At 30.6% G+C, this 71,488-nt stretch overlaps 5 protein-coding genes across 10 annotated transcripts; all 5 read right to left on the minus strand.

Moving 5' to 3' along the window:
- Positions 1 to 5,711: 5,711 nt before the first annotated feature.
- Positions 5,712 to 7,355, minus strand: LOC129310347 (transcription factor HHO3-like). The gene is made up of 5 exons (XM_054952169.1): positions 7,064 to 7,355; positions 6,728 to 6,963; positions 6,389 to 6,650; positions 6,221 to 6,297; positions 5,712 to 6,143 (listed from the first exon to the last, which is right to left on the minus strand). Exons 1-5 carry the CDS (start codon positions 7,179 to 7,181, stop codon positions 5,817 to 5,819), a joined length of 1,020 nt encoding a protein of 339 aa, XP_054808144.1. The 5' UTR covers positions 7,182 to 7,355; the 3' UTR covers positions 5,712 to 5,816.
- An 11,865-nt stretch (positions 7,356 to 19,220) lies between these two features.
- LOC129311134 (allene oxide cyclase, chloroplastic-like) lies at positions 19,221 to 21,590 on the minus strand. The gene is made up of 2 exons (XM_054953166.1): positions 20,593 to 21,590; positions 19,221 to 19,946 (listed from the first exon to the last, which is right to left on the minus strand). Exons 1-2 carry the CDS (start codon positions 20,999 to 21,001, stop codon positions 19,420 to 19,422), a joined length of 936 nt encoding a protein of 311 aa, XP_054809141.1. The 5' UTR covers positions 21,002 to 21,590; the 3' UTR covers positions 19,221 to 19,419.
- A 137-nt stretch (positions 21,591 to 21,727) lies between these two features.
- Positions 21,728 to 28,439, minus strand: LOC129311133 (methionine aminopeptidase 1B, chloroplastic-like). 3 transcript variants are annotated; one of them, XM_054953165.1, is made up of 12 exons: positions 28,278 to 28,439; positions 27,998 to 28,079; positions 27,002 to 27,236; positions 26,210 to 26,371; positions 26,081 to 26,122; positions 25,083 to 25,154; positions 24,813 to 24,892; positions 23,284 to 23,381; positions 22,815 to 22,862; positions 22,569 to 22,718; positions 22,343 to 22,442; positions 21,728 to 22,146 (listed from the first exon to the last, which is right to left on the minus strand). In XM_054953165.1, exons 1-10 carry the CDS (start codon positions 28,405 to 28,407, stop codon positions 22,573 to 22,575), a joined length of 1,095 nt encoding a protein of 364 aa, XP_054809140.1. In that variant the 5' UTR covers positions 28,408 to 28,439; the 3' UTR covers positions 21,728 to 22,146; positions 22,343 to 22,442; positions 22,569 to 22,572. The 3 variants fall into 3 exon arrangements, with proteins under 3 accessions (XP_054809140.1, XP_054809139.1, XP_054809138.1); XM_054953164.1 differs by having other exon boundaries at positions 22,343 to 22,468; XM_054953163.1 differs by having other exon boundaries at positions 22,343 to 22,446; positions 28,278 to 28,438.
- Positions 28,440 to 34,101: 5,662 nt separating this feature from the next.
- On the minus strand, positions 34,102 to 35,644 carry LOC129310474 (AP2/ERF and B3 domain-containing transcription factor RAV1-like). The gene has a single exon (XM_054952323.1). The coding sequence runs from the start codon at positions 35,509 to 35,511 to the stop codon at positions 34,324 to 34,326; it is 1,188 nt and encodes a 395-aa protein (XP_054808298.1). The 5' UTR covers positions 35,512 to 35,644; the 3' UTR covers positions 34,102 to 34,323.
- A 17,960-nt stretch (positions 35,645 to 53,604) lies between these two features.
- Positions 53,605 to 60,867, minus strand: LOC129311392 (receptor-like protein 4). Of its 4 annotated transcripts, none has more exons than XR_008593285.1 (10): positions 60,457 to 60,863; positions 59,306 to 60,352; positions 58,839 to 58,989; positions 57,964 to 58,035; positions 57,321 to 57,389; positions 56,897 to 56,965; positions 56,260 to 56,337; positions 55,615 to 55,820; positions 53,953 to 54,453; positions 53,605 to 53,822 (listed from the first exon to the last, which is right to left on the minus strand). XR_008593285.1 is itself a non-coding variant. In XM_054953682.1 (10 exons), the coding sequence occupies exons 1-9, from the start codon at positions 60,821 to 60,823 to the stop codon at positions 55,618 to 55,620; spliced, it is 1,914 nt and encodes a 637-aa protein (XP_054809657.1). In that variant the 5' UTR covers positions 60,824 to 60,867; the 3' UTR covers positions 53,798 to 54,453; positions 55,615 to 55,617. The 4 variants fall into 4 exon arrangements, 3 of the variants coding, with proteins under 3 accessions (XP_054809657.1, XP_054809656.1, XP_054809655.1); XM_054953682.1 differs by having other exon boundaries at positions 53,798 to 54,453; positions 55,615 to 55,661; positions 55,804 to 55,820; positions 60,457 to 60,867; XM_054953681.1 differs by having other exon boundaries at positions 53,798 to 54,453; positions 55,615 to 55,661; positions 55,735 to 55,820; positions 60,457 to 60,867.
- Positions 60,868 to 71,488: the final 10,621 nt, after the last annotated feature.

The raw sequence follows: 71,488 nt of genomic DNA on the forward strand, positions 1-71,488 counted from the left end.
TTATCTTTCACTATAAAACCTTATCCATAAACTCATAAATGTTGAAGAGATGGAGAGATTAATGAGTGTGGCACTTATCTTGAGTGTTTATTACCTCCAAAATACTCCCAATGTCATCCAAAAAATAAATCATAGTAGAGCCTAATGTGTCTGTTCATTTTCTCCTTGTTTCCTTTCCCTTTATGTCTCATTTTTGCAACTGATAACTATAAAAAAAAAACATAGGCCGTGGCAGATGCACAATGCACCGCAGTGCATGGCAGAGGTCTTTATTTCACATCTGAAGCATCTATGTACTATGGTGGATGCTCTTCGTGCCACGGCACGTGGCACATTAACCTTAACTTTTTATTTTCTTCTTCTTTTGATGCCCGACTGGCCCAACCTGATACTGAACCTATTATTAGCGCTGAAATATAATTGAATATGATTATTAGACCTCCCTGGCCACACACCATTATAATTTACTCAATTATCCTAACTAAGTTTATTGAATCAAGGGATTAAAAACTGAGATGTTGCATATGGCATCGTAGATCATTAACACAAAACACATAATCATTTGCTCAAAATGGATTAAATACAGTCTACAAAAATTTTTAAACTTTTAGCTTATCACAAAGAATCAAATACCTAAACTAATAAAATGAAAAGTCATAAACAATGATAGAATAACCTAGGTTTTCTGGTAATAATTCAGACAAAGTTTCATAATTAATGAAAAAAAAATCATAGATTATGAACAGATGAACAACTATTCGATGAAGATATTATCAAGAAATTTGAAGATGGTGAATAATAAATAATAGATCCTGGCCTACTGTTCAACTTCTAGAAACTATACTCTAATGATCAATCTTGCGAGTAATGGACAACATTGTTGAGAAATATTTAATAGTGATCCTCGTGAGGTAAGAAAAGAAAGGAATGATTATGAATGGGGAGAAATAAGATGATCGTCTATGCAAAGAATCAATTCAATTAGCTGAAGGTTAAAAAATTTAGCTGAACATTAAACTTATTCAGTTACACAAGATATATTTCTAGCCCAGTTCATGCGAAAGTTATTATTGCATGTTTTATATATTTGTTCTCTAGATAAAAAGGAAAAACCACCTCCAGCTAATTTTATAAATGGGCCATATTCTAAAATATTTAAAAACCTCATCCATAATTTTTGATAATTTATTTTTTATGGCCGTTGGGTCAATATTCTCTTATATTTTTAGTCATCAATTTTTAAATAAATATATTTTTCAAATAAAGATTACATATAACTTAATTTTTTAAAAAAATTACAAAATATGAAAAAATAATATGTCTATGATCTAATTTTATGAAAAGTTTGACTTTTAATAAAAAGCAATCAATTCTTTAATTTTTATTTTATTAAATAAAACACATGTAAAAATTTAGAAAAGAGTGTGTGTGCTTAATTATGAACCACTTAAATTTTGAAGAAATTCAAGCATGCTGTAAATTCTTTATGATTTATTTAGTGAAATTAATAATTTAAAATAAGTACATTAAGATAAATATAATAAACATAATATTTCTTAAGAAGCAAAGTTTTCATTAGTTATACTCCATATTGTATTATTTTAACTATAATCTTTTTGTCCCAAAGCTCTGTTTTTTTATTTTTACCAGTCCCAAAGCTCTGTTTAAAGATTAAACATTTATTAAGCCTAGAGGCTTTTTGCATTATGCTGGATTATCTTTGGTGATGTGGATGGAATACCATGAGGCTCCATGACCAAACAACAGTGATATTGATTGGAAGACGTCTTCTCCAATTATAGAGAAGATACCATCAAGATTCTTCTCTTTAATTACTTTATATTCGGTGCAAATTATATTACATTTATTCCTGTCACCTTTATAAATGCTTGGCCTGTTTCATTCAGAAAATAAATTAGGGAAAGGAAATTAAATGAAGTGAAATGATAAAATAATCAGCATGCCATTAAAATAAAAAGAAACAAATTACCCGTGAACTTATATTTATTTAAAAAATTAATGACTATAATGTTTTTAACATAGGAATAATAAATTAGTAAATTTTAAATTAGAATTAAGGACAAAACATCTTAAAATAATTATTTTAATTACTCCCTCCGTTCAAAAATATAAAGCATTTTTTGAAGAGTTAGATATTCAAAAATGTAAGGCATTTTTAGTATTTTAAAGTGTAATCATTATCTTTTTTTAAAAGTGCCCCCTATTGATAATGACTTTATAATTATTATAGGGTATTTAATAAAGGTAAATATAAAAACATAGAGTTAGTTTGAAAGTAGGTAACTACTTTATTGGAGGTGAGATTCGGTTAAAAATACCTTACATTTTTAAACAGAGAGAGTATTATTTTTTAACATTAGAATATTTACCATTCTAAAAATTAATGGGATTAAAGTAATATCTTAATTTCTATATTGTTGAGTTTATTTAGTTTCATCCCTAAAAAATTAATAAATATCCAGCTCTTGAGTTACTTGAAAAGGTAATTAATATATACCATAAATTAATATTTACTTAAGAATGAATTGATCAACATTCTAACATTTTATGACAAAGCTAAACTGAAGAAATAAAGGTTAAAATTGATTAAGAATATATATGTATATGTAAATTTATCAAATAATTGTGGGGGAAGCAGCCAAAGAACTTAATTCACGAGACTGCATATTCGGGAGGACATTCTTAGGAATGGAATTAGAAGACATTCTTAGAAATTGATAAATCACCATCTCACAATAAAATCTCTTGTCCCAACTCCTTAACATGTGTGTATGTGTGTGTCTTTTTCTCATTTTGACTCTATCCCCAATTTGTGCCCATCACATTTTTACATCACTCTTCAACTATATATGTTGACCCAATCACAACGAAACAAACTAATGACTACACGGTTCACCTTCTAGAATCTGTGTGATTAAATATTCCTTCCGGTCTTAAATATAGGAGCTGAATAGCTAATTTACAAACATTAGTTAAATTTATTTGTAAAAAAAAGTGTGTTGGTTTCTCTAAAACTATAAAATTGATGGAAATTTTTTTATACTTTAATATGTACAATTAATTATAGGGATAGTTTTGGAGAAAAATTATAAATTTGAAAGACAAGATAGATGGAGGTCTTATATTTAATTAGGAGCAAAGCAAATCATTCAACTAGCCTTATATTCAGAATCGAAGTATGAATACAATTTTTTTTATTGTACACTTATACATTTATATTAGAGACTATCTTGTTTGAATTTTTTTTTATTGTACACCTATATATTTATATTAGAGACTATCTTGTTTGAAATATTATTGAGTATTAAATACAAACACATCTTTTAATGAAAATTTAAATATTAATTTGTCACGTTATAAAAAGCTAGCACTTTCTACTAAACTTAGCCCGTTGGTGGAAGGAGTATATTTTATTTGTAATATAATGATGGTTTGATTAAATGGAATTTTTGTTATTGTTGTTACTGCTACTGCTACAGTTGTTTTCTTGAAGTAAGATCTTAAATCTTATAGTTAAAAAAAATTATATCCAGGAATCTAGGGCCTGTTTGGCAATTTATTCTACAAATAGTTTTCAATTTTCTAGAATAAAAAAATAAAAAAAAATCTGTTCGGTAACATATTTTAAAAAAGTATTTTAAAAAATAAAAAAATATTATTTTGGAGAATAAAAATATTTTATTCTAAAGAACAAAAAAGAATGAAAAAAACACATATTTTTATTATTTTTTTTTACAAAACATATTTTACATAATATCAGTTCTCAAAATAATAAAATAAAAATAGTTTCAAACAAGTCCCTAATTTCTATCTAGCTTAACAATATTCGAACTTAATATAGATATATAGTACCAAATCCCTTGTAAGTGTGCCCCCAAAAAAAAGTTATACTCCCTCCGTCCCAAATTATACGGCACTTTTGAAGAAGTTTCTCCATCCTAAAATATAAGACACTTCAAGTAGATTAAGGTTTCATTAAATGTACCAATTTTAATATTACCCTTTCTCTTTATATAATTAATTTTCATCTCTTCTCTTTTCAATATATTAAATAATGAATATTTTTAAAAGTTTATATTTATATTTTGTAAAGATAAGGTTGTTAAGTGTATATAATAAGATTTATTAGTATGTGAGATTTTGTCTAAAAGTGTCTTATAATTTAGGACAGAAGGAGTAAGGGTGGAAATAGGGTAAGTTGAGCTAGGCTTTAGTCAAATAAGCTTGAGCCTATGTAATAAGTTTTGAGGCCTAAAGCCTGTATAAGGCTTTTCTTACGGCTCAAGCCTGAGCCTACCTAAAATCTAACCTGGTCTGAAAGCCTATTTAAAAACTTACTTAAAAAGTAAGTCTTTTAAATAAACTTACATTTTATTTTTAAATATCTCAAATATACTTTAGGACTATTAATATAAATATATAACATGATTTATCAATTATAATATATAATAATTAAAAGGACTTACCAACTACAATACAATAAAATAATAAAGTAATAATATTAAAATCAATATATAAGTCTAATATAATTAAAAACATAACTAAAATAAAAAAATAGATTAATTAAAAATCAAATGATGAAACTGATGTATGTGTGATATATTACATTATATATATATATATATATATATATGTCAATAGGCCTATCTGTTAGGTTTATAGGTTAGGCCTTGAAAAATTAGACTTGATCTATTTAACTAAATAAGCCTAATTAAAAACTTAAATTTAGTCTGAGCTTCTCTAGTAAATAAGCTAGTCTAGGTCGAGGCATAGGTATCTGATTGGAGCCTGCCTATTCTCACCCTTAGGAGGGAGTAATATTTTTCAGAAGTTGCTTTGCTTAATTAACATACTGGAATGACTAGGAATGTCAACATTTGAGTGTCATGCTATGTTCGAGGGCAATACCTTTCATGTTCACCTTTTCTATTTTTGAAAGGATGGTGGTGAAGTTAATGAAGAGTAATGAGTGTTGTATTAGTATCACGTCCAATGCTTTTTTTTTTTTTTCGCTAGTCAAATATCTCAAATTCTATGTCATCAAACAGATCTTCATTTATTTCAGATGATCCATTTTCTTGAATTGCCTGGTAGAAACTTTTAGTTTCTTTCTTCTTTCTATTTTTTTAAAGCTTTACTAAAACAACAACTACTACTTTTTTAAAAATTATATTTCCTAATTACTATATGATCTAGAGCACAATATAGGGCATTAATAATTATTTTACAATTCTCAAAAAAAAATTAAGGTGAAACTTTAGTCTCTTGAAACAAATTTACATCTATCCAATTCTATCATCATTAAACATGTTATATAATTAAATATCTTATATAAATTCTTTAATAATAATAATAATAATTGAAATTTCAATGCAGCATTTAAAAAAAATAAAGTAGGTGTATAGTTAAAAATAACAACTATAAAAACTATCTAATGCCATCTATATTTTAGAGCAAAGTTTCTAAAAGATGTCATATATTGTAACCTTGATGGAGTAATAGTTTAAAAAAGTCCAAAAATAAAATCTAAATACACTAATCAACTACAAGAACAAGTGTTGTTTGAAATAATTTTCCTACGAGGGGAAAAAATTCATTTCATACTGTCCTACAAAGCTACAATAGTGAATCATGTATCTCTATAATAACTTTGACCCCGATCCACAAGGAATAAGAGAAAAAAAGAAAAATTCAGATGAGAATATATGTGACAGACCACACTTTGTACTACAATTTCGTTACAAAACTATTTATTCTTCTTTTTTATTTTATTTTTTGTAATGGCATCCTCAAATTTAACAGCGAGGCGAATCTGTGATTGTATGAAAAGTCGACGAAGATGAATCTGGTGAATTTGGATGATCCGCCACTTCGCTGTGATTACCTCTTTCTTCTGAATTTGAACGTTCACAACAATGATCCAAATCCAGTACTTGCCTCTGAACATTCGTCGGAACCACCGCCGGTGCATGTGACTCCACCGGCGCATAAATCACAAGCGGCGGCGCATGTTCCGGCGGTTGAACTATAATGTTCCTCACCAACACAAATTGAGCCGTTTGAGAGTCGCCATTGTTGTTCTGTATCAAGTGGCTTGGTCTCCTCGTATGCAATCGAAATTTCTGTCCATAAACCCAGGAAAGTCAGGCTTTTAGATTTGAATCAACGCAAAAATTATTTCTCTTACTTCTTCCTCTACCTGTAAATGACTCTTCACTTCATCGTTTGTGAGGCCATCGACCTTCATGAGTCCCCTAATCTGCTTCGGCGTTGCAACTGCAAAAACAAAATATGATCATATTCACGAGTTAGTTAATCAGGAATTCAGCTGCAAACTTTTGGCGAGCTAAGACTAAGAGAGACTCACAATCTGCTCCACCGAGTTGTTGAAGTGCGTCCACGAAGCGCTTATGCAGCTCCTGAGACCAGTATCGTCGTTGCTTCCTTCGACTCTGTCCTTCTTTCTTGTTGCTTCCGGCGACTGGACGTGGTGGCGGCGGCGGAGGAGAAGGAGGAGAAGAGGATGCTTTGCCTGTTAATGCATTTGGAACACTCGCTTCTCTGTGAAATGGCTGGAAAGCACCTCCATCTCTGTTTACTTCCAACACCGACGTCTTCCTCGGAACATCCTGAGATTTGGGTTAACTTAATTTGATTATAAAAACAGATTATGCGGGAAGATTCAGGCGGGAGATGATTGATATACCTCTTGAACTGGGGATTGAGGAATATTCCAGAGTTGTACGGATCTAAGCCAATCCAATTTCGTCTCATCGGAGTTGTTAATCGTGGGATGATGATGATGAGAGTGTTGCTCATCTTCATCGTCTTCCCTTCTCTTGATGGGTATGAACTCCTCCAGAACAGGCCCTTGCGATGATGTCTGTCCCGAACACTCCGATTGGCCCTTCAAATTATGCTCTGAGTTCAACGCTTCAATGGCTAAAAACACGCAGACACACACACAAAGTAAAGAGACCCAGAAAGGCATTTGAGGAAAGCAATGAAATCACAGAGAAAAGAAAGAATCATAAGAGGATACCTCGGGTAACGAGGTCCAAGGAGAGAGGAAGCTCTTTGGAGAAGACAAGGATTTTAAGACGTTCAGATTCTAATGCTTTAACGTAATCGGAGGACCCTATCATGAAGTGGGGCTGCATTTTTCAGAATAGAAGTGAAGAAGAAGAAGGAGTGGAGGATGTGGATGAGAGAGAGAGAGAGAAGGAATACACACACACACATATAGAGAGAGAGAGAGGGAAAGGAGGGGGCATCCAGGCATAGAAGGATCCGACCCAGGCAAAAACAAGGGGGTGAGGGGGGCTATCTCAAAGGAGAATCAAAATCAAAACTAGGAATAAACTTTGGAATTTAATTTAGAGATGTCATCCACAGAGATTAAAAATATATTAAATTAATAAAGAGTTATCAGACAGACAGTGAAAGAGAGAGAGAGAGGTGGGTCGGACTCGGATGGCAAGCATAATATGCGAGGCCGTGGCGTCGCGTACAAATGGAATGTTGAGTTTGAGCAACTATACCGAAATTTGGGTCATTTTTAATGGCCAAAATTTATCATTTTTTAATTCAATTCTTTTTTTTTTTGTAAAATGTTATTTGTTGGTAGGGTGATAATTACAATATTATCTTTATTTTAAATTTAATATTCAGATAATAATTGATTAAAAATATAAAAGTAAAGTTATATTAAATCTCCACGGTTCAAGATTGGCACTGGAACCAATTCTCCAAAAGAGGGGGGATTTTCAGGTGGATAGAACTGGGGAGAAAGTGAGTGGCAATAGCTTCTCATCTTTTGTGCATAAAATTTATTTTTGGATTAAAGTACATTTTTAGCTATCACATTCAGATGAGCACTGCATGCTTATCAGGTCAAAGGCTAATTTCGGCCGTTCAATGTATTTTAAAATGATATTTTCTGTTCATTTTAAATTATTTTTTAGATATTTTAATATTCTATTTATTAAAATAAAAATTTATTAAATATATATTGTTCAAAGCACATCTAAATATTGAATTTATAAAATTATAAAAAAATAATATTAAATTAGATCAGCCAAATTATATCTATACTATCCAAAATACATCAAAATAGTCAATTTGTAAAATTTTAAAAAAATAATATTAAAATAGTCAAGCCAACTATGAATAGATTTATTAAAAAAATTTAAATTTAAATTTCATAAAAATAAAAATAAAAATAAAAAGCTTTAAGTCAAAATAGTCCAGATCTCATTAAGGGCGATGAGTAATCTGGTGCTCTGTGCTCATTCCTCGATGAACACCTAAGACAGCCTAGATTTAATATTAAATATTTTATAATTTTTATTTTAATAAATACAATATTACAAATATCTAAAAATTAATTTAAAATGAATAGCAGAGATAATTTTGAAATAAATTAAAGGACCCAGATCAACTTTAGGCTGATAAGCACACAGTGCTCATCATACTTTGAAGCCATTCTTTGAGAAATACCTAATGTTTTAAACTATTTGTTATTATAATTTCATCTCTACGGTAATTAAAATGTAACATATTTACTCTTGATGTTAAATATCTAAACATTGATCATTAAAAGTATTGACTAAAACTTAAATTTGACTAAAATTGTCACTTGTCATATCAAGTAAATCCAAATTAAAGTGCATTTTGCTACGTTTTAATTCCTCTATGGATAAAATTGTTATGATATAAATAGTTTAGGATATTGAGTGCTTTTTGAAGAATAGTTCGAAGATAAAAATGTACCTTAACTTATATTCACTTGGCATGATAGGTGGCATTTTTTGCCACTTAAATCTTAGTTAGTATTTTCAAAGATTAATATTGAGCTATTTAGTGTCGGAAACAACTATGCTACATTTTGATTACTTTAAGAGTAAAATTATTATAACAAATAGTTTAAAATATTGGGTACTCCTATGAGAATAGTTCAAAGGTAAAAAAATAAATTAACCTTTTTTTTCAATTATTTGATCATAAACCATGTTTAATGTATACACTTTTTTTCCTGAATTTAATGTACACGCTAACACCACACAAGAAAAAAGTATTACTACCTCCGTTGGTTAATATAAGTCCCAATTTTAAAATACACACGAATTTTAAAAATAATAAAATCTATGTAATCTATAAGAAAGATTGTTTTCATCTTTTCGTTCTTACCCTCAATTAAATGTCATGGGAAAATTACATTTTTAAATGTTAATGGTGGGGTAAGAACTAAGAAATTATTGTTGCCCGATAAGTTATCCATTCTATGAGAAATATGCAAGAGAAGAAAGGATTTATGGCGATAAAAATAAATTGTAAGAAGGCTTATGATTGTCTAAACTAGAATTTTTTTGTTGATTGTCTACTTTCGATTACCTTCTATGTGATTGACATTATATACCACTGTGTGACTTCTATTTTTATACAATTTCTTTGAAATGGTGACAAGTTTGAATCCTTTAAGCCTGCTAGAGGAGTTCACCAAGGAGATCTTATATCTCCATATTTGTTTGTCATATGCATTGAAAGGCTTGCACATCTTCTTCAACAGAAAATAAAGGATGATGAATAGAGACCCATTCACCTGGGGGAAACCTGACTACCAATTTCTCATTTATTTTTTTGCTAATGACATTATGCTTTTTGCTAAAGCTTCACTTGAACAGGTGACAGTTATCAAAGATTGCTTGATGACTTTTCGTAATAGCTCAGCAATGAAAGTCATTGCCACCAAAACTAGAATATTTTTCTTCAAAAATGTTCATAATGTTCGTCAGGAGGAGTTGAGTTCAGCTTTAGGTTATTCTAGAACTACAGACTTAGGTCGATGCCTAGGAGTGCAATTAGACTCAAAGACTATCGATAAAAACATGTTTACTGACATTATGGATAAATTTAAATGTAGATTATCCTCTTGAAAGTAACATTCCTCTCTCTTGCTGGCCAAACATCACTAGTCTTTGTTATTAGTACTATCATCCCGAGGTATACTACGCAAACTGCTTTGCTACCAGCTCAAACATACGAAGCTCTTGACAGGGCCAATCGAAGCTTTTTCTAGCGTTCCATTGAGGGGAAGGAAAAAACGCATCTTGTATCTTAGAATACTATTAGGATGAGTAAGAAACAAGAAGGTTTAGGCATTAAGCATGCTAAGGTTCAAAACCAAGCACTCTTCATGGAGCTTAGTTGGAAACTAATGACTAAAAAAGATGACCTATGGGTTAGAGTTGTATAGGGAAAATACAAGTATGGAAATGACATTCTCCCTAAAATCAAGAAGTCAAGATCAAGCCCTAACACCTAGTCTAGAATTAAAGCTACATGAAATAAGGTTCAGGGTGGGGCTAAAATTGTTAATAATGGTCAATGGGTCAAATGGAAATAAGAAAAACATGACAATTTCTCAACTAAATCTGCTTATTCTCATCTTTATAAAGAACAGGAAGGAGGTGATAGAAAGTGGGCTCTTATTTGGAAGATGAATATACCCTAGAGATGTAAATCCTTCATATGGCTTCTTCTCTGCAACAGACTTCTAACGAACGACGTGAGAAGATGTTGGAAGATGACTAATGATGATATGTGCCCTTGGTGCCTTAACTTTACGAAAAGCACACTACATGTTATGCAAGATTGTCCTTAAACATTCCAATACAGGTGCAAAATTGTCTCCCCTATCTATCAAGGAGCTTTCTTCAGGGCATCATGGAAAGAGTAGGTTTGTTGGAACCTTCAGGTTGCTAGATGAAAGATGACACCTGACTAGGAGAATATTTTCCTTCTGAGTTATTGGCAAATATGGCAGCGTCGTAACGTTTGACCCTTTGAACAGGTGAATAGGAGCAATGACAGTATGCATGCTTGGATGACTTCTATTACCACAACTATGATGCAACAAAGAGGTAGGATAGCTCAAGTGAATGCTGCAGGTGATATTTTGGAATTGAGACATGAAACTTGGTATCCCCCCCCCCCCCATCGATTGGGTTTTGGTTAATGTCGATGGAGCCTACTCATCATCTCTCTCGATGGGTGGCTGTGGGGGAGTTCTAAGAAAAGATGCCCTTGAAATTGAATTGTGGGCCATCCTCCTCTGGTTGAAGGAAACTTGGGATTTAGGATATCGGAAAGCTATCACGGAGAGTGATTCTATTGAAGCTGTTCATCTAATTCAAGAATCTTATAATCCTCTGCATCAACATTCTACCCTTATTGAGGAAACTCATTAGACTTGGTAAAGAGATTGGGAGACTTCTATAAGACATTAATTGAGAGGGCCATGCAGTAGTGGATGAACTTGCTAAACTCACCTAGATGCACTAGCCTAGTTTCGTTAGATTTACTTCTTCACCTCATGTCATTGGACCTTTTCTTTTAGCTAATTGTAATAACCTACACCAAACGTAGTTTGGGTGTGTCCCCTGTTATCAAAGAAAAAAAACTAAGAAATTAAGAAATTAAAATTGTTTATAAAGATTTTTTTTTTGTTTTGAAAACATGCATTGACTACACCTAAAAATATGTATTATGACTTATATGTAGAAATTTAAAAAAAAAATAAAATTACGATTTATATTAAGGAATGGACAAAGTATTATTTAATAGTATTTTTTACCTTCAAAATATTTAATAGTTTTTATAAGCCATAATCAATGTAATAAATTATTTTCGTGTTCTTTTTTTATAAACAATTATTACTCATATTCTATTTAATTCATGAATTCACACGAATTATTATTTATTTATTTATTTCATGATAATGTAGAACTACTTTCAATCACCGATGAATAGTCCATGATTGTGTGCAGTGATATAGTTTGATATTTCTTAACTATTGTTTTGAATGATATTAACAAAGAAAAAATAATGCTAAAAATCCTTTTTAATTGAGACCTGCATGGCTCAGTTTTTTTTTTTTTAATATCAATCAAAATATATTAAGATAAAATGATTAATATGCAAAAAAAAGCCTGAGATATCGAAAGTTCCCATAAAAGAAATACAACTGACAAATCAAAAACGACAAACATTAGGCCATAAACAAATATCAAAATTTGACCAACAATATCATGTAGGAGTTGCCAATAAAACTAGAATGAGCTCATTTCATAAAGATTCTCTGCAGTCACTACAATCTGAGTAGTAAGAATATGTGTCGGTAAGGACATTGATACCTCTGTAAGAACTAAAAAGAGAGCAACACTGATATATATCATCCAAGGATACAATGTTGCTTGGAAGAGCAACATCTTCCACCCAATAAGCAGCAACACTGTTATGTGTTGTGATGTTGTTTATGTTTTTTTTTTTGGCCAAATGTTGTTTATAGTTAGATGGCTCATATTTGCATCTCTAGCTCTAATGCTTAACATCTGATCGATCACATTCATTGAAAAAAGAAACTACTCTTAAATCACAATATAATTTTTTCTTGAAAAAGTATAATAAATAAAAGTCAAAAACACAAAATAAAGGCCTTTTGCTCAGATTTGCCTAATGGAGTTTCATTGAGGAAGTCTTCGTTAACCCCTTTTTTATACATTTGTCAACCCTTTTCCCAACCCACCAAAGGAAAATAATCAATAAGCACTGGGCCAAAACATAACGGCTGACAGAAAGACCAAAACCAGCCGGCCCACATTTCACGGACAGTTAGTTTGGGCTGTCTCAGACCCTAAGCCCATGAGCCAGTTAACTGGAGCCCATATACAAGTCTGCGTATAGCCGACATGCCAAGTGCAATGAATCCTGAACACCTGGCCCAAAATAATCATGACCCAAACAAAATGGAAAGGAGTAAATGTGGCCCGAAATACGTCCATTGTCAAGAGGAAAGTATATTCATCCAATCCTCTTTATAAATCACTGTTATCAATTTTATTAATACCAATATAAAAAAAATAAGTATGTAAAATTTTAAATATATCACTATATAACAAATTTAAAAGTAATATTATATTAATTTTTTTCTCTCATAAAGGGTAATTTTGGACATATATTTCAAATATTACTTAAGTAGTTACATTGTAACTTATAAATGGGATCAAATAAACTCTCTAGAATGTGCCTTATAAATGGAATCGGTGGGAGTATTAATTATGAAACCAATAAAACTATCAACATATATTAGTTCAATTGGAAAAGATATAGGTCGTGGGTTAAAACTTCAAACCTCATTATCAATATGAAAATTTTGTTGATCAATAATTTATAAGTATTTTTTGCATTTGGAAATATTCATTGGTTCCGATGAGTCTCTGAGACTCACCTCATCTAAACTTTTTATATATTAAAAAAATTATGAAACTAATAGAATTATTAATTTATAATTTTTTATATGATATTACAATTAACATAAGGGAAATTTTTATTTTAAGTTGTTGGTGAATTTAAGGGAAAAAAGAATTGTAATTTTGCATTGATATAATGGGAAAAAATCTTTTCTAGCTCAAGAAGGCTAGATATAGATTAAAAGGACAGAACCAAAATGAATTTATTACTTCTTTAATTTCTAGGGGTAATTTTTTCTTTTCATATTATTTTTTATACACTATATGAGGTTCAGTATTATAGAGTCAAATTCAGGCATTGTCAACTCTAATTAAAGATAATTCCTTTAAAATATTTTCTATATTCACATGAATTTAAATTGGAGACTTCGTCAGAAGCCATGCACCTTCCTTTTCTTACTTTGTAAACTAATTCGTAACTTAGTTTATAGGTTTCAATCTGCTGAATGTTATGATCATCAATGGCAAACCTACTTGCATTTAGTGGTGGACGCAGGTGGTCAACTTGGGGAAAGTTGCAAGGAGAAGGTGAAATTTTTTAAAAAAAGAAATTGCTCCCATTACCTCAATAAATTTGAACCCACTAGATCTAAATTAAAATATATTTAAATTTAAAAATGGGTCTTTTATATTTCATTTAAGTCCAATGAATTTTAAATTTGAATCCATTATATTTAAATTTATATTATTTTATAAAAATATCATTTTAATTTTCCATATCTAATATTATTTTACAAAAAAATTATTTTACATATATTAAATTATTTTTTTATTATTCTTGCATTCAATATAATTTATACCCTCGCTAGCTTAAAGTCCTATATTAGCCACAACTTACATTTGACGGTGGGCAATTGCCCCCTTAAATTTTGAGATACTTTGTGTAAATATAGATTTAATTTTAATCTACCTCCATTGATATGTTAGTTTTGAATGCACCAAATAAAAGAGGAACAGGGGAAGAAGAAGAAAGAGAGATGACAATCACCTATGTCTAAGTGAGGGGTTGTGGTTTAGATTTCATTAGAGGAAAAAAAAATGAAGTATGGTTGAAGTATAATTTGGTACAAAGTAGGTAGATTTTTGCAAAGAGTGAATATGGTGATGGGATCATTAAAATTTGAAACAAAAGGTAGTAAAAGAGGATGGAAATTTTAGAATAATTTAAGTATTGTGATTGATTTTTTTTTATTGAAACTTTTGTTTCAAAATGTTTAATTCTTATATTTTTAGTAGTTTTATCTTTTTAAATTTTTCAAGATTTTTACTAAAATCATTTATATAATTTTAAATATTTTTTTATCTTTATATATTCAATTTGGTGTTTAATTTTTTTTAACAAATCAAGTTGGTATACACAATAGATATTTCATTATTATTAAAACGAGTGGTTGGGCTGAAGTTTAAATTTCAATTTGTGCACAAGTAGAAAATAAAATATGTGGGGAAAATTAAGATTTTCTATTAGTGGAAATTATTTCATTTATGTCTCATCAAAAAAGCAAAAAAAATTCTACTCCCACTACCCAAGTCCTAAGTCAACCACTTATTATGATAAACAGGTTTCCAAGTATATTTAATAAAAAATTAAATAATAATTTAAATTTTAAATTTACTAATTTAGGAAAAATTTAAATTTTAAATATTTAAATTTGAGCAATTTAACTCCTACCAACCACCATTGATTTAAACGTCGTTTTTTCTAATGTTGGAGCCCAGACAAGTGGCATGAATTTTTTATTTTTTTATTTTTCTCCCTACGCGTCTTTGGCTCTCTGCATTCCTGGGTGGCATGTTTCCTCCCTCATCTCTCTCTCTCTCTCTCTCTCTCTCTCTCTCTCACTCACTCACCGGTGCGATCCCAAAAGGTGGTACTATTTGCTCCGATAATCGGGTGTTTGAGCATAGCGTTGAGTGATTCTGTTGTGAACCCACTTTTCATTCTTCATTGGGACTATTTGTAGCGAGATTTCTGAAGCACCTGAAGTGTGAAATTACTCTGCGAACGGGATCTTTTGCTTAGTTTGATCTCACCGATGGCTTCTTCACTGCTGAGTCTCTCCCGTCCTCTAGCTTCCCCGGTCCCATTCCACAATTCCCAAGTTTTTTTTAATTTATTTAAAAAAAAAACAGAATTTGAGCAAAAATGACAACACATTCCGGGTTTAAAATGCTCAAGCTTGAGTTTAACATTCTTTTCAACCTTAGTACTCTGTTTCTAGATTCTCAGAAATTGCAGGATGATGATAAAGAGCGAGGGATCTGGGGGTTCTTTGCCTGTAAAGGTTTTGTTGGTTTTGGAGCTGGATTTGTGCTAGGATCAGGTTAATCTGAAATGCAGTTAAGTGGTCGATATAATGAATATTAGTTTAAAAAGAAGAGCCATTAAAAGGCTAGTTAGCCTATTAAATAGAAAAGCTCCTTAACTTATAAAATTTTACTCAATTTGTGAGACTTTAATGTAAAACTTATGAAAATGTCATCTCGTTAAGATTCAATTATCTTTAATAACATCACTCTACAACACTTCACTCGACTTCTTATTTGTCATGACTTTCTATGAGTAGCATTTTTTATGACACTGACTTTTAATAAAAATATTAATGTAACGATCACAAATTTAAAGATAAAATCTATTCTAAAAAACTAATTTATTGAGTGGGAGAATTCTTTATCTTATAAATTTCATTCAACTTGTGAAGCTCCCACTGTAGGATTGATGACAGTTGAAGCCAAGATTAGAATTAGAACTTGATCGCCCAACTTCGATGGGTCATCCATGTATGTGGAGCCAATACAGGGATGATTGTGTGAGACCGGTAGCTTCCAAGCTCTCCCTCAAGACGTGGATGAAGGGTGTGAGCTGTCAGTATTAACCTGCATGGCAGGCATGCCACCACGGCAATACCAAGTCAAAACACACTCTCTCTCCCCTTTACTATGACAATGAACGTTTCTCCAAATTAACATTGGGGTTGAAATTGCTATAAGTGTAATTATTTAAGATTTAAAATATATTAAAAATGAATTTAGGATTAAAATTATCACTTAATCCTTTAATAAATTAATAAATTAATTTTATTTATGCACAATCATAAAGGTCATTTCAATCCCCTAAGTCATTGCTATAAATTATCCCCTGTTCGGCACACCGATTTTCTGTTCCCATGTGATGATTATATGAGTTACCTGACGAATCAAACAAAATATAAAACAATATGTTTATGTGTGTGTGTGTGTGTGTATCTATATTTTGTCTCATTCAGAATCAACCCAAAGAAAACAGAGGTTAAATTGTCTGGAGAATAATATCTTCAATTCTGCGACAACAACAACTGGTTGTTCTAATGGTGGCCAATGCTGCTTAGTTGGATATGCTATCACGTGCCAACAATCTTAAATTATTTCAATTGTTTTTAAAAAAATTGGATTATACAATAAGAAAACAGCGCGGATTCACATAGTATTGCCTAGGCGCAATAAGGGGGGAAAATCCATGATAATATATGAGAGTATCAGCCATGCTTTAATATTTTTTTTTAAAAAAAAAAGGAATCAATCTGATTGGAAACATGTTGAAAACAAGGTTCTTCTTCTTTTTTCCTCCTCCTTTGAAATATATAGGGTACATTAATCCTTGGAAAGGATACAAAAGTAATCAGATTACAGTCATAAAACCTAATCTTTTCATATATAATCTATTACCTTGTGACAAAAATATAGTAGTTAATCAAAAGCACAAAAGCTGCTTTTAAACTAGCATTCTGGGTTAGAAGTTGGACACAAAAATTTGCTTATCTATACATAAAATTCAACGACACTATTATAAAACAGTCTTCGGCCTACTCAATAATGTCTCTAAGAAGATGTTGAAACCTTGAATTATAGCAATGATCTTAGGCTCCATTTGGGTAATTTACATTCCACTTTTATAAAGTACTTTCTTACTTTTAAAAAGTAAAATATCATTTGGGTATCATATTTTACTTCAAATCAACTTTTTAAAAGTATTTTGTGAATGTTGTTGAATGTAGATTTGGTAAAAGTTATGGGGAGAAACTTTTATAATGTACTTTTGAAATGTGATCCCTTTAATTTTTAATATGATCATGTTATTTTAAAATTTTTTAAGACTCTTCTACTTTTAATCATTCTTTATATTTTTGTTACATAAAAATTCTTTATATTTTTTACTCTTGAGATTATTTTTGTATAATTATTTTCATTTTACTATTAAAATTTTAAGTACGACTTCTAATAGAAAGATGAATAGAATTCGTGATTCAATTCGAAACCAAATTATATGTTATAAATTAAACAACTAATCATGTTAATTTTTAATATTAATGTATGTTAAATTATTTATTATATAATTTCTTTCAACATATCAAACTTTATATTTTATTATTATTATTTTAACATATCAAATTTTATGTTGTTCAAAATTTTTATCACATTTTTTAAATATTTATAATATATTACATTTGTATAACAAAAATTATAAATCATCATAAATCAATATTATTTTTATTAATTATATATTTAAAAGCACATTTTACTGTATAATTCAAACAACTTTCAATTTACTAAATTGACTTTTAAAAAAATATATCAAACACAAATTTTATTATAATAACTAACTTTTGTCAAATGAATTTTTAGCAAATGAACTTTGGATAAACTGAAAATCAAACATATAATTAATAATAGCAAGAGGAAAATGGCCAACATTGTAGAAGAAACTAGCAATCCATTTAGCATTTCCATTTGGGATCACACCTCCACGTTTGAAGATGCCATCCTTGTTACTCTCACATGACTTTGATCAAAGTAGTGTTTTGAGAACTTGTTAAAAACCTGGGTTTGCAGCTTTCAAGACAAAACTACTCCCACGTTGTTTTGATCAAAGCCATGTTTTGACTAAGTTAGCAGATTTCCAAACATGCACAAAATGACATCCCCCATTCATTTTGCATTCAGTGTTTAAATAGTTTTAAGAAAACATAAATGTAATTTTGGGACTCCTATTAAAACTTGTAAACAATATTCAATGAACCATTTCTAGCATACAAAACAGAATATTGACTTCTTATAACAAGCCACCATCACTTCGGTAAGGGACCAATCCAGGAGGATTACTTACTTGGGAGGCAAGAATTGGAAAATAAGAAACGGGGTGGGGGATAAAAATTCTTGATCTTTCTACAAGTAAAAAATATACAAGTTATAACAAATTATGAAAGGGAGACCCCCCCCCCAGGGCGATTCATCACTGCTTCGGTACGTTGTATAGAATTTGAGAAATAAGCCGCATATTCATGGCATGAATAGCATAATTCATTAGAAATTTTACATTAATTTTATATGTGTGTGTATTTATGTATGCATGTATACCAATATATATATAACAATAACAAGTATTATCTCACTAGATAAGATATGTATGATGTCATCATGCTCTACCATCAATTAAGTTTTTAAAAATATTGTTGATCAAGAAGTCTCATTGAATCACTTCCATTTATATTTTCTTTGATCTTTATATCTATCCCTCTTTACATAATTCAAGATTATTTGTCCACTCTTCTCGTTACGGTGTTTGTCATGGCCTTCTTTGTACATATTCAAATTATCGCAAATGATTTTTTATCATTTTTGCTCAATAGATGTCACACTTTTTTTTTATATATTCATTTTGAATTTTATCTTTTCATATATACCTACACATCCATTTCAACACTCTCATTTCTCTCCTATTCTAACTTTTCTATATGTATAAGTCAAAGAATTACAATTAACTATATTGTTTGTATTCTTTTATGCTTCTCCTTTTCTGTTCTAGTTCCACGTATTGCATCGAGAAATGAAGTGGGAGAAAAATTATCATACTAGAATGAATGACCATCATTTCATTAGACTCAAAGCTCAAAGGAAATAATAAAGACAATAATAATAACAATAATCTATGATCCCTTAAGTGAAAATTCTCAAGTTCAAGTCCGTGTGAATGCAAGAAAATTTCTTTGGAAAAGCTACCCACAATTATACCTGACAATATTTGAATTTGACCCAGTCAACTAGAATAAAATCAGGTGGTAAAGTTAGGGATAGCAGCATGGGGCAGGGTGGCCTTAGCAGATGGAGAAGGCTCAACAGTTGGGGAAGGAATCACAGCCTTGCCAGTAAGCTCATCAGGCAAGTCAGCAATGCCCTTCAAAGAGAAAGTGTAGAAAAGCTTGAAAGGGAACACAATCTGGTGAAGCTTCACATGTCCCTGAACTCCTTCAAATATTCCAGACCCTCCTGTCACAGCCAGAACTGTGTCTTGGTATGTCAGATAAGGTCCTTGAATTGAGATATGGCCATAGTCCCCAAAGTAGAAGCTGTAAATGGCCTCATATCTGTCTCCTTTCTTGTCAGGAACATGTTGTATGAGCACACACAGACCTGATGTAATGCCTATCCTCTTCTGCAAGTCTCCAGAGTAGAGCTTGTTGCTGAATGGCACTAAGTCTCCCAAGGAGTTCTCTGTCTTCCCACTTAGCCTCAGGTATGCTGGGCTGCCTCTGTCACGTTCATTGATCTCATACACACAGAGTTCTTGAATCTTGCCGCCTGAACCATTCATCATTCAATTCATCACTCAATCAGGAATGCTGTGCTACCCAGTAATGTTTAAAAAACATGTTTTAGGTCCAATTTTAGCCTATTGGGGTCAAGGTCCTATACTTTTTTTCATTAAGGAATTAGTCCTTATAATTATGGTCAACTTTAATTAAGGTCTCTAGTGATGACATGTCCCATGTATAGTTATGTGGCAGTGATGTTTTGTGAACTGTGAGGACTTTGATCAAAGTTGACCACAACTCAAGGCATTAATTCCTTAATGAAAAAACTACATAGGAACGTTGGCATAAGTTGATCAAAACTCCAAGGAAGAAGAAAGTTCAAAAAAAAAAAACAGTTTTTGGTCCAATTTTAGCCAATTTGGATCAAGGTCCTATTCTTTTTCCATTAAGGAATCAGTTCTTATAATTATGGTCAACTTTTGGTTAAGATCTTCGTGATGACGTGTCATTTAAGTAGTTGTGTGACAATGGTGTTTTGTTACCCGTAATGAAAAATTATAGGGATACTGGCATGAGTTCATCATAACTCCAGGGAACAAAAACTATGTTTTCCGAAACTTTTTTCATGCAGATTTGATCCTCTAGGTAGTGGATGATCCTAGCCAAGGGAAAAGGGTGAGAGAAGAACTTACTCGGCTTTGAAGAATCTTGCTGCTGCTCCTTGGGCTTGTTGAAGAAAAATGCTGAGATTTTGGAGTTGTATGAACTTCTCAAGGATGGAGATACTTGATGGCTGGTTGAGAATTTCAAGCTTTGGTTGGGGCAAGACTGAAATAGATTACAACCCACTTGGTTTTTGGAACGAGAAGAGGAAGAAGAAGTGGGGTGGGAGATTCTGAGAGAAGAGACCATTTTCAGAGAACCAGTGGAAGCCATGGATGGTGATGATGGAGGAACTATGGTGGATTCAAAGCAAGATTTCATATTTATAAATGGGAAATCATTAGAAAAATTCGTATTTATCCCACGTGGATGTCCAGTCAGGTATGAAATTAATAGTACATGGACATGGTATGAAAAGGTAGGCGTCGGACAAGACATGGAACCTTCATGTTTACCTTTTCCTTTTCATTTACTTTTTCCCTTCTTCTGATTTGAATTTTTCATCTCAACAAGTCATTTTCACCCTGAAAAAAATAATTGACAATATACGTTTTTCGTTTTTGGGTATACACTATACAGGGACGTGGCAGCATTTACTTGAAAATTATAAACCTATCATTAAAAAATTTGTATGGCGGAAGAATCTTGGTTATAGTGGCTGCTAGTCTGTATCAATAATATATTATAGGTTAGACATCACATGAATTTGTTGGTTGAAAAAAAAAAAAAAAAAAAAGGGAGACATCACATGAATTTGCTACCAGGAAGGTATCAAGTTGCCAAGTCGAAATTTTTTACTTTATAATAAGAGAATCTACAAGTCGAGACATTTTACTCATCACTTCCAACAACTTGACAAGATATAATATTATCTTATTTTCAGGTGATCCCTACTTTACTAAATTTGAATTGTCACAGTGATAGATAAAACAATGGGCTACTTCAAGGTTAATCGTCCAGTCAAATATAGACAGTCCAAATGTTTTTAATTAAAACTAAAAAATAATTCATAACAAATTCAGATAAAATAATCAAGCAATTGACCTTTGCAGTTGTATTTCAGGTAAGAAAATTAGCAGTTCTAGGAAAGTGATGATGAATAACTTCAGACAGAAATGAACCAGTGACAATTTCAACAATAGATTCAATTAGGAAAAGGGAAGATTTAAGAAAAACTAAATATATTCACTCCATGCATCCATGTACATTTTTCTTTTGAGATGGCCCAGGGATTAACATTCGTGAACAATATATTACAATATTAATATATATAGGTTAGACACCACATGAAAACTCACTTTTGTCAACGAACTGAGATTAAAAGTTATTGGAAAAGGCGCATCCGGCTCAGCTTCATCTAGTATTCCGTGGCCTATCTCCAGAAACCTTTTAAAATTCTCATCCTAAGAAGTCTTCCCAGGACCTTCAAATGCCAAATCAGACACATAGTTCATGCCCGCATTGTATTGCTAACTCCTATTACAATTCCACAATTATTTTTTTTTTAGGCTGGTACAACCGACCGCTTTATGGTAATAGCTTTGACTTGGTGTATAGCAGAAACTTCATACTTGTCTTTGCACCTAGGATGGGTACAAAAAGTCAAATAACTCTAGTGCCAAAAAAAGTCAATAACTCATAAATGAGGATTTTTTGAGTGGCAGAATCCACTGATAAATCTATTGTAATGAGTTTTTATTAATTCTCTGCACTAACTTTACGTGTGAAAAGAGTGTACATAACAATTTTTTTTTTTAATATGCTATTGGAAACACGTACCATCGAATCTCTCTATATCCATATCACATCTCCACTGTGAGAGCCTTCAATATTGAGATTCTAAAGAGATAGTGGCATTCAAGTTCTCGGGGCTCTTCGCCTGTCTGCATAATTTCATGTAAATTTCTCCAGTGGCAGAGCGAAGAACACAAATTTTACAACTTGTAAGTATACATAATTTCAAGACTTTAGAAGTGACACGATCTTTGGTGGGGGAAAAAGTTACCTCATCAACACGTTGTCAAAATTTCAGCTCCAAAGCCAGTTATCAAAATGGTATGCTCAAACTGTGCAGCGGGACTACCATCTTTTGTTACGGCTGTCCAGTTGTCCGGCCATGTAATGCACTCGGTGCTTCCCATTGTAAGAATGGGCTCTGTATTAGAAGTTGAATTTTAAGGGTGAAAATGTGAGATCCAAGGATTTTAAACCCAGCTTGACCAATAGAGAGAAGCAGCCTGTATAAACTTACCAATTGTAAATGTTTGACCTTCAACCATGATACCAGGATTGTCATTACCTGTCAAGCATCAAACAGAATTTTATTTTTATAATATAAAACCGCTTCTCCCACCTCCTGACCTACCTCCAATAAACAAAATGTTGGAAAGAAAAGGGGGAGAGGGGGGCCAAGGCCAAGGAAAGCAATATACAAGGGTTGTCTTGGTTCTCATGAGATTCGAGCACTCACTTGAAAAGAGGACAAGAATCAGTAAACACAAGCAGTTTTACTGATCTTTCAGCCGTAACAATCAACAAAAAACTTTTAAAGGTAACGGCCTGGTACTCAGTGTAAAAATAGAAATATTTTCCTACTTGAAGTTCACTAATATACATCTAGGTACCCCAATATATACTCTATTATTAAAGCGAAGTCAACATTGGCTTATGGTACAGTAAAGGCAATATAAGGAAAATGTCACATTTAAAAGGCAACTTACGGTGATGTAGGATTATTGGCTCTGAATGGAACACTGCTCCTACACCATGCCCGACAAAACGTTCCACTACACCAAAGCCATACTTTTCAGCATGTTCACTGTAATAACGTCTCACAAGTAAAGGAAGAAAAAAAAAGTCAAAATCTATAGAAATTATTATGTTTTGCAGATCACATGACCAACTCATTCAAATTAAAATCATACTATTACATATAAATATATGAATGTCAAAGACTACAACTCTAAATAAATGTACAAACTCTAATGTCATACACATTTATTTTCCAAATCTTCATTTAGAGAACACATCAATGATTTGACTCCAATAAAATGCTTTTTATTTTTATTAAAACTCCTTTAAAAATTTAAGTGTAAAACTAAAATGTTCAGTAAATCCACAATTACATTTAGCAATTTTATGCATAGTTTTAATATTATCTGATTCTTTTGGCCTCAGTAGTGACTTAGAACATATATTTATACAAAACTATATTTAAATGTCCATGTAGGTATCTATATTCTTTTAAGAACATCTTGTATAGCTAATAAAATCTTTATTCCTTCCATTGAAATTGCTTTCATAACATTGATCAAACTGCCAATTGTACACGATCAATATAAATGGCTACAAAAGAGAACCAATCACCCAAAATAAGCACTGTCTTCTACTTCCATGCATTTAATTCTGCGACCTTATGCCATAAATTCATCATTTCTAGTTATTTGTCACATGATCGTGAATAACAAAACACTTTCAAGTTGTGCTTGGTGTTTGATATTCTGAGGGGGTTTTTTTGTTACATTTTAAGCTTAAATTTTAGCAAGTGACCCTGCCTAGGATGATAAGACTTCTTGTTGTCATTGTTGTTGTGTTGAATTTTTGTAGTTCATGTGCCAATTTTGTAATGAGATCTAAGTTCATAGGAATGAAATGTAGTTTCCCCTTTTTGTCTCGAGCTGTTTTCTTTTTTAAATAGTCCATCAGTGATTAGCAAGTACATTTAGCGAAGCTTCAAAGGAAAAGGGAAATTTCCAAGTGCATACTAGATCAAATGCTAACAGCAATACCTCCCCAAACTTTCAGGTTTGTTTTCTGAGAAAATACCATCGTGTGACGAATACATAGAGGTAAGATAGTGGAGAGGGTGCTGACATAGTCAAACAGAGATAAATTCAGTAACAACCCACGATAGAAGACTGTAGGATGCATATACCCCACCAAGCCTGAGTCTATACCATGACCAGCACAATGATAGAAGATAGTAGAGAGGGTGCCGAACAAGTCAAACAGATTGCAGGATGCATGTACGCCACTAAGGTTGAGTCTAGGATCAGTTATCATGTCATTTATATTGTGTATTATATTTCTTCTGTATTTTAGTTATAAATAGGATTAGGAATCCTCTTCTCCCTATTTTATAGAAGCTAGTAGTGTTTTCAGATTCCAGCATCATTATCTTCGATAGAATTTCTCTCTATATCTCTTCTAAAACCCCAATTCTATCAATTCCACTTAAGATCTACGGTACCTGATTCTCTTTCCAATTTTGTTAAAACTTGCACCATCCTTGCAAACAGCTATTCCCATCTCCAGGCACTCTTCAGTTACCTGCAAATATTAGATCGAATGATACAACCAATTCATAAACTAAACACTTCCATAAGTGACATAATTAACTGTGGAATCAATATGTAAGATAACAAATAATACATTAAGAAAGAAATATTCTTTCAATATACAACAGGTTAAACTAGCAAAATTTCTTTTTCTCCATGGAGATCAGCAGCAAATCACTCACCTTAACAAGGCTTTTCATTGCATCACTGACTTCCCCACAAAAAAATGTCTTTGATGTGTCTCCATGATATCCCTATGAAAGCATATAAAAGGGCATGAGATTACTTGGTCATCAACAATAGCAGCCAAATATATCGGAATTAGATGGCTGTCTCGGTGATACACCTTGGCAGTTCAGTAAGCAGCGTGCTGCAATTTTTAACATTATGTAATCTTTAATATGGAGAAAAGAAGAGACTAAGTATAGCTTGCATGATTATAAACAATACAATAACCAATACAAATAAAACATGGCTAACATGTTTGAACTTTGAACTACTAGAAACTATGAAACAAATGCTTAATTGAAGACCAAAATTAATCACGCATACTATTTTGTTTGGAAGGTAACAAGCCGTATGATTTGGTTCTTCAAGATCAAATCTATTCATAGCATACATGCATAAACCAGCTAGATATATAGAGGATATAAAAGAAATTATATGGATATTTCTCAGACATGTGCAGATCATTATACATACTTACTTTAGTTTCCTTTCAATTTTTCTTTATTAAGGAAAATTCATAGGAAAGGAGAAGCATAAACATCAACTCAAATTCTATTTGCCTAAACTCACAAAGTAGTTAATTAATTATTGAATTTATCCACTGCATTGGGAATTGATTCCTTAATTAACCACAAAGTAGTTAATCAACTTCTGGAACAAGATAAAATGAATTCACAAGACATTGCAGCTGCACTGCGTCAAAGCCAAGTGAAAAAATGCAGTTGGAGAGGATGTCCATTTCTTCAACTGAACAAAATGTGATAAAACAATCCCCCAATTTATAGGGATTAAGTAAGATGACAAACAAACAAGGAAATATTTTAGATATGCAGGAATAAAGTAGATATCAAAACCCAGTTGCATGCTGCGCTTGGTTGAATGAACTTCATCTAGGGATAAAAGCAGGCCAGGTAAACCTGAATATGTTATCATTAAGAATAGAGGAGCATACATTCAGGTAGACTGTCACGTCTATGTTAATAATGTCACCATTCTGCAAAAAAGATTATTGTTATCACTCATCAGTTGAGCTATTTGCATATTAAGGATGAAAACATATGATAATTTAGTCCTTCAAAACCTGTAGCTTCCGAGAATCAGGTATTCCGTGGCACATGCACTCATTAATTGATGTGCACACACTTTTTGGAAATCCACCATAGCCAAGAGGTGAGGGATAAGCACTGGCTTCTATTATCATCTGATGGACTGCTTTATCAATTTCATCAGTTGTCACAGAAGGCTGACAATATCAACCAAATAAATGTCAGACACAAAATTGAGAGCACAGTGAACCATGAAGCAGTTGATAAGGAAGGATGGGGAAACATCATGAAAATGAAAAATGAAAAGATGCCATTTGTCCCTAAAAAAAGGACATTCGATCAAGGTTATGGAAGTAAACTTCCTAATGTTCTTGGTTGCAAGTTCTCACCCTCGAACTACAGCTAAGTGCTCAAGTCTTAAATGATCGAATAACTGATATAATTTACAGTCCAATAAAGGCCATCAGACAGCTGGAAAGTGTAAAAGCTTTCAAACTTTCCATTAAACCCCAAAGCCAAGTGAAGGCATGTAATATCAAGTTCTTTTATAAGGGCTCAAAATTCTTTTAAAAACATGCAGTGAAGATATCATAGTAATCATGAATATCATGATCATGATGATGGAAGATTATGCAAATATGTGAAATATAATCATTAAAATACACACAGACACACAATATCACATCACAGATTCATGAATCTGTCCATAAGCCCTATTTATAGAGAGATAATTACAGCAATTGAGAAATGAACTCTATCATGAAAGAGAAATTGAATGTCAGATAAATACATGATTTATAACATATGTTTGAAGAAGAAAGTCCTACCCTCACTAGAGTCCCTGCATAGTTTAGGACACGAGCAGCAAGCTCACATGCAGCCCTCATGCAAGCAATGCCTTCAGAATCATGGATTTGATACTCACTGGATATTTCAGGCAGTACATCTGAACCTACATAAGGAGGCCTTGGTATGTGATTAGGGACAGGCAGACGTGGTGACACTTTTCCACGCCTTAATGGAGGCCTTCTTCTAGGCTTTGTAACACCAAGCTCACGTTCTCTAGACATGACATGAAGCTAGAAAAAATATTACTGGAATCTTTTGCTATGTTTTCTTTCCATCATTAAGCATTAAGACTATCAACTTCTATTCAGATAAAAGAAGAAAAAGAATTGCAAAAGTTTCATTTTTTAAATAGGGAATAAAAAAAGGGCGCTTTGGCTTGATTGTAAATGGACATATAACAGGAGCATGCAGTAAGCTTTTTATTTTCGCTCTATATGCTTCAAGATTTTCTATGACAAAAATATATAAGATGCAAACGGATGAGGGGAAAATAGATGGTTGACAGTGAGGCCTCCCACATGTTCTGTTTTCTATTTAAGGACACGCCCTGGAATGTTATTAACATATAAGACAAAAAAACACGCAGTCATAAAATCAAGTGCAATGACTGCTGAAATCTTTTACTGAGGGCTTGCTTACCACCATATGTATATAATTCAAATAAATCAATTTAGTCCTTCGGCATGCAAAGATATTTATGAATTAAGAAAAAAAACAGTTATAGTTGAACGAAAAACTTCACCTCCCACCAGCCACCCACTCAATTCTTTCCATCGAGCATAAATCATAAAAGAATCGCATCTCGCTAAACAGCTTAGAAGACCAAAATAAGCCGACTGTCCGACATAGAAGGCAAACAACTTACTAAACATCCAGAATTTTCCCGTGAACTTCAACATCAGATATTTGGCTACTAAATTGAAAATGCAAGTTCAATCCACCACAGACAGGGTACAACTTTACCGCAGTTGTACCTTTTGATTCTCATCGCCTCCTCCAATCCTGACAGCCTCTTAGAGAAAATCATTAGTTGTTTTTTAGAAGGAGGTTGGTTTGCTGGAACAAAGAAAATAATCAAAAAGATATCCCTCTATCGAATCACCGGAAGGCAGGAAACATGAAAAGAAAGAATTACGAAATCTCGCCAAATAAATGTACTGTAAAACAGAAAATTCAATCAAAGCCCTCTCATTTGAATGAACTACGTGAAAAATCTGAAAAGGAATGAGACTTGGAGTTGAAGTGGTGACGAACCAGAGGACGAAGAGCGTGAGAAGGTTAGAGAAGTTCCCATACAACTCGATGAAGATGATAATACTTCACCATGAAGGAAAGCTGAATGTTTCAGAAATGCACTATGGGCAAGCGAAGCACCGAACGCCATTCTAGAGCGATTAGACAAGATAACAGAATCAATGAAGTCCGGATTCGAGGATTTATATCTGTTTTTTGACAATTGTTTTCTTTTACAACACTACAAATACAGAAAACTTGTAAATGATTTGTTCTGGCCCAAAAATGATTGGGCCCATAGATGCAGTTTCAAGAAAGCCCACAAAAGTTGGGCTTCAAGTGAGAACCATCACATGAAAAGCTTAATTTTTATTATTTTTGGTTGATCAAATATTAGATACTCCCTCCATTTAAAAATATAAGGCATTTTTTGAAGAGTTGAATGTTCAAGTAAGACATTTTTATTCTTTTAAGATGTAATTATTGCCTTTTTTTTAAAGTGCCTCTATTGATAGTAACTTTATATTTATTATAGAGTATTTAATAGAAATAAATATGAAAAAATAAGGTTAGTTTAAAAGTAGGTAATTATTTTATTAAGAGTGAGATTTAGTTAAAAATGCCTTATATTTTTTAACCGAGAGAGTATATTACTTTCAAGAGCAAAAATCAGCTTCTAATATGGAAAAAGGTTCTTGCTAGTGATGCATAGAATATAGAGTAAACTAAAATGGAAAAGGGTATACTACAGTTTGAACTTTTTTTGTACTAAATTGTTTAGAATTTGAAATTAATTTCGATTAGATGTAAAAAAGAAAAAGACGGTTAATAACAATTTCTTGTATCCTCGATATTGCATTTCTTTCTCGAAGTAGTGATTAATCATAACGATTCAACTCAACTTCTAAATTATTCCCTCCGGTTTATTTTTTTTCTTTTATTGGTACTTGAAAAAGAATTTTTTTTGTCCTTTTTATAAGGTATCATATAGGATATTTTTACATTTTTCCTATATTGCCCAATGTTAGTTTACGTTTCTGTAAATTTAACTCTTCGGCTTCACAAAGGATCAATTTTGTAAGGATAAAATTGAAAGTCTTATTAATTTTCAGACAAAATTAATGAATTTTTATAAATATCTCCTTATTTAAATTTCGGTAAAAATGTTGAGAGAAACTTATAAAAACAATTAGATGGAGTACTTCTATATAACGTTAACCCTTCCATCCTCTTATAATTCATTGCTTAATAACAAAATTGTTGTACTAACGCATTGAGCCATAGGTACTTGATTGTGTAAAATATATTAATTAAATATTAATATATCAATAACAATTACAGTCAATTACAATAGCTCAAGTCATCTCAAATTTCATGTGTTATATATATATATATATATATATATATATATATATATATATGTATATCTTTTCGATTTGAAAAGGATATAAAGGTGAAGGCAAAACAAGCCATAATGGCTTTAGCGTAGATGATTGACCTAAAGCAAATCAAAGCAGTTGCCTGGAGGGTTGTGTCATGTTTGTGTGCCTACCTTCCAACACGCCAAACATGCTTAATTAACTAATTATTATGATATTAATCAGAATCTCGATGAAACGAACAATTAAACTTGTTAAATTTATATAGAGATCGATTATAGAATGATTAATGAAAAAGTGAATGCTATTATTAATCTGAAATAAAAACGAGACGCAAAAAATGATCACTTTGTTAATAATTATTAACAAGAGACCCTTATAATTTTTTTTATTATACGTGAATATTTTCTTATGGGAGATAATAATGTTTGAAATATAGTCAAGCATTAAATATAAACATTTCGTTTAACAAAAAAAAAATAAACTGTGATTCATCATGTTATGGAAGATTGATCTATTTTACTAGATTCAATCCATATTAGTGCCATGTTAGTGAGCGGTGTTGAAATAAAATTCAACATATGAGGCTACACATATAAATATTAAAAATGAGTGGCCATTGTTATAATTTGGCCTAAATAAAGTGTTCTACTTGAAAATGTTTAATTTGAAGGCTTAAGGAGTGTAATTATTATGGAATTAATGTGTAGTTCAAATTACAAATGTTACAAATTTAAATCTATGAATAGAGGTCATGGACTCGGTTTCCAAGTTAGGAATAATGAGAAACTAGTTCTTTAACTTCTTTTTGAAGAATGATAAGAAGGTTTATAATATTTGCAATCCAGAAGATTGCCGTGATAATCTATCAATTTATGGAATCTTGTGACATTTTTTACTATACAATTGATTTTCTTTTATTCCTTTGAAGTAAAATGAGATTATAATTAAGTTTAGGGATTTAGTTACAATCAATTCTATGATTTAAATATGAAGTGGATTTATCATGAACAACCAACAAGCAGAAATTATAATTGATATAAAGAGAAATAATTAGGAAGACGTGCATGCATACAAGTCCTACACGTCATTTTGCATGCGTCGACGCAAGAAGTTACTGAAATTGAAGTATTCAAACCCTAAAATAAAAATCCTCCACGGGGCTAAACTTACTCTGTCATATGCGTTTGATCTTAGTCCAGATCTTAATTAGAGCTTATTACAGGAATTTTTTACAGTTATAAAATTTTCTTAATTAAGAGGCAAAAAATGGAAAAAAATATATATATATATATATATATATATAACTTCATAAAAAGTTTATGATTAAAAAAAAAAAAGACGTGAGAGATTTCAGAATTAACAGACTAAGACTTTCCAGCTTCCATATGGGACCCCTTCTTACAGCCTTACTTTATTAGTAGCATATCATTAATCCCCCACCTATAAAATATTAAACTTATTGGGTAATTAATTAAGTAGATTATTTTTCACAGCTCTAAGAAAAAAATGTGGGGGCAACAAAGAACGATGCTATTCAATCTCTAACCAACTTCGACCAAATTTAATATGGTGCTTTGACTAAAGAAATGTCAACTTAAACTTTTGATTTTTCTTTTTAAAATTTCGTATAGATTAGTATAGTCAGCAGTAATAAATTAATTAGCAGCTTCTGAGTTTTAAATTTATCTTGGGAAACATTGATAATTGCATAAAGATTAATTAACGGGAAATGCTTATAAATGATAAAACTAGCGGGCAATCAGCTGGATGAAGAATCATGAACTTAATTAATTTGGCGACGATGGAATTTTTAAGAGTTTGATTTTAGAGGTAAAACTATCAGAGGATATATATTACGATTAATTAGATTATTCATTGACAACTTAATTATTAATATTTCATTAGTTCGAAAAGGAATTATTGTATTTTCAGTAATAAAAATGAGGATTATTAGTCAAATTTGCCATTGAATGTTGTTATGTTGACATAAACTTGATGACGATCGAATTGGAATGAACATTTTCCAGGCCACTGAGTTGTTTGTTATTTTTAATTTAGAATGTGATCCATCATCATATCCTTATCTATATCTAAGGTTTACATGGTCGTTGATTAATTTTTTTCCTGATATTCTTTTTCAACATTAAAGGACAGGTTAATTAACAAGTCACGTCATCGAGGTTTATATTTTATCAGTAATTTCTTCTTTTGTTTATTTACATGCATAGAAACAAAAATTGGATTATCTGTTTCGGATTCCTTTAATGTTCTCTGTTAAATTTAAAAACCTAAGAAAATTTTATGAAAACAAATTTAATTTAAAAAAAAAAACCAAACAAACAGGTGTAGGAAGGAGCCCCTGGTTTGTTTCTGTCTCTGACCCTAAAAGCAACATTTAAGACATTTGAGAAATGCATAACAAATGTTTTGGATGTGGCGAGAGCACTCACAAAGTAACTATTTCACCCCACATCTCATACATGGAAAAAAAAAAAATCTAAACTTTAAAATCTTTGTGGAACATTAATAATTGAGTTAGATTTAGAGACATGTTTTCTGTTTTTCTTAATCATACATGTATTTTACAATATATAATACATATATATTTACAATATATATTACCTCCGTCCTAAATTATAAAATTAATTTTAGTAGTATTTTGTTGTCTCAAAATGTAAGATAATTTGACAGAAATAAAAAAATTATAATATTTTTATTTATTACCTTTAAGGGAAGAGAGAATAATTAAAATGAAAGGCATTTTGATAATTTTATATTTTTATCTTAAAAAAAATAAGGTTGTAAAGAGTTATTACTAAGCTTTACTAGTATGTATATTCTTATCTCAAATTATCTTACAATTTGAAATAAAGTGAGTAGCATTCACTCATCTGATTTTATTTATAAATTACTTTTAACATGTTTTATTGAAATCAAAAAAAAATTTTAAAACTTATAAATTCTATCTAAAAATAACAAGTTCTCAACTTTACTCTTAATAAATATATATATTTTAACAATTTTTTTATATTTAATAGAGGGTGAGAAGGGAAACGTATGATGAAAATTTAATGATGTGACTTATAAATAGAACACACACAAAAAAATCTTCTCATTATACCATGTAAATAGAAATGGAAGGAGCATGCTGTACTTTGTGTGTATGATCATTTGTTTTTTATTTAAAAAAAAACAAGGAATTGATGATGATAGAATGGGACTAAGCTTCCTATGGAAGCATTTGGTAGGGGCATTTTGAAGGAGAGGAAGAGTCGTTCCATTCTCATTTTTTGGATGGTAAAGATGGGTACTTAAGAAGGAAAGAAATTATATTTTGACCAAAATATCCCTATCCTATATTAAAAATTCCAAACTGACCTTAATGTTAAATAAAAATTTTATCTTTTGTCAATCTCTCCCATGATAAAATAAATTTCATTTCCTAATAAAACCCAATACATAATTCATTCATGTACCAAATTTCAATTTAATTTTTTCATTAGATAAATTGTAATATAAATATATTATTAATTCTTCGAAAAATTGTGAATGTAAAGTGGACGTATGGAAATGCTTAAAGCAAAAGAAAAAGTTAATAAATGATAATATAGTTATGTTTCTAATAATAAAACAACAAAAAATAAAAGCCAACTTAAACCAACTGAAAAATAGTGCGACTTATCTCAAGTTTGGTGCGTGTGTGTGCATGGCAATTTTGTTTATAATCTAGCTCCTTTAGTTGATAAATACTTGTATGTTAATGAAATCAATTTTCCGAGGTTTTATTTATAATTATGTCTGTTTTTCTTTTGTTTAGAATAAGGAAGGATGAGTGAGTGAGGGGGATGATATTTTGGATTAGATTGAGGCAAATTGGGAAGAGGAGGAGGGAGATAGAAGGACATACATTGATGATGAGGACATGGAGGAAGGAGAAGGGAGGCAACAAGTGGGAAAATGATGGCAAAGAAAAAAAAAAAAAAAGCAAAGTTGACTCTTCCAACAACGACGTACCATGAAAGGTTTCCCCTTCTCTTCCCATTGGCCCATCTCTCTCTCTCTCTCTCTCATATACTATTCTTCATCCTCCCTTCTCATCTTGCCACTTGCCAACCATCCTCCCTTTCTTTAACTATTTCACATTTTGTCTCCTCCCATCCCATCTTTTCTTCTTCTCTTTCCCCATTCTTTCTCAAATAAGCAGCTAATAAGAAATCATGTCACCTTAACAAGTGGTTTCAGAGCCATGGCATACGGCATTATCCTAAAGATTAAAACTTTATGGTATCATGATTTGATTCGTGCAACACAGACCTGCTGTGCAGATGTAATATATATATATAGATGACTAATGCTTATCCGTTTGGTTGATTTTTGGACACTCCAATCCATGCCTGTGTGCCTCCAAACATGGGAAAGAGACTCAAAGTTCAGAAGTTGCTGAATTATTACACACATGAACAGATACGAATGAACAGTTTTTTTTTTTGTTTTGGGTCACTTTTTTTTATACAGGTTGTTTTCTGCACCTAATTTCAGCTTCTTTCTTACTATTATACAATTCACCTTTTTTTTGCAACTTGCAACTTGCAATTTGCAACTAACACCACCACCACTTTCCTCTTCTACCCCCACCCCTGTTTTTCTCCACCTGCTTTTCTTCCTTCCCCACAAAATTTCAAATTTCAGAAAATTACACCAAAAATAAAAATGAAAACAAACGTTACAAAGCTCCAATTATTTCGGTTCTTGCTAAACTCTAACGTTAACAGCTCCATCTCTTTCCTCTTGCCGTGGCAGCTCCCACCAACAGAATCCGACGCCGGCATTTTCAGAATGTTCACCCCAAACAGCCGAACTATCTGAACCGGCTCCACCACCGGTCCAACTGAGTTGTACAACCCCTCCATTCCGGTCCCTTCACCACCTACTCTCTGGTTATTCCGGCCTTTCCAGTCAATGTAGAGCTGGCGTTCCGGTCCGGTTGACCTGTGGAAACTGACCGCGTCGCCGGCTTTCAGGTTCTTCTCCTTCACGAACCGGCTCCAACCTTTCGTCAGCACGTAGCTCTGGCTACTGTTCCAATACGAGTACCGAAACCTCCACACTTTCCCTCCATCGTCCTCGAAGTTCAGAAGCACCCCCTTGGCCGCCGGGCAAGAAGCGCCTCCGTTCTGCAACGGGAAGTGCTTCTCCGCGTGCTGCTTGGGTATCACCAACCGATTCAGCTTTCCCACGTCGCTCGGCGTGACGGTTTTCTCGAACAGCTGCTCCCGCGCTTTCTGAGTCCGCTCGAAGCACAACCCTCCGCCGTCGTCCTTTCGCAACTTCCCTAAGCTTCCACCGGCCAATCTGCGGTTGCGCTTGCTCTGCTGGAGTTCGTCATTGTAGGTGTGCTTCCTCAGCATGTCCACGATCTCGGCTTTGGAATGCGAGCTAAGGAACGCGGTCTCAATATCGTCGTCGGAGCTGTTCCCGTTGAGGGGCTTAAAGTTGGTGACGGCGTCCTTGCCGCGGAACCTCTGGGCGGCGATGTCGTAGGCTCTCGCAGCCTCATCTTCCTCATTGAACGTGCCCAGCCAAACGCGCTGATGCTTCTCGTATATCTGGGCCCCCCATCGTCCATTGGGCTGCGGCACCACACCCTTGTACCTGGACGACGGCAGTTTCCGGGACTCAGCTTCACCGCCGCTATCGGAATCCACAACAGTGCTGGCACCGCTGCCGACCCGGCAGAGACTGTTGGTTGGCAGCGGCGGCGATGACTTTTGAGGCGTCACGTCGAGCAGGGAAACAGTAGTATTCGCCGGAGAAAGCGATATGGACACCGAATCACTCGTAGTGCTTTCATCCACGCAGCTACTCGCATCCATGTCTGTTCCGTAGCTATGGTGCGTGTGAGAGTAAAGCAAAAGGACAAGACGAGAGAGAGAGAGAGAGAGAGAGAGAGAGAGCGAAGAAGAAGAAGGTATTGATTTTTTTTGACTAGGAAGCAGGAGAGAGTAAGTGTGGGGATATAGGGGAAGAGAAGGGATATATATATATTTTTAGGAAGGGGGGGTGGGGGAAGGAGTGAATGCAATATAATAATGTGAATGAAATGAGAAGAAAATAAATGTGTAATTGGGAAAGTTATAAAATGAGGGCCGTGGACACTGTTATCTGCTTTATTATTAATTGGTAATAATAATTGTGTGTATGTGAGTATGTAGGGAAGATATATATGAGGATGAGGACTAGGGTGGGTCAGTCAACTCAGCTGGAGGGTGTTAACTGTTGTTTAAGGAACTAGCCTGGAAGATTCATGCCCTGTGCCCAGCCTCCTTTGGTGGCAACAATCAAGATGCACCCAGATTAATAAAATCAAACACAACCCCCTCTATGTTTAATTATTTACAAACAGTATTGGTTGAGTTTGTAAATATACTTTTTAATCCTATTTATAAAACACTTCTAACATATTTTATCATAATTAAAAAAATTTTAAAACTTATTAACTTTATATAAAAATTTAATAATTTTTAAATTTTCCCTTATTAAATATATATATATAGATATATATATATATATATATTTTTAATAATATATTTTTTCTCTCCAACACTCAATGGGGGTTAAATGGAGAAATTTACAATAAAAATTTAATGAGATAATTTTTAAATATGACCCAAAAAAATCTTCTTTATAGTATAAATTTGCCACTTTTTTGTTTAAAAAAGTATAGGTGAGTAAAATCTCAAAACTTATCAATGAGGGCATTTGCCCGTCAACCAGATCTTTATATCGATAATAAAATTTGAACTATCAATCTTGCAAGTTATATATAGGTCAAATCTTTATTAACTAAACTAATATTTATTAGTCTATAAAGCCATAATTTTCTTATGTGAATAGTACTCATTTCAACCCTATCTATAAGTCATTTATAATGTATGTTAATGGAATAAAAAAATTTAAAACGTATCAACTCTCTCTAAAAATTTAAAAACATTTCAGACTTTGTGCCTATTAAATATGTATACTTTAATAATATATTTTCTCTCATTAATATTTAGTTAAGTCAAATTTAAATATTGCCAAGCTCAATTGAAAATAACTCTCCCAAAGACGTCTAATGTATTTACATGGACTTGGACTGAAGATATCATGCTTAAACAGTCATAATTCCCTCCATTAAGAATTGCACCAGTTGGTCACTCAAAACTATTTAACGGTAATAAGGAGAAAATTTTGTAACAAAAATTAGTCAATAAAATGTCTTATAAGTAAAAAAAATATTTTTATTTTTTTTTACCTTTTAAATGGTACTGGAAGAAATATTTCTGTGGTCCAAAGATCCATTCCTCTCAAATTTTTTTAGCAGAAAAGAAGACTTAACCAAAAAATGCTTTTACCTTCCTTTTAGAAATAATCTGGTACTATGTTAAAAAAAGAAAAATGATAATAATAAATGAAAAGTATATATAATAATTAATATTTGACACGAAGCAAGGGGTGAAAGCGAGCGGTGAGGGTATGTGAGAGTTGTGGGGAGTGTATGTGGGGTAGGGCCCAGGTTTGATGGCAATCACATGAGGGGTGGACCTTCCTTCACTGAAGTTCATCCCCCCTGAACTTTCCTGCCATAGCCTTATATACGGTGGCGGAGCCACGTTGGGGTGAGGGAGTGTAAGTGCGTTTTTACTTTGAAAAAAATTATAAATAAAGAATGTAAAATTTCTAACTTTACACCTTTATTTTAATATTTTATTTCTTTTAACTAAATAAAAAATATTTAAATTTAAAAATTTATTAGATATATAATATTTTAATAATTTAAATAAGACATGAAGAACATATTTATAATAAAAACTATATCAACTTATTCAATATAATTTTTTAAAATATAAAAATGATGATGAATTTATTTATATTATTATAATTTTAACTCTAGCATAATTATTACTATTTTTAAAAAAATATTAATTTTTTATTAAATTATTCTACACCTTCTAACTTAAGGTCCTAGCTCTGTCACTGCTTATACAACTTATACACTTCCCTTCACCATCTCTCTTAATTAATCTTCTCTTTTTAATCAAATCTATGTGAGATACTACCTGAGGTTGATCCTAGTAAAAGATATTGTAATCGTTAAAGTATGAGGATTTAAGTTTGATTTTGTGTGAATGCAAAAACATCAGTGAGAGAATTAGTCACTCACACTTAGGCATCACAATGGTCGAATCTGATCAAGTCAGGTGATCATGCACATAAAAAATAAATGTGATGTATATATGTATCTATCTATCTTATCTGGTGCTGCTGCTTGCTCATCAGGATCTTCTCTATTATTTGTAGTTTGCTTTTGCTGGACCAATAAGGCTGCAGATAAACGTTGTGGGGAAAGTGGATGAAAGAAATAGAAACAAGATTTTTCCAGTTGGATGGGTTGTGGGGCCTACACTTACAGGCATGGATGGATATAGTCTCTTGGAACTGTGATGTACTACATAATGAGCATGAAAATTCCATCCCAACATAAATAATTCCCTCTTTGGCTTCTTCCTTCCTCAGTTTCAGTCTGTCTTGTTCTCCAGGTTCATCCAAAGTCTTCACATACTAATGATAATGATTATATCTATTCTCGCACCAGATTCCCCCCCCTCCGAGATTATCATCATAATAATGCTTGTTTATCTCTCTAAATATTGGTTTTTTTTTTTAGTAACAAATCAGCCGGTATTCGAAACTGAAAGATTTAATTAATTCGAATCCAATTAAGTTACATTCTAAGTGGGCTAGCTCTCCCAAGCATATCACTTCTATTCCTATCGCCTTAAAAGCGAATCACGAGTTGATGATTAAGGGGCGTACTCGTCTCCATTCCAAGCATCTTCATTTGCTTTTTAAAATAGAATTAAGGTGTGATGATTCCTTTGTGTTTGTTTTAGTTTTTCCCACAAAAAGAACCATCCGTTTCATAATCCTTCTATAGTACATACATACATACATACATACATACATACATACATATATATATATATATATCCCCCCTTGTGCTGTAATAAAACCGGGGACGTTTCATTTGTGAAGTGTGGGGCTCGTCTTGTTTTGCTCCATGCATTCTCTGTCCCAAAAACCAAAACGAAGCATCTTATCGTAACAAAGACTTCGGATTATGCTACAGATTCAGACAACCATTGTGTTGCCCCTACACACACACACATTTTTCCTCCCAATGTATATGAATCCTTTTTTGTCCAACAAAAAAAAAACACACACACACACACACACGCGAATCATTTTATTCAATCGCTCCGTTTTATCAGCATGCTCAAATTGCGACGGATTAATTAACCTTGTAAAAATGCAAAAAAAAAAATTTGTGAACCATTTGGTATCTAATATTACATCTCAATTTGAATTCAAATTAAATTCAACTCCAACTCGTGACATTCAGACACTTATCACTTAGATTCCGCAATTAATTATTTGTAATGAACTTGCTATTATTAGTATTGATAAGAAAGTAGCAGCTATTAACTACTATTACTCTATTAGTTTATACTATATCCGTTATAATTAATAAATAAAAATAATTAATTAAATAGAGGATGCAGTGTACGGAAAAGTCCTGAGCCTTGATGTGGGTCCCACATGGACAAGTGGATCAAAACCGAGGCATGGAAGACGGTGGGTTATTTATTTGTTTTCATAATCGAGCCCTTCTTCAATGGTTTTGGTTTTGGGTGGGACCCACGAATAGAGATAGTGATAGAGAGAGAATGAGACAGACAGATTCCCACCAAGGTTATTCCAATATACTTGCGCCCCATGAATTTGGATAAATCCACGCTTAACTCAATTATTATTTCCCGCGTATACAAATTATATTACCCACAATAATTGTTTTGTTTCTGTTGCATTCTTTATTCGATTTACATTTTGTTTTCTTCTACTTTATCAATTTATTTCTCTCCCTCTTAATATTCTTTTTTTTTTAATTTTCAATTTAATTTGGACGACCCATCATCGCACATTATATTTTATTTCTCTCATAAATATGCCTAACTGTCCTCCATTCCGTGTCATTTTTTTTTTCACATATTACCAGAGCATACTGCTAAGGCTCTCGAAACACTGATTATAAAATACAGGGTCTCATAAAATATTCTTAAATTCGAGTTTTATATATATATATATATATACACACACATTCAAGATCTCACCTTTATTCCTTGCATTCTATCTGTCATGTGAAAAAAAAAAGATATAAATTAATTCCGATATAAACACTTGCACCCACTTGGATGTTCTTTTTCCTTTTTTTGTATCGTCGTAGGAGTTTCAGTGGCATAATTTGACTTTTATGTTATTTTCTTACCAATGGAAACAGAGAATAAAATGAGACTATATGAGAGTCTCTCAACTCCAATAAATGATTGTATTTATAATGTGAAGTTGTGATTTTTAATGTTGGAACCGGCTAATTTAATTTAATTATTGATGGCCAGGCTCAATGTCATAGTATCATGTCAATCTTGCTAGCTAGTTGAATCAGTAAATCCTTAAACTAGTAAATTCTTAAACTAATATTTTAATCAATTAATAAAATGTTTTGTTTGAAATCAGTATAGCTATAATTGGACTGATTCAATTAACGGCTTGATGAATAAGGAAGGAGAGGAGCAGTAGAAGTACGTTGTGGAGGAGAAGCAGAAGGATACGGAAAGGTTGTCCTTTCAGAAGCGTCCACTCCTGCCGAGTGGGAACGTTGGAAGGGAATGCGCTGTCTCGGACTGACATTCGGATAATTTTATAAAAAGGCTATCATTCCCTGTTCCTACGCTCTATCATCCTTTTCGTGCTCCTCCCCGCAGGCCACCTGGCCTTCTTTTGTATCTCTTCTCTCACTTCTCTTAACTTAAGTACTTAATTAATCAATCATTAATTAGGTTTTGATTTACTTCTCTCTTCACCCTTTTTTCTCTGCCCCTTATCCTATTATTATTGGTTTTTGGTGTTTAGTCAAATTATATTTTCTATAATTACATTTATTAATACTCCCTTCATTTTAAATTAGAAGACATTTTAAAAGGAAATTTAGCGTTTTAAAATATAAAACACTTTGATAAAAAAAAATTTTATTAATGATGGTTTTTTAATATTATTCCTCCCATATATTCTCTCTCTTCAATTTTCTTTTATCAATCATCAAAGAAGTATTAAATATTAAATGAAGGATATTTTTAAAAGTTTACATTTTTATTTTGAGAAAGTAATATTGTAAAGTGTACTTAATGAGCTTTATTAATATGTGAGATTTTATTTAAAAGTGTCTTATAATTTAAAATAGAGAAGTATAAGAGTAATTTTTTAAAAAAAAATTTGTAAAATTATTGAGAGTCAAAATTTTGGATTAAGTTTAGTTGGAAAAAATATCCCACAATTCTTATATAAGTTACCTTGTGTCAGAAATGTACTATTAATTATTTGAAAAAAACATAACTTTTAATCCCGATATTTGCTCGTATTTCGTTATAAATTTTTGTACTTTTTTTTTTGTATTTTAAGTTCCTTAATAAACAAAAGTGTAGGGACCTTAAAAGAATTTAGAATACTAAAAAATAAAAATATAGGGAATTAGAAAACTGAAAAAGTGCAGGACTTATAATAAAATATGAGTAAAAAATATAGAGATCAAAAGTTATGTTTTTTCTAATTATTTTCTTCCAATTTTACTCTTTTGCAATTTTCTATAAATTAGTATGATGTTGCACGCAAGAGACACGAATATTTTAAAGAAAACATATTTAATAAGGTAAATTGAGATTTATTTTTAGAAGTGATATGGTTAGAAGTGTATTATATATAAAAGATCGTCAGAGAAAATAATAACCATTGATCCAATTAGATACTTGTATTGGGGTAAAATAGGAAAGATCAAATGTTTTTTACAAACACTAAGGTGTTTCTTTAATACATGTGAATAGATAAAGCATGAGGTACAAAAATATCAACAGATCTCATGTTCAATAGTGTTAGAATATCATTAGGAGAGAGAACATCAGAAAAAGATCATGATAGAAGGCGAACACAAAAATATGAGCATAATTAACTTTCAAGATATACATTTTATCTAAACCTACTAACTGTGAGAATATTATCATATACTAGGGTTTTATGGAAAAAGCATTGAACATTGGCTTCACACTCTCAGATCATGGTATATAAAGATCTTCAAAATCTATATTAGCACATGAAAGATAATACAAAATCTTAAAAGAATTAAATATGGCATCTTTTTCATCATCATATCTATAAAAGACGCATGAATATAATCTTGTGTACATATATGTAGGATTTAATTAGGTCCCTATTTTCAGTAGTAATTAAATTCCACAGCGATTTGAAATCGACATTATTCTATTCTAATTCTAAGTTATTTAATAACTTGGAATTGAATTAGCTTTTTCCAAATATAGTGTTATCAACGGGGGGTAAAATCGTAGGCTTTCCTTGTTTTTCCAATTATAAGTCGCTTTTTTAACTTCTCTCTTTTGTGTTTTTGTCTTTGGTTTATTCACTGCGAGGAAAAGACATGCGATTACGATTTCTTTTTCTTTTTTTAATTATTCATATATTATATATTTTATTTAGATCAATTGTCGGCTTACCCCTTTTGGGGCTGCTAAATAGAATAATCAACATACACGTAATCAAATCTGATGAAAATGAAGCGTGCGTCAGAAATCCAACACTTTTGATCCCATCTACCTTCTTCTCGATTGGTTGATTAATTAAATTAATCACATAGAAATCATCATTAATAATAGAATATCTACTCTTTCTTGGGCTTTGATCGGCTAGCTTGCTTCAATTCCTCTCAGGCAATTTGCTGACCAAAGTTAGGTCGAAAACTCTGTTCACAGCCTAATTAATTAATTAGCTTGTTAAAGTAATGATGGTTTAAAGACCTTTAATTAACAATATCAGATGGAGGCTAATCACTATTTGGTGCAGTTCTAGTCACGCCTTTTTCATATCTCTAATCATCTTCATCTTCACAAAATTAAATTAATGGATTTCCAAGCAATCACTCCTTCAATTTGGCTCACCAACATGTGATCATTCACCTATAGATTTATTATAACTATTATTAATTAATTAATTAATTCCCTATTGCTTTCACTGTCTTAAACCACACGCACAGATCGATAAATGTGTTTTTTTTTAATTAACCTTGTTTAGATCACAATGTGAACGCAAATAAAGTGCATTTATAACTTTTTTGACAAATAAATCTCAATTAGTCTCAAAAGGCATTGGAGGCTCCCTGATGATCTTATCCCAGGCCCTTCTCATTCATTCAAGTGGAACTATAATAAGATGAGGGGAGGATTAAAGAGAGTAAAAAGTGTGTCTGTGATTGGATCAGGTATATGAAACCTGATCACCTTTAAGGGTCATCAATAATTCAAATTTTATAGACGAAAAAATTAATTTTAAAAATAACTAATTCAATCAAGTGGGTTAGGACGTGCTTCCATTGGACTTGATAGTATCAATACCATGTTATTCAAAAAGAAAAAAGATAAATATTTTTATTTCACATAAAGTTTAAAGGTTAGAATAAAATACTATCTCTATTATAAATTATAAGATAATTTTAAAGATAATTTATCATTTAAAAATATAAGATAATTTGATAGAAATAAGATTTCATTAAATATACTTTTCAATGCTACCCTTCCCTCCTTTTTATTCTCTTTATTTCTTTAATCATTTAAAACTATATTAAATAAAAATATATTTTTAAGAATTTATATTTTTTATTGTGAAAAATTATTGTAAAGTGTATTTAATAAATTTTATTGATATTCATAGTTTTGTAAAAAATTATTTTATAAATTAAGATAGAGGGAATATATTTTACCAATAAGTATGGAGTCTAGTAAACAGTGTTAGTAATTCATAATGATAAAATGATAAATAAAAATTTGAATTTTTATTAAAAAAAAGTGTCCACATTTTTTCATTTAACATCTGACTCTACTTGAAACAAAGATTGTTTCTAATTAAGTAACAGTTGTGAGTAATAAAAAAAAAGAGAATAAAGTGTATTTTTAAATACCATTGATCCCCTTATATTCTTGAGATTTCTTGTGCTTCCATAAGGTTGGCTTTTCTAGTCGGTGATAGCTTAGTTTAATGCTTCAGATTACGATGCCATGTGTCATCCACCGTCGGCACCCCCACGTGCCAAATAAAGTACCACGTCATACAGACTGAAAAACAAAGATGCTACACGGCTTGGGATCGATGAAACTGAAATCTCATACTGTTTAGCTATGAATCTTTGATTTTTATGCTTTTTGGTGGTGTGGAGTGGGAATTAATTAATAATTAAAAATACCGACACATAATTTATCATAAAGCCCATAGATATACATACACAAAGTACAAAAGCAAGATTAAACTTGACAACATTGCATGCTCAATACTAATTAAATAGGGTTTAATAATTAATTATTGTTAATTGTGGGTTTTTGTGACTACTGTGATCACATCATCATAGTAGCTTTATATCTTTAATTTAATTTTGTTTAAACGGGATTTTTTTTTTCTCTTTTTGTTGATTCTATTGGCATAAAGAGGATAGAAGCATTTGTCCCATAGCTTTTTTTGACCTTCTTTGCCGTTGGAGCCGTGTCATCGTTTTTCTAATTTCACAAAAAGTAAATTAATTTATATATGTATATATGTGTGCATATAAATATTATTTTTATTTAATTATAATGTCATTAATTTGACTGTTGAACTAACTAATTGAACAATAATAATCGTGACTCATTAACCTTTCTAGATTGTCTGTTCCAGTTTTTAGAACATCAATTTGTGATGATTAAAATTAAAAAAAAAAGAAATTAAGAAAAAGAAAAAGCTGATGCTGGTATCACATGTTAAGTAAATAGATGGAGATAAACACATAAACAGAAAAAAGATTCTTAGTTATCTCAGAAGATTATACAAAGATAATGTAATTAAAAGATGATAGAAGTTAATTAAGCAGATCATAATGGATATGTAATCAAGATAATCTTTGATTTGTAGTGCTACTCAATTGGACAGCTAAACTACGGAGTTTTGCTTTTTGTGATCCACACACCATTATTAATAATTACCATAACTAACGCATTGTCCAATTATACTAGAAAGATTAATTAAAATGAAAAAAAATATTTTAAAAAAATGATGAAGAGTGATAAGAGGAAGAAGAAAAAGGAACACAAACATAGGAAAAATGATGATTACGATGAGATATTTGTTGTGTTGTGGAACTTTCTTGTGCGTCCACTTGACGCTTCCTTTACCTCACGCAATTCTATTTGAATTCTTGTTTGCTTCTTACCCTTTCCCTTCTTTATTTTTCAGTCTGTTCACACTACATTGCAGAATCCAGAATATCAATTTAATTTAATTTGCAGCATTACAAATTACTTATCAGATAAATTCCCAAATCAGTTACTATTATGCCTTGGTTCTTGTAACAAGGAATGTAATCACTTAAACACAAGGTTTTCAGATTGAGTTTGTGTATTTGCAAAGAACGTATTTAAAAGAGTTATCTTCAATTGATATCGATAATATTTGAATATGACCCAATTATATAGTTACGTAAAAATTCAAAACAACAATAACATTTGAAGATTCATACTTTTCTTATATATTCCTTTGATTCCATTTATATAATAGAGAGAGAAAATTAATTAGTTATATTTATAAGATACTATACTATTTTATATGTTCATTTTTACATTTTTATCCTTATTAAACGTTAGAAAAAATGATTAAAAATAATTTTTTTTTGTTTTTATTAGAAGATAGAGGCAAAAACTTATTAAATTTTAAGATAAAATTTATAAAATTTAAGACTTTTCTTAATATCAATAAAATATGCTGAAAATAATTTATATCCTTATCAACTATATCAATCTCCATTCTTGCTTTTTATTTGATCTAGCCTTTATGTGCTTCCTCCATAACACAATATTGAACATTTTCTTAAAACTCTACATATATTATACTCTTATTTATTTTATTTTATTTGTTTCTCAGGATATTTCTGTAAATCTTTTTAAAAAAATCTAAGCTTTTATTTAAAAAATTGCTTACTTAAATACTTAATAGGAGTATTTTTGAATAAGTCAAATGTTATATTTATTTTATTTAACAGCACAGATAAAAAGATATAAAAAAATTTTAAAAAAATAAATATTTTAAAATGAACAGATTAAAACTTTGGACGTGTGCTTGATCTATACTCTAGGACGAGGACAGCGATCATGCTCTGCGCGTCAAACCACGTGATGGTATCAAAGAATCATGAGGCTGAGAGCAGCAATACAACTCATAAAGCCTCTAATTACCATTATTATTGGTTTATTGACTATTCAAAACTTATCCTAAGACTGTACATATAAGTATAAAACTAGCTAGGTGCGTGAAAGAAAATTAGAATTGATTGATTCAGATATGGATTTGGATTTTCCAATAAAATGCAATTTGTAGATGAAAGAGACAATAGAGAGCCTTGTTGGCGAGAACCATTAGATTAATGGCAATCTCGTGGGAAAAAGGAATAATCAAAGGATCCAATAAAGCTACTTCTGGCTTTAAGCATCTTTGCTTCAATCCTTTTATTCTTCTTCTGATATTTCTCCATAAAATTACTCATCTTCATTCTTTGTTCCAATCGACATGTTTCTTCATTAGATTAAATTGTGAGCCATGTTTAATAGTTGAAAGTATTTCCAATAGGATTGTCCCTAATACAAGTATACTTGTGCATAATAAAAAAAAATTAAAAAATTAATTATTTGATTGTTATAATTTTAATTCAATTAAAATATAATTATGACTCCGTTGAACTTCAACCTCGAAATTTTAACTTAATCATTCAGTTTTTATAATTTTAAATGTTTAAAATATTTATCTTTATATTTTTTAAAAAAATAAAATTATAAAGATTAAAATTATTTTTTAAAATTTAGGATTTTTTTTTGAATTCTTGAAATTCTTAAAATTTAGGGACTATTATTTCTTATATTTGCAATTTTCCAATTTCGATGTATGGATTGAAGTTAGGAATTTAGAGGTCTAAAGTCCAAACCAATGAGAAGATAGAAAACAAGAGGTACAGCTGGTGTAATGGAAATAGGTAGAAAGAAAGCAACCAATAGTAATCAGGTGATCGTAAAAGCAGATGGGCTCTACTCAGAAAAGTTTGTAGTATTAGGCAAAATAAATATATCAATATATTTATATGTTGGCAAAAAAATATTTACAATAATAATTTATAGGCATATTCTTTCATGGAATTGAAGTGTAACCCTAACTCTAAGTTGCCTTTCTTGACCAAGCAAGCTTCACCCCCATCCTGTACGTTTCGTCTTTCGCCCCAACTTGACCTCTTTTCTTCATTTTATTTTAAATTTCATATTATTTATTTAGTAATTATAATAATAACAACAATGATTACGATATGATCTTCATGGCCAGTTGGGTAGTGTAGGGCCCACCGTACCCCTGTGTGCCACATAACTAATCCTATAGGCTGAAGGGGGTAAGGTCAGTCATGTGAAACAAATAGCTTGTTGTTACCGAATTATTACTCTCTCTCTCTCTCTCTCTCAAATGCTAGCTCACTTAAATATATAGTATACTTATTTATATAATTAAAACTTTTTTTAAGTTCATTTGTCGTTGGTCATCAGTGGCTCACTAGACAGGTAAATTTAAATTTGTTTTTGATACTATTTTATTATAAGATTATTATTCTCTTTTAAAAAATTAATCTATAAAATTTATAGTACACTTACTTATATAATCAGAATTTTTTTTAAATTTTTTTAATGTGGGACATAACATTGCACTATCTTCCAGACTTGGAAAATTGCACTAAGGTCCCCAGATTTTTTAAAATTACGGAGTGCCCATTGTTGATATTTTTGATTTTTTCTGGTCGTCGTCCCGAGGACTTTGAATTTTCCATGGGTTTAATTTTACAAGTATTCTAGTCTCTAGAATGAATAGGACATTCCAATTTGCTTTCTGATTTCTCTCTGCGGGTTTGACCTGCCCAATGAGAATCTTTAATTTCATTTACTCTCTCCAACCAAACCACAGATTTTTTGGATAATTATAAATAATTATTAAATATTGAAAATTAAAGAACATGTTAAAATTATTATTAGGGTTTAATAAAAAAATTGGTAATAAGTTCTACCAAGGTTACAATTTTTAGCAATTATTTCCCTGAAATTTGATGATAATATTTATTCTTAAGAAATTACAATTTTAAATATTTTCTTAATATACATTTTTTGAGGTCTACATTCTTAACTTGTTTCCTTTCAAAAGTTTTTATTCCTATGTTTTCTTATAGCAAAATAATTATATCGGCTTAACTTGTGACGTTGACAAGTTTCCTCCACATGGGAATATGAGGTAGCAATAATTAATCTTATTATATATATATATATATATATATAACAATTACATTAAATCTAAGACTTAGTCAGCTTCATTGGTTGATATATATTCAACACACTCGATCAAAAAGTCTGTTTGGATCAAAGTCGTTGCTTTAATTTGATGATTTTTTTTTTGTGACACAATTTGATGAAACTCACATGTTAGTCCAGAGTAGTTTAGCATAACGAATTATTGTTTTTTGTGTGTGTGTGTAACCAGGTTATGACAAACACTGATTGGACCAAAAAAAACTATTTCTAATATTTAAACAAGATAGATGTTTTATTATAAAATGCAAAAAAAAATCATATGGATGAAGAAAAAGAAAAGGTGAAAAACAACTTGATTGTGTTTTTCAAATTATTTTTTTAGAATAATTTTTTTAAAATTATTTATTCAGAATTTTTTTAAAAAAACTTATTTAATATTACTAATCTAATTAAAAAAATTTTAAAGACCGGGGGAGGTATACACTGCTTATCAATAAAATCTATCTTTTCTAAATATAGTTTAACTTTATTTCTTACTGATAACATAATAAATTAATAAAACTATAAGCTATATCAAATTTTAGTTTCACCAAATAAATGAAAATAGATTAATGCAAAAGGCTTCTCGAGAGATTTGAATTTTCTCCCCAACTCTTTTTCTCATTTTATTCCTCTTTTCTCACCTCCACTCCTTTGGTTTTATAATATTTTATAAAATAAATAAATTTAAACTGTTTGAGGATTAGTTTGGCGAAGAGTGAGGTGGGAGTGTCACAAAAGGGGAAAAATCCAAGTGGGACCAGGAAAATGGACGGAGACCCTGAAGTTATGTTGCCGACATGGCACGCATAAACGGATGTGATCACATCACATCACATTGAGCAATAAAATTTGTGCCAAGTGGACGGTGCATTAGCTGGCCACCATTATAGATTACCACCAGATAACTGTTTCCCTCACACACTAATAATGCCATCTTCTCTCCTTTTTTCAACGACCAGTTAATTTGTATTTTGATCCTTTTCTTTTTTTTTTTTTCCTCATCCTTATCTATAAAAGGAACTCAAACACTAACACACCATATTCATAGTTCTTTTCTTTAATACTTTTAATTAATTTATATTCTCAATAAGGTAATTAATTGAGAAATTCTTAAATGAACTAGTTGCATTACATCATTCATATTCATCCAATAAAAGCATGATATTTAAATAATGTGAAATGTTAGAGTCAATTTAAATTTAATGATTTTAATTTTATAATAGAGTGATTATTTAATTTTATACTTTATTTGTTAAAAAATATAAAATATTTTTAATTAAATATCATCTTCTATAAAGTATTATCTACTTTTTAACCAATCTTAATTTTTTATATTTATCCCTATTAAACACCTTACAATAAATATAAAGTCATTATTAATAGAAAAACTAAAAAAAAAAAGACAATAGGTACACATTAAAAGACTAAAAATACTTTATATTTTTTAACGTCTAACTCCTCAAAAAATACCTTACATTTTTGAATGAAGGGAGTACTCGATTGTATATTAAATAAAATTATTTTTAATAAAAAAAACCATAATTAATAAACATAATACTCATCCTTTAGGTCATCAAATATTGATTTTGAATTTCATTCATGGTATAAATGACTAAGTAAATACTTATATCTCGTAATTTTACCAACTAAGGCTGATTCTCCATATGTTTACATTTATTTAAATATCATATAAAATTCATAAAGTCATGTCTTGTTTAAATTATGAATATCATATAGCACGGGCCAACAATTAAATATATATAGATATATATATATATATATATATATCGATGACTAATGATTTGTATAAACTCAAAAAAAAAAAAAAAACTGAGGCAATAATTATATGGGTGAGATTGAAATAGCTTTAGCCTTTAAGGAAAGAAATTGGAGACATAAATTGAAGGCGACTTCTGGTAGGCACCGATAACGAGGTCAACCAAGTCAATGGCTTTGTCCTTTTGCGTATTTCTTAAGCACAACCACAATTTAAAGTACGCGAAAATTGCGTTTTTATCCCTAACGTTACACAATTTTTTTTTTTTAAATTTCATAAAGTGTCTCTTTCAATAACTGATATATTAAATTTAATTTCTAAAAATAAAAATGATCGGATGGAAAGATCATTATTTTAAATTTTTTCATTTAAAATTATAATATTAAAATTTTTCTCATAATGAAATTAATGGCATAAATAATTCAATGATTGAAAAAATATTTTTCTAAATTTAAGGAATTAAACTGAAATATTGTATAAAATTATAGGATTAAAAGTGTATTTTTTGGAAATTAATTAATGATATTGAAACATGTTGTGTCTTATACAAATTTCAATGCTTGAAATTGATTTATATCTAAGTTATCTAGAATGTTGGAAAAAAGATAGAAGGATGCAAAAAGTGTCATCCATATTCCTATTTCTTTGATTACCTCGAACAAAATTATTAAATGAGGACTTTAGGGCCTGTTTTTGTTTAACTGTTTTTTATTTTTAAAAATAAAAAAAATTGGGCAGGTTGTTTTCATTTTATTTTCTTACTTTTAAAATATACTATATTTAATTATTAAAAATTATAGTAGATTAAATAATTTTTTTATAAATCATCATTATCAACCGTATGCAACCATTATTGTTAGTCTATTTTTAATTCTAAAAAATTTTTAAAATTAACATAACTAAGTAGATTTTTATTTTATTTTATTTTGAAAAATAATTATAAAAATTGAATTATAAAATATTTATTTAAAACAAAAGATTGGAACATAAACGACACAGGCCCTTAGTATTCTTCTTTTTAATTTCAAGACCACATGCTTACTCAAACAGTTGAGTGTGGAAAAAAGATGTAATTTTTCATGCAAATCAACCATTAACAATTAATTAATTAATTAAAAGAATAAGCCAGCTTGATATGGAATATACTAATAAACATTTCATTTCATTGACAAAAAATTGTTTGTTTAATCAATCAGTCTGACTTAAATAATTTAACCATCTGGATCATTATTCGAAGTTGTGGTGCCATTCCATCACATGCTTCAAAGACACATATGTGGACACCTCATAACCACATAAAAGTATATAATTGTTTCTTAGATTTCCAATTTTTCCAAAAAAAAAAAAACAAAGAAAGAAATTTCTACAACAACTTAAGCATCTAGGTCATGCCCTTCTAAGGGAACCTCTCTCTCTCTTTCTCTCTCTGAAAAACAAATCTTAATATATAAATTAAGATATTTATTATATTTAATATGTGAAATGTGAACAAAAAGATTATTTAATATATATATATATATATAGTTCTGTCGTCCTCAAACACAGTTATGCTCATGAAATTATGTCAAAAGGAAGATATTATTTGATTATATTAATTAATTAATTGGCAACTTGCAAGCGTGAAATTGCATAGATTTTGGCTTAGCTTAGATATGCATCAATGCCTAAGTCCTAACTACTACTTCCTCTGTAATTTTATGGGTTATTTAGTATTTCAAAATATAAAATAATTTGGTAAAAATAAAATTTCATTAAACATACTCTTCTAATATCATCTTTTATTTCTTATTATATTCTCTCTCTTTATGTTTATTAAATGAAAGATATCTTTAAAAATTTATATTTGTGTTTTTTAAAAAATAAAATTGTAAAATGTATTTAACAATTTATTATTATTATGTATAATTTGGTTTAAAATTGTGTCATAAACTGCGACGGATGGAGTAATTATCTCAATAAACCTACCATCCAAAAAAGATATTTATGCATATTATATGACTTCAAAATTTTCTCATCTCTCTGCTTACTAATTTTGGATTATGTTTTATTTAAAATCGTATGCTAAATGCCCTAATGCTTGGTAAATTGATATATCTATATCATACAGTTGCACCATTTTTTTGACCAACATATAATTGCACCTAACATCAATAATCATCAATAATATAATTAACTTGTAGTATTACAGGCGTGTCACACAATTAAGCCAGCTCATAGTTTAGAGAAATAGTATAATCAACTCTTAACCCAACACAAAATTCTATGTACAAGCATGAGCTTATTGACAAACTTTTGATAAATATTAAGATGGGATTAGGCTTCACAAATGGTGCTGGCAGATTGAAATCAAAGTCAACAAACAAATAAACCATTTATTTAATGTTTCATTTATTTTAAAATTAAAAAAATAAAAATAAAAATGGGGATAAATTTTAAATGGCTCAAATTAAATCTCCTCTTGGAAAAGTAAAAGAGAACTTTATATGGAAGACTAAAAAATTTGTGGGAAATTTTTTCCTGATGAAAATGATAGTTTTAGATGTGTATATCTGAGTCAAATCAAGGCTAGGAAGATTAAATGTTTGAGAGTAAGGACAATAAATAATGACCTGGTTGCGTCTCAAAAGTCATACACTCTGGTTGCATGCAAATGAAACTTGTGAGGATACTGCGGGAGTCATTTGCAACTTTTAATAATAATAATAATAAAAAATAAATGACCAAGTTGCATGGTGTTCTGTGGCTGTTCATTCATATTGGTCCAAGTCAAAAACTCTCTTCTGATTCAGATTTTTTTGTTATGTGACCCTGGGAGATGAAAGTATTCCACACGTTTCTAGGTTTTAGGGTAAACTCTGCACTGCTAAAGCTATTAATATCTGTTAAATAAATCTGACCATGTCAATATGCCTCTCTCTCTCTCTCTCTCTCTCTCTCTCTCTGTGACTGTCTGTCTGTCCCCCAACAAAGACGGATCTGAAAGGCTAAAGGATGACTTGAATGAGATAATTGACTTGAAGGATGATTAAATGTCTTCCTTTTATTATGTTTCGCCAGCTCTTTAAATTCCTAGTTGTGTTAAATTTAATGGTTTTTAACCAATGAGAGTTGAATCTTGCAGATAAAACCATTTGCTCACATAATGAATTAAAGTTTGAATATCCATTGAAAAATATACCAAAATTTAATAGTTGATTGTGCCTCGAATAAGATTAACAATAATAAAGAACATTTACGGACAATAAAAAAAAATCTAATTGTTAAATGATTTATTGAAATCCTAGTGAATGGTAATTTGGTCAATTATTACATTTTTTTTTCCTCTAGTTCTAATCATATGAGAAGGAAAATAATAATGTATGGCGTTAATAATCTAAACAAGGTTATGATTAGTGTTGTCATGTTTTCATTTTGTGTATAAACCTTTTAAAAGAATGAACCGTGTACAACTGATCAATTATAGGACTTACACATGGCGTTAATAGTCTAAACAAGGTCATGATTAGTGCTGTCATGTTTTCATTTTGTGTATGAACTTTTTAAAAGAATGAACTGTATACAATTGATCAATTATAGGACTTACAAGTAGATTCATAGTTATGCAATCAAATCCTTGAGAGTAGTCAAACAGGCAACAGTAGAATAAAGATGAGCATTTATTGCAAATAAATTCATTAGGAGAAGATGAACATATAATGAGTTTGTCGTGCACCTTCCAGACACATCAAAAGGAAGAAAGAATCAAACTACTCAAAAAGGGTCTTCTTCAACTGTGATCACTTCGAATCTTTGATCAATCATGCAAACCAAAATTTTCCAAGTCCATCAATATGGGATCATCTTTTCTGACTTTATTCTGCCACACAGTAAACTCACTAACTGAGGAAAGTTTCAAGTCAACAAAGAATTACCAGGAGTTGTGGAATTATAATTTTCAGTTAAAAAAAAAAACCAAAAAGAAAGTATAGAAAATTTCTATTACAAACCTATGAAAAATCTTTCCTAAATTTTCATTGTACAACTATGCCCCCTCAGCAGTTTGGCTGCATAAATCAGTATACAGTGTCAAGAGTCAACAGATCTGATGTATACCCAGAAAATCTGAACACTAAGTGCGGACCAAATTACATACATTTTAAGAGTTTCCCCTATCATGAATTCATCAAAACCTGCCAATGAGTGGTGGCTTCCAGAATCCTTTTGACGAGATGAAGTTGAGGGAGAAAAACCAACACCATAAGGCAACTTTTTACAGGGGGAGTGTTGGCACATCAGAGCTGGGTATTATTGTCGTAACATTGAATTCTTTTCAATAAGCTGTGTCGGTGTATGATGTAGCCAAAAACTAAAAATCAATCTTCCATTTCCAGCAAAATTTGATCATTGTGGAGGAGAAAATGGATGTAATCCCTTGGCATGTTGACTCTCCATCTCAAGGACCATCAAGGATTTCTGCCTCTGATATCGATTTCTCTTGGCAGCTAAAGCTGCAAAAATGAAGCCACAAACAAACAACATACACAACGTTAGAAGAGAATGTAAAGTTTAAACATCTCAATATTCCTTTAAAATCAAGACCTCTAAGCATCTTCAAGCATAATAAAGCATCACATGAAAAATTCATCACTTTTCACGGGGCATGATACAACAAAATATTCGTGGGAAGTGCAAGTGAGACTGAATCCACCATTTATGTTAAAAGCCACACCAAAAAAATTGATCCTAAATTGCTGCCTCGTCTGACGATTTACCAACTTTAAGAGACAAAAATTGAGTCATTTGCAGAACCAGAAAAAAATTGTAAAACTAGTTATGCACCACAGCACTCACAGCTGCCCAGAAAAGATAAGCATCATTGCAGAATTTTAACAATATTGTAGTGAACTAATCAAATTGACGTGATGTTTTACTTCACTAGCAGAAAATAAATACTAATAGCATCTTTACTATTAATCATGTAAGGTATCATAAGCTGGGTGCGTATGAGCTCAGTAAAAGATGAAAAGATTCACACAGAAAAAATCAAAAAAAGAAATGATAGGATCAACTATGTCCAAACTTTTTGGCCAAAAAAAAAAAAAAAACTTGTGTCCAAACGTAAACACAGTTTAAACAAATCTCGGTTTAGCTTGACTGTGCTCACAAAGCACCATTAGGTTGGCAACATGCAATAAATATATTAGGGTTATTACTGTTAAAATCCTGGGCAAAAGGAAAGTCATAATAGTAAATATTCATGAATAGATGAGTTACAGTAAAATGTCAGCGTGCACACGGCTGAGAGAGTGCACGTATGCAAACAGTTATTCTACCACCTTCAACATATATTGGACATGAAGAAACAGAGATTAGAGAGAATGAAAAGGATGTATTAGCATATGGTGAAGATGGAATAAAATACCAGATGATGCACACCAGCAAAGATTTAAAATAAACAATGACAAAAAGTGGAGCTCATTGTGGGTGTGTGGTCCGTGCAATATAAGCAGTAACATAAAAGCAGCTACTACATGAGTAAAAGCCAACAAAATGAATACTGCGGCCAGCCCCAAAAAACTAAAAGATGATACGCAGTAGCAGGAATATAGAATATGAACAACGTTTTACAACGTTTTCCAGAAGCTGAAGCTCAGTGACATCATACTTACACATCAGTTCATGTGGTAGACCAAAGTCATAATCATTTCTTCTCTTCCTGATGTAGATACATACAAGCAGCAATATCAGACACAAAACAAGAAGACATGACAAGCCTATGGCAATTTTACCCCGAGAAGATAGTCTGCCATTCTCCCAAAATATTGGACATGCTGGCAAAGAAGGAACGCCACACAAACCTTTGTTGCCAGAGAGACTGAATGCAAGCAAATCAAATAAAAGTGGAAAATATATTATTTCTCAGCGGGTTATAATAACAAGAAATTAACTGAACTTTCATAAATGAACAGTTGCAAATGATGCTCTGGTGATATGTGACTTATAATCCTATTGCATTGCCAGCAAGCAAATGGCAACTAATGTTGATCAAGTGGACAGCAATTACAACCATCCATGAAATCAGACAGAATATTGCAGAGATAGCAATAGATTATCATCTGATTTACACCAGTTCATCAACATGTTTCTAAGTAAAAGATAATATATTGCACAGATAGCATTGTTTGGGATGGGAACAATGGAGTCAGTTTGTTAGAGAATGTTAATCATGATGTGGGATCAGTTTCATGAATCATCAAATTCACTTCAGTCTGCAAAAGCTGATAGGTTATAGCTAGTGGATAAAAGAGACATACTCAATAGCTCCACCATGCACACCAACTGAATAGAGTTGCTCTGGCACTCGTCCTTCCAATAAGTTACCATTTAATAGCCTGGCAAGATAAAGTGGAGTAGTAAGCGAAACTTCTCTGGAGAATACAAGGAATTCCATGTAAGACTAGACTACAGTGCATGTTAAGTGATATATACAATTGCAATGGTTAAAGCACAACTTGTATTATCCAGTAACCAAACCAAAGAAAGTGCAATTTTAATATTTGTAAAAGTAATATGATAAATGAACTAAGTGCACTATGACTGTCAATGAGTATGGACCAGTTGTAATGCACCATTCGTATAGAAATATTGACACTGATATAAGGACTTCAAATGGCTTTTTTTTTCTTTTTTAAGCAACAGCAAAAATTGACTTTGACAGGAAATATAGAAGAGGAAAAGAAAGTACTGAGAATTGAGATATTAGTAACCCATGAGATAAGAGCACTAGATACGGGAAATGGTATGGACAGCAACAATTTGGGATATCAGTTGACTTAATAGTTTGCCAAGCTAAGACAAACAAAAACTACATCTCCTTTCAAAACTTGATGCTAATCATGAAATAAACCTCATTAAAGTGTTAAACATGATACTGAAGCAACAAATACTTACACAAGCTGCAAACTTGAAGATGCTAAGCTATCTGGTATGGACCCTGTTAACTGATTGTTGGATAAATCCCTACAGGATAATTAAATACAAAACCTGATCAAACATTGAACAAATAACAAGGCTGCACTGTTTTCCATATGGATCAGATGACTACGTTGGACAAGACCCTAGAAATGCATTGATGTTGCCAAATAATAGGGCAAGTAAAACATAGACTCTTAATATATTATTACGAAGTTAGCATACAAAAGAACATGACCTTCTATGAGGTGAAAAAACTTTAGAACTTATCATTTAATAATCAAAGGAAGATGGTACTCCACTCAATTGAATTATTCAAAGGATTTCTCAATAAAAATTAAAACAAAAATAGGAACTGTTAGAAGAACGACCATATCAGACAGAATAGATATCAGAAACTTACAGATTTGTTAGAGAATTTTGACCAAGCCCAGAAGGAATTTCACCCTCCAAAGAATTAGAACTCAGGTTTCTGTAATTTTAAAGTAAACAAAGTTACTGGATAATTGAGACCAAAATGAAAATGACTAAAGTTTGGTTAGAAAATTGAATGCTGGATGTGTGTGTGGGTGCGTCTGTACATGAATGATGATCTGCCACAGAAGATTTGGAACTATAATTCAGCCAACATGCATATTAAAAAAAAGTGCTTTATTATACATGATTATCATGTAGCATTGTAGCGCATATAAAATTGAGGCTCATGCAACATTTGGGGAGGAATTCTAATGAAAATGTTGAGGACCAAAATAGTTAAAACCAACGCTAAGCACATACTCATCACTTCAAAATTTAATGTGGCATGAGACTTGCCCTTCAAAATTTGCTGTGTCAGTGTTCGTGTCAGTGTAAGGTCCTGTGTCCATGACAATGCCCATGTTTCCAAGGCTACATTTCAATCACAAGGCATGATATGGAGGAAGAAAGTATCATAGGTAAGCCTACTTTTCTACTTCAAAGCACTATAATGGTAAGCTCAACCTATATAATGAATTTGACGTTAAAGATGTCTAACATACATATAAATATTGGCAGCTGATACTTACAGGCTTACCAAGTTTGCCAAAAGACCAATCTGCTCACTTATGTACCCTTTTAAGCCTTGACTGCCTAGATCTCTGAAATTAAAAAATTGAAACATAGATTTGATCAAAGATGTAGAAAAGGGAAAGGAAGTGTAATCAAAAGAAGAAAAGGTAATAACTTCCTCAATTCTTCTCTTTTGGAAAAAAACAAAAAAACCAAATGTGTGGTTCACTAACAGGTCCAGTGCTCACAGGCAGAAAAGTGATTATTTGCCTGTTCATCTTCTATAAACTACTTGCATGCTTATAAGGAAAATATAGTGTTAAAAAGAAAAAGAAAAAGAACTTTCCTAGAAAACTTATACTGCAATTAGATACCAGGCACACTTAGAAATACTCATGACCCATCATCTATGTATCTTCACATGGAGCTAACTCGCACACAAAGTATGATGATCCATTTACTGAAAGACGATGGGGCTATTTGAAATTGTTTTTATTTTATTGTCCTGAAAACTGATATTTTGTAAAATATGTTCTAAGAATAAAAAAATAATGAAAAAAGGTGTTTTTCTCATTTTTTTCCTTATTCTCCAAAACAATAATCCGAGCAAACCTAAAAGTTGTTTTCATTTTTTTGTTCTCTAAAACACTTTTTAAAAACACATTACCAAACAAATTTTTTTGTTCTTTTGTTCTAGAGAACAAAAAACTCTTCCCAGAACAAGTTGCCAAACAGGCCCAATATTGTTGGAATCCTTTTATTTATTTATTTTTCTTTTTGGCTGATCACTATCAGTATGTATCCTTGTATTTTATGTGCAGCATCAAATTTTATCTCAAAGCCAGTCAAAAGCCTGGATAAACGGCTAAACATAAGTGGAAGAAATGCTTACATTTGACTTATCATGAGGGCAGTTTTATTCTTGTTCATGCGGCATGTTACTCCCTCCCAAGCATCCCAATTAGTTGGAGCACAAGGGTCGCCATTCCAACCCATTCTATCAGGAATGCGAAGTGACTCTTTCAATGCTTTCATGGCAATTACTACAAAACAAGTTAAAGTTCCTAGTCAATAATAAACCAGCTACCATAGAACTTTAGGTTTGGTCCTCAGTCATCAAAATCTTAACCGTGCCCCTCCTTTCCCAGTGTCAGCATCAACAGTAATTATTGTTACTAAAAAAGGTGAACTATGTCAATTTTTCTTCCTAATTATTTTTTCATCGAAGTAGCAATCACTACAAACAATTTTACAGATTCCAACAGAAGGAAAACAAAAAATAAGTTTCCTTTCTGAGAATATGCTGCTAAAATCTCCAGGAACTCAGGGACTAGATGCCTCTAAATTCCTTTAACGCACCTTGTTCAGGGACAGTGGAAGGATCGTTAGGTACCAGGGCATAATTTTCAAGCCCGCTAATGAGTGGGGCACCCTTAGCTGCTACAAGCTTCACACTCAAGACACTACTGCTTAAATTCTTCACTGTGTAATGCCAACCATATGCAGCAAAACTTCCCACCTGCTTGTATATGTCAATCCTAGTCACATTCTTGTCATTGACGAACACATCAAAAACCCGATCCCCTGCCTTCTTCACGCTCGAATCAATTTCCGCAAAATGCAACCACACCAGGTAATCCAATTTCGCGTCCACATTCAATTTGTACTCCAACGCACCATCTCCATCCACCGTAACCGCCGACTGGTACAATTTCATAGGAAAGTAATTGGGCTTTACAGAAGCGCCACTTATAGCGTTCCTCGTCGATATGGTCCTGAAATCGTCCGAATTTGATCGGAACTCTTTATCGGATTGCCATGACCGACCGAAGACGTCAGTGTCGTCGCTGAATCCAGGACCCCATGAATCGCTCCCGCAAGATAACCTTCCATAATTGACGAGAATAACGTCATTTCCAGCAGCAGCCAAATCATAGGATGACGAATCCACCTGCACGAGCTCAAGCGAGGAGATGACCGGAGGATCAGTCGCTAAGCTGTAAAAGCAGACGTCAGCTTCGCCGTCGTTGACGTACGCAAAGAGATCGGAGTAGGCGCCGTCACGAGCTAAAGATTCCGGCCACGGCGATCGCCAACTGAAGACAACGGTGCCCTCAACGGAGATGTCGAAGGACGGGGGGTGAGACTTGCCATCGTAATTGTCATAAACGACAAATGTGCGAAACAAGTAGCGACCGTTGGGTAGAGAGGGGACAACATAGCAATTCTTCTTGCCGTAGGAGACAGGGAAGAAGCGAAGAGTCTTCTCGTAGGAGTAGTGGAAGTGAAGTGGCTCGGAAACTATGGAGGTGGCGCCTCCGGTGTAGAATCGGTCGGACAGCCAGGTGGTGTTAAATGGGTCAGTGGTATTAGTGGCACTACCACAGTCGATGCGGTAAGCTAAACCTGTGAGTAACAGACAGGAGGTAGAAGCACCACCATTAGACCTACAGAAGCTAATCAACTGGATAAGAGAAACACACAGAGACAGAGAAGAGTTGAGAGCTTACCATAAGGGTAGGGTTGAATAGGAGCAGAGGAGGCGGTGGAGAAGAAGATGAGGAACAAGAAGACGACGAAGTGGATAACAGACATTGCCGTAGTTGGAGTGACAGTGAAGACCAGCTGGGAAAGAGAAAGAAACGCGTACCAGAGAGAGAAAGGACTGTATATGAATCGTATAGTGTAGCAGTAATGAGAGCGAAAGGGAAGAGAAGAGGCGAGATTAGCGGGAGGAGATTGAAGGGGAAGGTAAATGCCAAATAATATATAGAGGCAATGAATGTTGGTGGCTCTTTTCAGTCTGGAACTGGGAACGTTCAGACTATCAGATATGATGTGGCTTGATTTTGTGTCTTTCACGGACTTCATTTTCATTTTCTATTTTCTCTCTGCTGGCGACCCGGCAAGATGGGAGGAAAATTAGCCTCTTCCATCGGAGGGGATTTAGAAAACTCGCACCTTATATGATGACAGAGATTAAGAATATACTCCATCTTTTACCATCACCAAGCTCAAAGCAGGCGACTTGTAAGAAAATGATGATTCGATTAGCATATGAGATAAAATTAAGAGAAAATGTTTTTTAACGGATAAAATTAAGGGAGAATTTTATCATAGAATCACAATACAACATTTATTTCAAATCAAAAACAAAAAATTATGAAATTAATCTCCAAGATCAAATTGAAATTATGCTTTAAAATGAAAAAATTATCTACAGGTCTCGTAGATACTTATTTATAAGTAAGATTGGTGAAATTTAAAAATTACAACTAGATTCTCAAAAACTAAGTATCATTTAAAATTGAGATAAAAAGATAATGATGCCCTTATTAAATATATATACATTATATCAATTAAATAATTTGTAACTACTTTATTAATAATTTACAATTATAACTTCAATTTTTTATAACTGTAACTTCACATATTCAATTTAAAATTGATATAAAAAGACAACAATGCCCCTATTAAATATATATACATTGCATCAATTAAATAATTTACAACTATTTCATCAATAATTTATAACTATGACTTCAACTTTTTACAACTATAATTTCACATATAATTAAATATGTGAAATTACAGTTGTAAAAAGTTAAAATCATAGTTGTAAATTATTAATGAAGTAGTTATAAATAATTAATGTTAAATTTTGTTAGTAACACATGATTATTTAATTATTGAATTTATAAAATTATAGTTGTAAAAAATTAAAATTATATTTTTAAATTATTGATAAAATAGTTATAAATTAATTATTTAATTAATGTAATGTATGTTTAATAGGGATATTATTATCTTTATAATTTTAAATTATACTTAAATTCTAAAAAATTAACTGTAATTTTTAAATTTTATAAAATTTATTTATAAATAAATTTTTTTACAGGAATTATTTGTAACTTTCCCTTTTAAAAAAGTAATCAAAATGCTCTTCAATCAATTTTTTTTTTTTTTAAAGTCTCACATCCATCGTGGTTAGGCTTCGACCGGCAGAATAATTATTTGATGATGTACGGTTTGAAGTTTCAAAAAATAGGGGAAAAAAACATAATAACCACTAAGCCAATGATATTTCATTTAATTTTATTTATAAAGTAGGAAGATATATAATATTTTTTTTATCCTCTTTGCTAGTCATCTCATTAAATTTTTAATACAAATTTCTCTTTTTACACTCCATTTAATGATAGAGAGAAAAAAATATATTATTATAGTAAGTATATATTTAATAAGGATAAAGTTAAAAATTTATTAAATTTTAAAACAAAATTAATGAGTTTTAAATTTTTTTATTACAGTGAAACATATTAAAAATGACTTATAAATAGAATTAGTTATATACCTCTTAATAATGTAATGCAAAATTTTATGTATGACATAGATTAAGAAATAGCAATTTCACCCTTAAACTATGTATCCAAACATCTAGAATGTTTAACTTATTTTTAGTGTAATGTTTTCTTTTAATTTTTAAGAATGATGCAATGTCGCTGTTATCATTAATAAAAATTAACTTTAAATATTAATTTGTCAAACAATTCAAAAAAAGTACCTCAAAAATTATAAAAAAATAACCAAAAAATGATCCAAAATTATAGATGATAACCTCAATTTAATAGAAAAGAAATTTTCTTGGTTCTTTTCTACAATTTTTTGGATTATTGTCTATAATTTTTTAGTTAATTAATGCTCAAAGTAAACATTTGTTAAAGCCATAATTTTCAAAAGTTGAAAAGATACATTACAAAAATAAAAAAATAAATTTAGAATCTCAAATACTCATAGATTTACTTTTTTTAATTTTATTTATAAGTCACTGTTTCATTAGAATTAAGAAAAACTTTAAATTTTATTAACTTTGTCTTAAAGTTTAACAAGTTTTCACTTTTACTCCTAATAAATATTCTTAAATCTAATCATTAATATTTTTATTCAAAGTATTTAATAAATGCAAAAATATAAAAAGGAGTATTGAAAATTAATAAGCACCCTATAAATATAATCAAATTTTTTATTCTTTCTCTACCTTATAAATAAGATCAAAAGAGTATAGTTTAAAGGCAAATTTTTCATTTAATTCTCCAACACAAGCCAAGTGTTCAAACCAAATTTAAACAAACTTATTATTTCATTAATACTTATTTGTTAATTTATTAATATATACTTGTCAATTTATAAGCAAAAGAACTTGTTGACAGTATCTTTTGCATATTCAATTTTAATGACTTTTTTATAATATGAAGTAGAAATGTTTAAACCTAACGTAACTTGTAATTTTACTAACGTGCATTTATCAATTCATTGGCAAAACTTGATATTATTAAAACTTCAACTTGTCATTTTCATTATGTGCATTTATTAATTCACTAGTTAAACTTATTAACACTATTTTCTTTGATGACTTTATTAACAAGTTTTGTTAGCGAATTAACAAATATATAACAATGAAGTGGCAAGTTAAATTATAGAATTAACAACTTATTAAAATTTAGTATGTAAAAGACATTGTTCATAAGTTTTGTTAATGAACTAACAAGTATGCAGTTAGTGAATTGGCAAGCTAAATTAAACTGCTTTTTTAAAATTATAATGCTATGGATTTTAAAATAGCAGTTTTGTCAATTAAATTTTAAATAAATATTAAAAGGTCATTATTTAAATTTTAAAAAGGTTGGGCTATTATTTTTATTTGGTCTCATGATATGGGCTAAATTTGCAAAAGTCTCATTATTTTATTCCAATCAAGCCCTTATAATTTGATCTATTAAATATGTTAATCCTTGAAAAATAAAATTAACAATGAATTACTAAATTTTCTAAAAAATACTTTTGGAGTTCATTAAAAAAATTAATTTAATTCTTTTAGCTAAATTTGAAAAAGAAAATTTGATTTAATACAAGTCAAGTATGGGTAACCTAACTTTGATTCATGTGTAATCCTCATTGAATGGAGAACATAGGGTCATTTTGAGTCTAAAGCTTGTTCATGTTTGTAAATTAAAGTTTTGTAACATTAAATTGCTAATTTTTATAATCGTTTTAGCCAATCAAATAAAATCAAATAAAGTAAATAATTCTAGTGGAAGGAACTCAGAACTAATTGAGTTTATTAGTCTTCCAAATAAAAAGATTTTAGTGCATTAGAGCTTTCCTTATTCGAAACATGATGCATGCAACTTAAATATGAATTAACCCATTGATAACATACACTCCTATTATATAAATCTTAAAAAAAAACAAAGATATAATTGGAATGCTTAAAAATTGGAAATTTAGTTCGTAGACAACAAATTAATATATTAAAAACCTAAATTCAACTTGAATAATAATTTTTTTATAAGTATCTCGTAGTCTATGATTTTACTAACTTAAACTTGAATGTTGACGAGGCCCCCCCCCCCTTTTTTACCATCAAATGCTGACGAGTTTAGATTGGGCAAATTTTTTTAACGTGCTTTTTTTTCTCTTATGGTTTAAGTTCATAACTTTATTTAAAGCATTAAACATCTTTTTTACTTAGTACAAAAGATTTTTGTAATTGTGATTAGCTTGAATGAAAGACACGTCATTTTCCGGGAAGGTCCCCGCCGATTCACGGTGGTGAGGTGCATTCACTCTTAATAATAAACACAGAAAAAGAAGCGGCCCATGTAGGCGCCAGCCATAACTCAGGTCAACTGTCCAACCACCGTGCCTCCCTAACTCTAATTTCAATTGCTTTTTCCCTTTTACTTTTTTTTTTCTAACTATAAATGACTTTAAAAAATAATATTATATAAATAACTATGCAAGTCATAATGACAAACGAGGGTAGAGTTGGGGGAAAAAAATAAAAACAAAGAATTGACTATTTTTACACAAAGATCATCGTACAATTCACATATTGTTATTTTGTTACAATATGAAGTAGATTTATGAGAATATTGGCGGCTCAAGTGAAAAATAAAGTTTTCAAAAATTATGAATAAGATTTTTAAATATATTAAAATACGGCCCATTCATGAAATCAATTGGAGGTAATTTTTTATTTTTATCCACAAAACAAATATATAAAACATGCAATAATAACTTCAGCATGAATTGGGCTAGCAATATTTCATGTAACTGATGATTTTAACATTTAGCTAAATTCTTCAATTTTTAACTAACTAGATCGATTCCCTGCACACAGAACCATATTATTTCTCCCCCTTTCACAATCATTCCTTTCCTTTTTTTGCCCCATGAAGATCACTATCAAATATTTCTCAACAATATTATCCAATACTTGCAAGACTAATAATCATATTCTAGTTTCTAAAAGTTGAACAATAATCAGGATTTATTATCTATTGTTCACCGTCTTCATATTTCTCAATAATATCTTCACATAATAGTTATTCATTTGTTCATAATTTATGATTTGTTGTCATTGATTATGAAACTTTGTTTGAATTATTACTAAAAAAACACAAGTTATTCTTTCATTGTTCATAATTTTTTATTTTATTAGTTTAGGTACTTGATTTTCTGTGATAAGTTAAGAATCTAGAATTTTTTGTAGACTGTGTTTGATCAATTTTGAGCAAATAATTATGTGTTTTTTGTGTTACTAGTCAACAATACTATATCATTAAGATATGACTAAATATTAATAATACACAAGTTTATGTCTGATTATTTAATTATGTTGATCTATGATAATATACCAGTGATATACTATTGTATATCACTTATATATAAACCATATCATCGGTGAAAACTTACAAATGTCATTTTATCTTGTAGATATAGGGATGTTAAATTTTGTCATTTCTTATAATAAAAAATGGGATTCGAATAACTGTTATATTAATAGTTCATATCTTGAAGTGCTTGTGGAAGATTTTTGCTTCACACACTCACTAATGATAAGGCTTGTTGCTTGCCTATGATTACCACGTATAACATCAACAACATAAGTATGGTCCTTAACATACTATGTAATGAATCAAACCTGGGTAAAAGAAGCATATATCATTTACAACCATTAACATTGCAAGCAACAAGAAGTCTTTGACCATTTGATTTGAGAGTTTTGCATTTAAAATTTCTCTTAATAACTAAGAGTTGCAAAACTTTTTGAACATTCCACTTACTAAAAAACTTTTGATCAAAAAAAAATTACTAAAAAACACATCTCCCTCCTTAATATTGTCCATTTGCAAAAACTTATTGGGTTCACTACAATACTTATTATCAGTAAATGTAGAAAAAATATGAAGTTAAGTAACTAGCTCTTTTGTAACAAGGTTCAAACATTTCTTGTATAGACAAAGGTCTATTAAAAATAGAGACAATCAATGATAAACATATTAGAATTTATCAACAAATTAAAATATCATATCAAATCATTGTATTTTTTGACCTATAAAATACTATATGTTGAAGTCCTAATATCAAAAGAAACCATTAATTTGACCTCATGACCCTGCATGCTACCTCAATCTCTCATAGACAAGTTCTATGGCACTAAGATACAAATTTATCTTTCACAAACACTTTCAGGTTTGAATAATCAACAAAACGGTTGTTTGAATTTCATTTTTTATTATAAGAAATGATGAAATTAAGCATCATCATATCTACAGAATAAAATAATGTTTGTAAGTTTTTACTAATATAACTTATTTATTAATAATATATAATAATATATTAATGATATACTATTGCAAATCAACATAACTAGAGAATCAGACATAAATTTGTTTATCATTGATATACAAAATTATGATATAATATCGCAAATTAGTAACATAAAAAACACATAATCATTTACTCAAAATAAATCCAACACAATTTTGCAAAAAAAATTTGGACTTTTAGCTTATCACAAAAAATCAAATGCCTAAGTTAATAAAATAAAAAATTATGAACAATTTAAGTATTTATTTATCCGCTCTACTCCCGCATTTAGGATTTTCGGGCATTTACAAAAACGAAAGCATTACAATTTTAAAAGGACAATTTTATCAATTAAATTTTAAATAAATATTAAAAGGCCATTATTCAAATTTAAGAAAGGTTAGGCTATTATTTTTATTTGGCCCCATGATATAGGCTAAATTTGCAAAAGTTCCATTTAAATTTGATCATAGTCTCGTAGATTTAAGTTGTTATTCCCCTCTGTTGGTAAATGCAAAAAAAAAAAAAAAGGTTCTTATTTCCTCCTGTCTCTCCTATTAAATACTTCTTTCCCATATAATATCCTAAGCCATGTGAGAAAAAACAAGACTAGGGTAAGGCAGTTATCAAAAAGATTACTACGTTCAAAAAGTGGATTATCGTTAAAATTTTCACCATCTAAATTTTCACTTTATGGGCAAGCGAATCCGTGACAAAACTATAAATATTATTAATATGGCGATTCTCAACACTATTGTTAGCATCATATATGTTTGTCAATCCCGTGACTGCTAACTTCAAAATTATTTCTCTATGGGACCAGGATACAAAACATAATGACAAATCCATATATCTATCAATACCTATGTATCTTAATCTATATATCTTATACGACCATTTTTGTTTTCTTTTTTTTAATATATTTTCTTTTAATTTTACATTATGTTTTCTAATTTGAAGTAGTGAAGAAAAATAAAAGTATAACATGGGATTCCTAATAAAAAGGTGGTTGTAAGACCTACAACGAAAATAAGTATTGCTTCTTTTAAAAAATATAAAATATTTTTAATTTTTAATTTATAATTAATAAGTTTTTTAAACTCTTTTTAATAAATAAATCATTCACCTTTAAGTAAGATATTTTATTAAATAATAAAATATAAAAAATAGTATTAGTTTAAAGATAATTGATTGCAATATTTTATGTAAATTTATAGTCTGAAGTAACTTTACTTAAAATTAAAATTTTATAATTTTAACCATTAAAAACTTCCCTCATCTTTATTGCCGTCTAATCAACTTGAGAATTGATGTCCGGGCATTGCAAAGGCACAAAATCTAGTTACTGCGTAGGAGCATCTCCACAAAAATACTGAACTAATTAGGGGAAAAAAAAAGGACGACTTTCACATGTGCTCCCTCATATTCTTTGTATTTGAAAAGGATAATTTCTTGTCTTTTTAACAAGGCATCATATAAGATATTTATTATTATTACATCTTTATAATATTTTCCTTATTCAATGTTAGTCTCTGTTTTCCAACTTTGGCTCTTGGGCTTCTCAAAGGATGAGTTTAATAAAGATAAAGTTAAAAATTTTATTAATTTTTAAGTAAAATTAATTAATTTTAAGTTTTTCCTTCGTTTTAGTGAAAGTATTAAAAGTAACTTATAAAAATACAGAAAGAAGTATTTTTGTATATACACACACAATAGTGTGAGTTTGTTTTACTCTATGAAAAATGAGATTTAGGATGGGTTTTCTATGATCAAAAAAATTGGATTGTTTTTTCTAACACCCTTGTTACTATCCTAGCACAGACATAGCTTATAAGTACACTAGAAAGTTTTGATCTTTGTTGGAATAGCAAATATGCTAAACTTAACATTTACTTTGACTTAACTGAACTTTTGACATTGGTCTAGCAAGACTACTATTAGAATAACCCCCTCTCAAATACTATTCATATGACCAAGGATTTGGTTATGAGATACTATGTTGTAACTTTTAATTATATTTTTAGATAAGCAAATGGATGGGTGAATTGACTTGCTTGTCATGCATCGAATGACAACTTATAACACCATAATTTTTGTAAAACTAGTCTGAGGGCACAAAAGATTTGCTTACTTTGACTTGAACTGATCATTTATCCTACACAATTTTTTTGTAGCTTGTATGATGGGTTTACTAAGGATAAATTTGGGATATTTTATTACTTTTTATATAAGTTAATAATGATTTTTAAATTTCTTATTAGTTGTAGTAAATATGTTGAAAGTAATTTATGAAAAATTGACAGTCATGTGTATACATGTATATCTACATATGCACTCTCTTCGGTTGGGTCTTTATTATAAGGTACATCCTATAAAAATTTTTGGTTTTGAGATAAGATATTTGATAAAATAGTAATTATATTTTTTTGTCAATATTACCTCTATTTAAAATCGTTAAAAATAATAGAAATTATAATACAAATTTAAAAAAAAATGTTCAATTAAATAGAAATAAAATTAATAATTTAACTATCTCTTTTTAATTTTGATAAAACAATTAAAAATATCTTATGATGAAGAGCGAAAAGAATATGTATGTTCGCGTTGGCATGTATGCATACGTCAAGAAGGGGCCAATTATGAAGATGGCATCACAGCTTTTGAAGTGAGGAACATCTAATAACCTACCAATTATGAAGAAAAACCTACTAGGCCCATTCACGCTGTACAATTAGAACCCATTTATGTCTCTCTCATTGTTATTATTTTATTTTGTCCTATTTTATGTTTTCTTATTATAAAAATTGATTTGTTCGATTTATAGTAAGTGTTGTTGGTCATGGTGTTTGAAAGAATAACGAATGTCGTTGTTGCCGACTTATAATATTAAGCTCTCTGAGTCTCGGGTTGGATACATTTTTTTAAATATATTGTACAAAATTTAAAATATAGTGTACCATTTTATTATAAATTTATATTTTATATTCATAATTAAATCGTGGATACATGCCAAAAGACGAAAGGACAACATATACCTCCATATATAGTTTGAGTCTGATTACGTGAAGATTCTTTTCTTTCTTAAGTGCCTAAAATTCATCAATTTTCCCAAAAGAACCCAGTGATGGATGTTATATGAATCATCTGTCTCGATCAAAAAATCACATGTACTTTCACTTATTCACACTCCTCACAGAGCATGATATTTGATATAACAATCATTTAAAAATTATATAATATTGAGATTATAACTCAAATTTTTATAATTATTTTTATATATTATTTTAATATAAATCTATCATAATTTTATTTAATTTTAAAAATATTTATTATTATTTAAGATAATATTTTTAATTGATGAGAAGAACTATATATATATAGTCTCTCCATATCTTATAGAAGAGATCATTATTATAATTTTTATTTTCTATAATAAAATTACTCGCTTGTTATTCATAAGTTTTTTGTCTCTTAAATTGAGGGTTTTTTCATGTTAAATTTCTTATGCCATTTTTTATCCATTTTCTAACTTCTCTATTATTTTTAATTATTTTATGATGTTTACTTTCACTAATTAGTTACTCACTTCCTAACATATTGATGTGTATATATATATATATATATGGTTGTTTAATTTCATTTAAGAGGAAAACTAAACTGAACCAAATTAATTAGTTTATTAAAACCAAGGGCCTAGTCAGTTTGGTTCAATTTAGTTTAAGTTTCAAAAAAAAAACCTAAACCAAACCAAATAGATTAGTTTTGTCAAAAAAAAATCAAACCAAACTTTATTTATAATTGGTTTTGATTGATCCATGTTAATTTGGTTCAATTTGGATTGGCTTTTAACATCCTTAAATAATAACATACATATAAGGTTACTAAACTCACGAGTTTAAATAAACTTGTGACAATAATATAAACTCAAAACATAAATTTAAATCACAATTAAAATATAAAATAAATAGCATTTAAAAGTACATGATTAAATAATTTAAATATAAAATTGATCATAATTTAATTTAAATATATTTTAAATATAAATTATTGAAATTAAATCTATCTATATTCATAGATTATTGTATTCAACATAAAAATTTTAAAATAGGAAACTTATTTTTGACATTATTTATTTATTATTATTATTATTATTTATTTTTTCATTGAAACGAATCCTATCACTTTTATAAATCAAGTTTTATATAGTATATACACATTTTCTTTAACAAGTTTATGAGTAGATTGGCATGATGTTGTAAATTAAAAATATAAAAATGATAAATTCAGAGAGTCAACTCGTGAATTTAATTAAATTTTATGTTAGTTAAATTTATAAATAAGTTAATATGATTTTGTAAGTTAACAATATAAAAATGATAAACGTATAAAGTCAATTCAAAAGTTTGACGATAATACATACATACATATGTATGCACACATAATTGTGTGCAGTTTTCTCATACGTTTCTTACTTTTTATTTTTAAGCAAAATGTCCAGAAAATAATTTTATATAAAAACTTAAACAGTAAAATTACTTTAGACCAACAACGATGAAATAATTTGAGTGTGCGTGTGTTTTCTCGTTCGTTCAACATACATTCAATGTGAGAGTTGAGACATTAAAATCTGGGCAGATCTTGAAAGATTTACATAATAAAGTTGGCGAACAAATTAATGTAATTGATTGAAAATTTACCTACTAAAGTTGTGGAACAGATAGAAAAGAATTTAGGTCTCTTTCACACACACAAATATAAAAGCATTTGTGTCCCAAGAAGTTATGGCCCCAAAAACTAACGGACATGTCTAAAAGTCACTCAGCCCTGTGATCCCATGGGTGGAATTCACACTACCCTTTCACTTTCTTCTTTCTGGTGCCCGTGCCT

The sequence above is a fragment of the Prosopis cineraria genome, unplaced genomic scaffold (genome assembly GCF_029017545.1).
Source record: "Prosopis cineraria cultivar Desert tree isolate PC_DT_omini unplaced genomic scaffold, ASM2901754v1 PC5, whole genome shotgun sequence".
NCBI lineage: Eukaryota > Viridiplantae > Streptophyta > Magnoliopsida > Fabales > Fabaceae > Prosopis > Prosopis cineraria.

Coding starts and splice junctions, on each gene's coding strand:
- LOC129310347 (XM_054952169.1), bottom strand. CDS start 7,181: ATGCAGCCCCACTTCATGATAGGGTCCTCCGATTACGTTAAAGCATTA. Junction 6,964..7,063: donor CTTGGACCTCGTTACCCGAG/GTATCCTCTTAT, acceptor GCGTGTTTTTAG/CCATTGAAGCGTTGAACTCA. Junction 6,651..6,727: donor CTCAATCCCCAGTTCAAGAG/GTATATCAATCA, acceptor CCCAAATCTCAG/GATGTTCCGAGGAAGACGTC.
- LOC129311134 (XM_054953166.1), bottom strand. CDS start 21,001: ATGTCTTGTCCGACGCCTACCTTTTCATACCATGTCCATGTACTATTA. Junction 19,947..20,592: donor GCAAGATTCTTCAAAGCCGA/GTAAGTTCTTCT, acceptor TGAATGGTTCAG/GCGGCAAGATTCAAGAACTC.
- LOC129311133 (XM_054953165.1), bottom strand. CDS start 28,407: ATGGCGTTCGGTGCTTCGCTTGCCCATAGTGCATTTCTGAAACATTCA. Junction 23,382..24,812: donor AAAATTGGAAAGAGAATCAG/GTACCGTAGATC, acceptor ACGTTATTACAG/TGAACATGCTGAAAAGTATG. Junction 22,719..22,814: donor AGGTCAAACATTTACAATTG/GTAAGTTTATAC, acceptor CTTCTAATACAG/AGCCCATTCTTACAATGGGA.
- LOC129310474 (XM_054952323.1), bottom strand. CDS start 35,511: ATGGATGCGAGTAGCTGCGTGGATGAAAGCACTACGAGTGATTCGGTG.
- LOC129311392 (XM_054953680.1), bottom strand. CDS start 60,823: ATGAAAATGAAGTCCGTGAAAGACACAAAATCAAGCCACATCATATCT. Junction 56,338..56,896: donor TCTTCAAGTTTGCAGCTTGT/GTAAGTATTTGT, acceptor TTATCTTGCCAG/GCTATTAAATGGTAACTTAT. Junction 55,821..56,259: donor GTGCATGGTGGAGCTATTGA/GTATGTCTCTTT, acceptor GCTTGCATTCAG/TCTCTCTGGCAACAAAGGTT.